General features: G+C 44.9%; 1 long non-coding RNA gene across 1 annotated transcript; it reads right to left on the bottom strand.

Moving 5' to 3' along the window:
* Window positions 1-57,927: 57,927 nt before the first annotated feature.
* LOC133237581 (uncharacterized) lies at window positions 57,928-70,946 on the bottom strand. The gene is made up of 2 exons (XR_009733257.1): window positions 66,906-70,946; window positions 57,928-61,573 (listed from the first exon to the last, which is right to left on the bottom strand). It is a non-coding gene; the product is annotated as an uncharacterized LOC133237581 (long non-coding RNA).
* Window positions 70,947-72,089: the final 1,143 nt, after the last annotated feature.

The raw sequence follows: 72,089 nt of genomic DNA, 5'->3' as shown, positions 1-72,089 counted from the left end.
ATGTGCTTCAGTCCATGGGGTTGCAAAGAGTTGGACATGACTTAGCGACTGAACAACCACCACCCCCACTGGACCACCAGGGAAGTCCAGCCCTTGTGCACTTCTACAAGCATCTCTCACAACTCTACACAACTCTGTAAAGTGAAGTGAAGTCACTTAGTCGTGTCCGACTCTTTGCAACCCCATGGACTGTAGCCTACCAGGCTCCTCCGTCCATGGGATTTTCCAGGCAAGAATACTGGAGTGGGTTGCCATTTCCTTCTCCAGGAGATCTTCCCGACACGGGGATTGAACCCGGGTCTCCCGCATTATATGTAGATGCTTTACTGTCTGAGCCACCAGGGAAGTCAACTCTGTAAAACCTGGGACGTGTTCCCCATCAACTCGAATTAGCTTCTTAATCTTTCTCAGGCAGTTGTACCAAATGGATGAGGTGTCAGGGCGTCATAGTTCAAATCTGGACTCAGGAGCCTGAGTGCCTGGCTTTGAATCTGGGATCACAGTGAAGCTGTGTAACTTTGGACAAGTTGTCCCACCTCTCCACCTCTCAGTTTCTTCATCTGTACAATAGCCATAAGAATAGTACCTGCCTGACTGTGATTGTGAGGATGATGTGATTTGAAGCTTGCCTGGTCCTCAGAAATGTTGTATGTATTCAATAAATTAGTTCAGAATGAGAGGAAATTTTAAACATCTCTTTGATGAATCTATGCATCCAAAGGGAACATGAATACATTAAAATATCCTATCAAAAGACTGTTCTATACATGTGTGTCTCTTTTGCTGTCTCGCATACAGGGTTATCATTACCATCTTTCTAAATTCCATATATATGCATTATTATACTGTATTGGTGGTTTTCTTTCTGGCTTACTTCACTCTGTATAATAGGCTCCAGTTTCATCCACCTCATTAGAACTGATTTAAATGTATTCTTTTTAACAGCTGAGTAATACTCCATTGTGTATATGTACCACAGCTTTCTTATCCATTCATCTGCTGATGGACATCTAGGTTGCTTCCATGTCCTGGCTATTAGAATCAGTGTCCATAGTGGCTGTACTAGTTTGCATTCCCACCAACAGTACAATAACATATATGAAACGAATCGCCAGTCTTGGTTCGATGCAGGATACAGGATGCTTGGGGCTGGTGCACTGGGACGACCCAGAGGGATGGTATGGGGAGGGAGGAGGGAGGGGGGGTTCAGGATGGGGAACACGTGTACACCCGTGGCAGATTCATGTTGATATATGGCAAAACCAATACAATATTGTAAAGTAATTAACCTCCAATTAAAATAAATAAATTTATATTTAAAAAAGTAAAAAGTAAAAATTTAAAAAAGTGAAAAAAAATAAAGATATTCAAAACAAGAGAGTTACAAAACTCAAAGAAGTGAATATCTGGGGATGCGGATAGATTGTCAAGCTCCTTTACGCAGATTGGTGGGGTTGGTGGTGCTTGTGTCTTGTAGGTCTCCCACATTTTTTGTATATACCTAATGTTAATGCCAGGTCCACTGACATCTTCAAATCCAGAATAAAATCATTCACTTTGGAGCAAAAAAAAAAAAAAAGAATTTCGTTTTTCTGCTGCTGCTGCTGCTAAGTTGCTTCAGTCGTGTCCGACTCTGTGCAACCCCAGAGACGGCAGCCCACCAGGCTCCCCCATCCCTGGGATTCTCCAGGCAAGGATACTGGAGTGGGTTGCCATTTCCTTCTCCAATGCATGAAAGTGAAAAGTGAAAAGTGAACGTGAAGTCACTCAGTCATGTCCGACTTCTAGCGACCCCATGGACTGCAGCCTACCAGGCTCCTCCACCCATGGGCTGTTCTAGTACAGTGTTAAATTTTCCTGAAAAGTTGACATCATGAATAAGCCAAACTTCACAAATGTATCATTTTCCAAATAAGGATTGTTGTCTCAAAAGGCCTAGAATACAACTTAGAACTCATTCCCACTCACATTTCACAAAATTATATATATAAGCAACAAAATTTCACACACACAAAAAAACAAAAAATAAATAAAATATCCGATCAATGTGAAGGGGCGTTGTGAAGAAAGGCTTTGTTTCCAATAAGTGTCCCTGCCGAGAAAAACTCCTGTTTTCTGGGGTGTAAGACGAGATGGTATAATTATTATAATGACTATAAAATAGTACATATAATACATAATACTTCAGGACTCTCCTTGAAGAAAAAGGACATATTATTCCATTTCCTTAGGTATTCCACTCTCCTGTGGATGATCATTAATGTTTTGTTTTTTGTTTTCATTTTTTCTTTCTTTTTTTGGTCACATGGTGCAGCATGTGGAAATCTTAGTTCCCCCACCAGGGGTCGAACCCACATCCCCTGCAGCAGAAGCTAAGAGTCTCAGTCACTGGACTGCCAGGAAAGTCCTAATCATTAACGTTTAAGTGGGTAAGAGCTTTGGAGTGAGATATACATGTACCACTCACACTCTGTTAACTTTTGAGCTGGCCTCAGTTTGCTCATCTGTAAAATGGATGGGAGTTTAATGAAAGCATTAGAAGAGACAAACAAGTAACTGTTTGAGTAGTTGGCTTAATAAAATCTATTATTATTATAAATGTTTCCCCTAACCTCAGATCATTCTTTCCAGACTCCAGCTCTGTGGAAGTGGTTACTTTATCTCATTCCTACAAAGGTCACTTATGATAATCAGCAACTGGTGGTTGTTGATAATATAATGATGATTGATACCAGAAATTCTGGAACTTTTTTGGAGGGCCAAAGGCAGAACAAGAAAAATTCTGGCCTGGAACATCCCAGAAGATCCATTCTGAGGCCAAAAGGAAGTGGAAATATGAAGGAAGCCTGTGCGTTTCATTTCCAAAAAAAATTCTTTGGTCAAGAGCCCCATTCTTGATCAAAAGGGGTGATTTATTACCTGACTCATGTTACTGTTGAAATACGGGCTCTGTGATATTATATTTAAACTTAGTTTTTTCAAGATCTTATTTTGTACCTCTACATGAACAATAATGTTAAGGGCTTCCCAAGTGACTCAGACGGTAAAGATCTCCTGCCATGCAGGAGATCCGGGCTCAACCCCTGGGTTGGCAAGATCCCCTGGAGAAGGAAATGGCAACCCACTCCAGTATTCTTGCCTGGAGAAGCCCATGGACAGAGGAGCCTGGCGGGCTTCAGTCAATGGGGTCTCCAAAGAGTTGGACACCACTGAGTGACTAAGCTACCAAATGAAAAAAGCCCTATTCTTGGGTTTGCCAGTGAGTGGCTGGGAAAACCATCTGCCTTCTTTTGAGCCCTGGTTTCCTTATTTAAAAATTGTGAGGTTATCATGAAGGTCCTCTCTACCTCTGAGATGCTTGGGAAGTCCCAGATGAAACTAGTTCCAACCAGGTCATCCACTTCTCAGACCTGGAAAGGAAACCAAACAGCCGAGATGAGGAATTTCCTTTCAACAAATATCTTGTAATTATGCTGATTTTTAAGCCACATAATCAGTCTAAAAGCAAATCCCATCTCAGTGGAATTTATAAAAGGATTAGGAAATGGAGAAGACTGGGGGCATGTTAGTAAGTCCATTTGATTTCACTTCCCTTCCTCCTTTACTGTTTTTTAACTGAATAGGTTGGAGAGCACAAACAATTCACTGACTTCAGCACCTGTATTTAATTTTCTCTATTCCTGGCTGGCTAGTATCTGACCTACTTTTAAGATGCTCATCCCTTCCATCATGATTCACATGACTTTTGTCATCATGGACTATGGAGATTAAATATATGAACCAGGGCTGCTGTTGGTGTATCCAATGTCCATCTCGTCAAAATCACCTCCCTGGCTACCCACTCCAGTATTCTTGTCTGGAGAATTCCATGGACAGAGGAGCCTGGCGGGCTACAGTCAATGGGGTCGCAATGAGTGGAAAAAGACTGAGTGACTAACATTTGCCCTGACATTTAGCCAGACTCTGGATCACATTGTCCTGTACAAAAATAAGGCACTTTGAAGGGGGTGATGTCCAGTTTTTTACTTTTGGCTTTTGGAGAAGATAGGAAGTTAATTGATTTAAATAGTGCAGATATTTGTGTAGCTCAAGTGTTGGAGCACCTTCAAGGCATGACCATCCTGTTTTCACTTCTCCAAGATAGGTCCTGTGAGCGCACTTCTTTTGTAAATAACTTTTTTGTGTGCATGCTCAGCCACTCAGTCATGTCCAGCTCTGAGACCCCATGGACTACAGCCCACTAGGCTCCTCTGTCCATGGAGTTCTCCAGGCAAGAATACTGGAGTGGGTGCCGTTTCCTCCTCCAGGGGGATCTTCCTGACCCAGCGATCGAACCCTTGTATCCTAAGGCTCCTGCATTAGCAGCAGATTCTTTGCCACTGAGCCACCTGAGAAGCCTAATTGTCCATTTAGGGTCATATATATCAAGGCCCTCAGCTCTGGCTGGTGAGGGAGATGAGCATATCCTTTAGAAGTGAATTCTGCAGATAAATAAGAGAGACACTACAGAAGCCCACGTCCCACAAAAGGCAGGAGATGGGGAAGTGTGGAGAATAGTAACCCTTTCATCTTCAAGGCAGGAAAAAATATTGCATGGGTCCAGGACAAACAAGCCGTAAATTTCAGGCTTGAGCCCCACCAGAGCTGGCTCCTAAATATGGCCCAAATCAAGGCTGTCAGGACTGAGTCACTCTGCAGTCAAACGACATGAAAGGGAAACTCTCCTCTATAGCTGGTTTCAGCTCTGAAGCTCCTGGCGGCTGAGCCTGTCTCTTCCACCTCCAGCTTCGATGCTTAAGGGTTCCAGCATTGGAAAGTGACAAAGAAATAGAAAATCGATGGTGACCAAGAAGGTCTTATACACTGGGGGGAACAGAGTCCCCCTGGAGCCAGAACTTGTTGGTTGTAAACCCTTCAGAGCTAGACCGAAAGAAACAGATTTCTGGGGGGTGGAGGGGGTGGATTCTGTTGTTTACAGCTGTTTGGTCTTAGAAGACCAAAATGAGCCTGTAAAGCTCTGGCTGTTAGAGATTACAAGGAGAATCACTTTGGTGTAGCCAGATACATCCCCTGCTTCTCTTTATTTTCTTTATATTTTTAAATCCCAGATTTTCTATGCTAACAGTATCAGAAATTATGTAGACAGATTTATAGGTTCAGATCCTGTGTGTATTTTAAATAGTGAGGGCCAACATTTATTAAGCACTTACTCCTGCCAAGACTATTGTAAATGTAATAGCCTGGGTGGTGGGTACCATTATTATTGCTGTGTCCACCTTATAGAGGAGAAAAATGAGACACAGGAGTTGAGTACAGTTCAGTTCCCCGTCCGTCCAGTGGTTAAAACTCCTCACCACCAATGCAGGGGGCGAAAGTTTGACCCCTGGTCAGAGAAATAAGATCCCACCTGCTGGGCAGCGTGGCCAAAAGGAAAATAAAGAAAGAAAGAAATGGAGTACAGTTGGTAAGTAGTAAAATTGGAATTTGAACCCAGGTCATGTGTTTCCAGAATCTGCCCACATAACTGCTAAGTTATAGTGCTTTTTAGTAGTATATAGGCCAGGTTTGTATTCATAAGACAGGTAAAAAAAATCAAACCACGTAGTGGAAAATTCTTCACAAAGGTGTCCTTGGAGACTCGGATTCTGAGTTCAAAGCCAAAAGGAATTGATAGGCCACTTCTTTTTTCTTTTTAATTAATTTAAATTGGAGACTAATAACTTTACAATATTGTAGTGGTTTTTGCTGTACACTGACATGAATCAGCCATGGGTGTACATGTGTTCTCCATCCTGAACCCCCCTACCACCTCCCTCCCCAATAGGCCACTTCTTATGTTGCCTGTCACAGTCCAAGATGTCAGAGGGCAGAGGACAGCCTGGTCCCCAGCCTCACATCCCCAGATGCAACCCACTAGACACGCTCACAGAAAAACAGAGCCTGCCTCCTATGGGGTTGAAAGTATGCTGGTGTGTTGCCTGTGGTGGTGGGGAGAGGAGGCAACCAAGGTGTCAAAAGCTAGGGGACAAGGTAAGTTAGAGAGTGTTAGTTGCTCAGTCGTGTCTGCCATTTTGCGACATCATGGATCTGGCAGGCTCCTCTATCCATGGGATTCTCCAGGCAAGAATACTGGAGTGGGTTGTCATTCCCTTCTCCAGGGGATCTTCTCCCCCCAGGAATCAAACCCGGGTCTCCTAGACCCGGGATAGAAGGTGAATTCTTTACCATCTGAGCCACCAGGGAAGCCCAAGGTAAGTCAACACTGGTGGATATATTATGGAATTCTGTCTGGCTTTCGAAAGAGAGAAATTTGGTATAGATACACCAGCATGTATTTAAAAAGCATACTGTCAATTGAAACAGTAAGAAGTAGAACAAAGTCTCTGAGACCTCCATCATTAATTAAAATAGATGAAAAATATGGGGATTTCCCTGGGGCCCCAGTGGTAAGCATCTGTGCTTCCACTGGTGGGGGCATGGGTTTGATCCCTGGTCTGATAACCAAGATCCCACAAGCCAATGATACAGCCAAAAAAATAAAAACAATTAGGAAGAAAATATGTACATAAAACACCACAATGTATTTTACAAAGACATGTATCCTTAGAGGTTTAAGAAGAGGAAAGGATTTGGAATCAGATTCTTAAAAAAATAATAATAAAAAGAGAAGAGAAACAATCTGAAAGTGACATGGTCCACACTGGGAATGTGGATGGTAAGTTGTTAAACGTCATAGCACTCATTCTTTCGTTCATTCACTCAGTCACCTAACCCATTATACACAGCCAAGAGGTTGAGAGACAGTGCGGGGGTGGGGGGGGGGGTGGGGAGTGCAAAGACTTTGGGGCCAGGGGACTGGTCCTGCTTCCACACAGATTCGCTGGGGGGCCTTGGTTAACCCTCTAAGGACTAAATTTCCTAATTTACAAATTGGAAGTGACATCTAATTAATTTAGTAGGATTGTGTGCGAAGAATGTATGCAAAGCTCCTTGCATGCATTTCTTGATCCAGAGCCTATACAGAAAGCCCATGGTTAAACAGTGGGGCTTGCCTGGTGGCTTAGATGGTGAAGAATCTGCCTGCAATACAGGAGACCTGGGTTTGATCTCCGGGTGGGGAAGATGTCCTGGAGAAGGGAATGGCTAGCCACTCTAGTATTCTTGACCTAAGAATTCCATGGACAGAGGAGCCTGGCAGTTGAAAAGAGTTGACTGAATGACTGACGCTAACTAATAGTAAACAGGAACTGTTAACTCTGCTATACTGGTGATTGAAACAAAGTCCCTGCAGTCGGATGGAAGAGAGAACTTCAGACAAATCAGTGTACCAAAAAGTTGAATTATCAAAATTAGTGCAACAAAGGTATCAAAAGTGCTACCAGATCGTTTGAAAAGTTCAGGACTTATCATGGGGTCTCACTGATAGGACTTCAGAGATGATTAAGATATTGAAAAACTTAGATGCCAAATTGAAGAAAACAACCGTGAAGACCTAGGTAACAGCGTCCAACCTTCTCCTGGCTTGTGGAAGCGACGGCACTAGTAGACCAGTGAATGTTTCCAGCCGGGGCACCAATACAAGGGTCAGAGGAGGGAGGGGCCTCAGAAAGTAGCCTATAGGCTGGTAGGATCACCGACTTGATGGACATGAGTTTGAGCAAGCTCCGAGAGTTGGTGATGGACAGGGAAGCCTGGCGTGCTGCAGTCCATGAGGTTGCAAAGAGTCAGAGATGACTAAGCGACTTGACTGAACTGAACTGAGGCTGGTAGGAGGGTTGGAGGGCTGGAGGGAAGTGTGGATGAAATAAACAGAATAAACATTGGAGGGATGAGAACATAAGATCTGACCAGGGACTGAGAGGAGACCCCATGGCTAGAGAAAGTGATCTTGTTCAACCCTGTCCCCTTTGGATAAACAGAAGACTTTCATACCCTCCCTACCCCCACACACCAGTGCTGAAGACGTTCATTTACCTCTCTGAATTGGGGCTGGCTCCTAGCTATCTTCTGTGGATCTCCATTCACCCAGATGTTATCAGTTTTTTTTTCTGTAATTATTATTGGGACAAGGGTGGAGGCATTTGTTTTCATTCCTCCTGACCCCACCCCTACATAAAATTATCATACAAACTATGCTTTTCAAGTTTCACCCACCCTTCCCCGGAAATTCAGAATCCCCCCTCCCTACCACTGTCTAACCCTAGACCATTGATTGCAAAATAAGTAGTGTGGGTGGGGGAGAGATAAGCTCCCCGGGAAGGTACTTAGGGCCAGATAAGAGGGCCTTAGATGTTGCTAACATCCCTGCTACTGTAACTAACCCCACCCGAGGCACAAATTCTTCCTATAGAAAGTGGGCAAAGAGGGCCCTTTAAGGGCACACACGAGTGAAAGGAGCCTACCTCTGAGGGACCCCTTTCAGCTCTCAGCCCTTGTTGGATGAGCAGGAGAGAGTCAGATAGATGAAAGAATTTTGTCTGGTCAACCCCGAGGCTGGGGACTTGAGAAGCTTGTTGAGACAAGATATGTCTCAGCCCACTAGCTTTTTTAATTCCAGAAAACTGGAAGAAAAGAATTTTTCCCATTTTGTAAGCTCTACAACCTTTGGTCCTTAAAAAGAACCTTAACTTCATGTCTTCAGTTTTAACTTACCATCCTGGGTGGGTGGGTATGGGGGGAGAGGGGATTCCCCAAATCATTTCAATATTACAAATGGCAGAATATAAAGTTCTCAAAATTTTGTTGCAACAAAATTTGCATAAAAATTAATGATCTGAGCCGGGATAAGATGCTTATTATAAAGAAGCTCAAGTCCTTCTTGCTTTGGGCTAGATGGAGACCCAGGTTCGATCCCTGGGTCGGGAAGATAACCTGGAGAAGGGACTGTATCTACCCAGGGTGGTGGCACTGGCCATCTATGCTGATTGCAAAGAAGTATTTCTTAGTAAATGCAGTTTGTTTGGTATGCAAGATCTTCAGTACATGGAGTCCATGGAATAATAATAATAGTAAAATGTACTGGCTGAACAAAGGTTGGGATCTCTTATTTTAAAAAGTTTATTGAGGGACTCCTCTGGTGGTCCAGTGGGAAAGACTCTGTGATTCCAGTGCAGGGAGCATTGGTTCGATCCTTAGACAGGGAGTGAAGATCCCACACATTGCAGACAAAAAATAAAAAAAAATTTTAAAAAGCTGTTTATAATGAGAATGCTCTAGATTCACAATTTGTTTCTCTAAAAGGATCCATCCTTTGACCATTAATAAGACATACATATTAAAAAATAAAAAGTCTGTTGAATAATTGAAGGAGAATCCAGTTCTGCTAAGCAATGGGGGATGAAGACATTGGAGAGAGGCAGAAGCCTGGCAGAGAGCCTTCTCTCCAGGGAAGAGTTGCAATCAAGACCACTGCATCTGGGAGAGAAAAAGGCAAGGTAGAGGTGTCCTGCCACACTTCTGATTGTCTCTGAGTGGAGGTCACCCTGTGTAACCAACCTTAGGAAGAGTGCTGAGTCTCCATCAGGCTTCCACTTCTATATTTGGTGTCAGTTGGAACCTGCCCACTCGATGCACATGTTTGCAAGTACAAACTCCTCAGCCTAGACCCCCTGCCCCATCCTGCTCCCACAGCACTCTCAGACCAGAGCAGCCATGTTCAGATTATCTCTGCTCAAGATTTGATACTTACTCTCTCTTTTTTTTTGGCTGTGCTGGTTCTTTGTTGCAGCGCCCAGTCTTCTGTAGTTGTGGTGCATGGTCTCAGTTGCCCCAAGGCACATGGGGTCTTAGTTCTCTGACCAGGGATCAACTCACGCCCCCTGCATTGGAAGGCGGATTCTTAACCACTGGACCACCAGGGAAGTCTCTCTCATTCAATTTTGAATTTTGATGATAAGACTTCATCCACCCATTTTACCTAGTCATTCAACAAATGTCTTTGTGCAAGGTATTGTGGGGTCTGGGGTCCTTCATCTCTGAGCCCAAGGTATGAGAAGTGGAAGATGCCCTAAGCATTGCACTGCCAGCTCAGTGGCAGTGACGGGATGATGGAACTTGATACTGGAGCAACCGCAGTGACAAACTGTAATTAACCAGTGTTCGTCCAGGTGGTTGAAAGTGAAAAGGTGAAGTCACTCAGTTGTGTAGTTAGTCACTCTTTGTGAGCCCATGCACTGTAGCCTACCAGGCTCCTCCATCCATGGGATTTTCCAGGTAAGGGTACTGGAGTGGGCTGCCATTTCCTTCTCCAGGGAATCTTCCCAACCCAGGGATCGAACCTGGGTCTCCCGCACTGTAGGCAAACGCTTTACCATCTGAGCCACCAAGCTTCCTAACCCTGATTGGCTAGGAGGAGAGGCGCCTGACTGGGGCGGGCAGACAACTATGCTGCTGAGGGATGGCTGGATGAATAATTAGGTTTAAAGAGTCATGGGCAGAGTAGGCCTGCCTGAGGTAGTGGTCTTTCCCAGAGGTGTAGCTCCCCACAGCTTCTGCTTATATACCCAGATTTGGGCTCCCATCCATCCTATTTCAAGAAGTGGACCAAGTAAGGGTTGGAAGTGGGTCTTGAGCACAAAATTCTTATACATAATGCTTTTCTGTGTTTTGGGCATCCTAGTGGACAGTACTCAGGAGGCTAGAGATCCCAGGGCCCTTTACCATCTTGCCTTTGTCCCCTAAAATCCCCCAGGTCTAGGTGATCAAGCTTCTGACAGGTGTCGCCTGCCAACAGAGCACTTGCCTGCACTGCTGGAAGGCTGAGGGCGGGCTTCCTGGTGTGTCAGCTGCCCCCAGCGCTTCCTGGAAGGCAGTGGGTGAGCATCAGTGCACTTGACCAAGAACAAGTCCCTGTCTGCTCTCAGCCGTAGCCAGTGGGGCCGGCCAACCGGAGGCTTCCTTGAGGGCGAGGAGGAAAGAAAACAGTGGCCCCATTGAGGACCTACCAAGCCAGCTCCCGCTTTGGCACCTAAAATGGTCAGTTTTACCTGATCAGCTTCATTTCGCAACTCGGTTATGTGATTCCCAAGCACTGCCTCTTATCTCTAGAGAGAGGTGTGAAAACAGAGCCCGCTTGGCACAGACTGGCTGCCTACAGGAGGGGCTTTGTGTTAGGCCCAAGGCTGGTGGGGTGGAAGGGGACACGGGAGGCCACCCCCCTAGGCTTCCTGCTTGCACTCTAACATTTTTGCTTCCTTTCATTCACATCAGATCAGACACAAGTTCACTTGCATTAAAGAGTAGACCCTTGGAGGAGAAAATGGCAACCCACTCCAGTATTCTTGCCTGGGAAATCCCATGAACTGAGGAGCCTGGTGGGATACAGTCGGACCAGGCAAAGAGTCGGACACGATTGAGCACGCACGCACTCAAGAGACACAATATTACTAAAGGACAGTGTACAAAAACAGAAAAAAAAAAAAAAAAGGAGACTCTGTAAGGGAGAGAGAGGACACTCAGGCTACAATATGGGGCTCTGGCCTTGGCCTGGGGTGAACCTGCAGCCCCAAACTAACTGCTTAAACAGCTCATGGACGCCTCCTCCCCAAGGGGTGGTGAGGTTCTCGCACCGCCTCTGGGGAGTGAGAAGCTGGGTGGCGCCCGGCCAGCAGGTTCACAAAGCATCCTTGTTCCTGTTCCTTTAGATGCTCCTGTGTGGCTCAGCGGAGCAGAGGAGGGTCTGTTTACGCCACTGGCTCCCGCTGATTCTCCTGGGGGAGGGCGTGACAATGCTGGCCTCTGTTAGTCTCTTGGGTGTGTGGGGAGCGCCGGGCCGAGAGGCTTGAGGGTGTCCTGTGAGTCTCCTTGGTTGGGGTGATACCGAGTTACATCCCTGGTGGGTGAGCTCATTCCTGGGCCTCTGAAAACAAGTTTCTGACTAGGTCTTGGGGGCAGAGAGAAAAATTCAGTCATCAGATTCATTGAGAAGCCTATGGTTTTCTTGTGATGAGTTGTGATGAGCAGAGTTTCTCAGAGCCAAGTCCCTGGGAAATGGGGTGGTGGGGGGATGGTTTCAGGAGTTCCTTCAAAATGTCTCTGAGAGCCAGATCTATGAGCCTGAAACCCACCTTTCTCCAAAGTCACTTTAATCATAGCAATGTTGTCTCGTGCTGGAAAACTCCAGCAGTTGTTTTGCTGAAGTTTTCGTTTTCCCCCTCCAGAAACGCTGTGGGCATTTCAGGCCCTTTGACCTGGCTAAAGGGCTTATAAAATGAGTAAAGAGAAGCTAGATCAGAGGTAGAGCCCCAGGTCAGAGAAGACCCCAGGCCAGTGCCTTCGAAGGGCTCAATAGCTGAGTCACTCTTAATCCCCTCCCACTTTCTTCCAGGAACTGGGCTCACCCTGAGGCTCTGCCCTAAGAACTGCTCCCTGCTACATTCTTACAGGACTTTCTTTCAGCAAACCCAGGCGTCTGATACAGCCCTTTCCTGATCCTCTTCATCTACAGCGATGTAGGACATTGGAGAAGTCAGTGTCTTCCCCAGTGACCTAAAAAGTATCCTTTCAAGCATTCACATCTTTCTCCCTCAGAGCCTACCTCCCAGCCCAGCAAGGCCCAGCACCCTGCTTAGACATTGCAAGCTCTCCAGTTTGGCGGGGGGTCCCTCACTGGGTCCCGTTATGCAGAGCTCTGGGACCTCAGCCTACCACCTCATCTCTGGTCAGGGGTCCCTTCAGCCAGAGTGAGTTTCTGAAATGAAAAGGTGCACGTCATTCTCTAGCGGAGGATTTGATAATTTCCAGTAGTTTTTGAAAAAAGCCATCACATGACATTCAGAGTCTTTGAGGATCTGGCAGCCCCTTCCCCTTTCCTTATCCCGTGCTCCTTGCATGTCGAGTTTCCTCAGGTCATCTCTGCTCCATGTTTCTGGCTGGCTTACGCAATCCTACAGCTCGGAATGACTGTTCTACTGAGACCAGATCTGCCTTTTCTTCCAGTTTGAGTGAATGAGGGCAGGCATGCTGTCTTATATCTCTTTTTTAAAAAAATTATTATTTTATGTGTTAAATTATTATTTTATATTCCAGTGCCTTACAAAGGTGGCAAAATATAGGTGCTCAGTAATTGTCTTCTCAATCATTTTAAATAGAAATCTTTCAGTATGCATTAGATATACCTTCTTAAACAAAGTGGTTTGACAACATGTACTATCTTTGAACTGCTCAATTATTTTTCTAAAAAGGATATTGTGGAGAAGATATGGGGCCTGAAGTGCTTATACTCCAGACCTGGAAAAGAAAAGATTTTCAGAGGGCATTCCCGTATTAACAGCTTTAAATGATGAGTTTGAGTGAAGAATTCTACTCTAGGATTCTATCTTAAGTGCGGTTCTGGGCAACAATGTATTGGAGCAGATGGATGCTCAAAAGATCCAGGGAAATTGACAGCACAAAAAACGATGTAACGATTTATAAGAAGCCTGTAGATTTGTATGTCTACAATGGTGGGATGTCTATGGTATTGGATGTGAAAAAAGTGATTTAGATAAAAGTCTGAATGAGATAATCCTCAAAAATTTGCATGTAGCTTTTTAGTGTCTATAAGAAAAGATCTGGAAGGATACACATCAAACGGAAGACCAGGTTCATTCTTGGGAACAGGATACAGACAAGAGTGGAAGAAACTGTCATTTTTACTTGCTGGGTTTTGGAGTGGTTTGAGTGCTGGATTACCCCTGCCCACTGAGGGCACTACAGGGTTAGTGAAAGTGAAGTGAAGTCGCTCAGTCGTGTCCAGCTCTTTGCAACCCCATGGACTGTAGCCTATCAGGCTCCTCCGTCCATGGGATTTTCCAGGCAAGAGTACTGGAGTGGGTTGCCATTTCCTTAGTGACCTTAAAGCTCTCACATTATTAGCACTGAAATGATTGATTTTTCTCTGCCTCTTCTCTGCCTTGGCTGTCTGTGGTCACCAGCCTCCCTGTATCAGTCACCATCCTGCCTTTTTAATTAATTTATTTATTTACTTATGGCTGCACTGGATCTTCATTGGTGCACATGGGCTTTCTCTAGTCACAGTGAGTGAGGCCTACTCTCTAGTTTCGGTGCAGGGTTTCTCATCTCAGTGGCTTCTCTTTTTGCAGAGCTCAGTGCGCCTGGCTTAGTTGTTCCATGGAATGTGGAATCCTCCTGAACCAGGGATCGAACTTGTGTCCCCTGCACGTGGCGGACAGATTCTTAACCACTGGACCACCAGCGAGATCTTACATTGTGTTTAAATTAGGGGATTCTGGTAGATGGGGAAGGTTTTCCAAGAAGCAAAGTCACAGCTCAGCAGTGGAAAAGGTGATGGCGAAGGAGACCCCTGTGGTCAGGGTCTTCCCTGACACGACCTTGAGATGGCTGGTGTGGGTCTGAGGCTCAACAGCTTGTGTTTGAGGAGTGTCAGGCTCTATAACAGCACACCATTCTTGGCAGTCACGCTCTTGGGGAGAAAGAGCTCATGTACAGGTATATGCTGGGGGAAGAAACATAGAAATACCAATCACTGCCATTCACAAGAGCTCACGTGTCTGCCTTAGACAGGGCACTTTCTACACACGCCCCCATCTAAGCCAAGATTAATTCTCATCCATGAAGCCTATAGATTAAAATAAAACCTTTCTTTTCCTTTCCTGTGACACAAAAATTAAAGTTCACAGAGAATGAGTGTTAAAAGCAGGTCTGTTGTTGTTGTTCAGTTGCTAAGTCATGTCCAACTCTTTGTGACTCCCTGGACTGTACCCTGCCAGGCTCCTCTGTTCATGAGATTTCCCAGGCAAGAATACTGGAGTGGGTTGCCGTTTCCTCCTCCAGGGGATCTTCCCAACCCAAGGACCGAACTGCATCTCCTGCCTTGGCAGGAGGATTCTTTACCACTGAGCCACCAGGGAAGCCCCAAAGCAGGTCTGATTGTATGCAGATTTCATGTGCGATACCACTCCATGGATGGCATCACCGACTCAATGGACATGAGTCTGAACAAACTCCAGGAGATACTGAAGGAGAGGGAAGCCTGGCTTGCTGCAGTCCATGGGGGTTGCAAAGTTGGACATGACTTAGCAACTGAATAGTAATCACTCCATGGCCTAAGTTCATGAATCTAGGAGGGTAGACAGCGAAAGAACAGAGCTAGTCACTGCAGTTATAGTCACATGGGAATTTGGGGGTTTAGGGAAAATGTCGATGTGAAGATGCTATAACACACAGAGGCAGTGCAGTGTGATAGGAAGGGCACAGGCCTCGTGGGCTGACAGACCTGGTTTGACTCTTGCCTCTAACTTGATAACAGAAGCAGAAGATATTAAGAAGAGGTGGCAAGAATACACAGAGGAACTGTACAAAAAGATCTTCACGACCCAGATAATCACAATGGTGTGATCACTCACTTAGAGCCAGACATCCTAGATGTGAAGTCAAGTGAGCCTTAGGAAGCATTACTACAAACAAAGCTAGTGGAGGTGATGGGATTCCAGTTGAGCTATTTCAAATCCTAAAAGATGATGCTGTGAAAGTGCTGCTCAATATGTCAGCAAATTTGGAAAACTCAGCAGTGGTCACAGGACTGGAAAAGGTCAGTTTTCATTCCAATCCCAAAGAAAGGCAATGCCAAAGAATGCTTAAACTACTGCACAATTGCACTCATCTCACACGCTAGTAAAGTAATGCTCAAAATTCTCCAAGCCAGGCTTCAGCAATACATGAACTGTAAACTTCCAGATGTTCAAGCTCATTTTAGAAAAGGCAGAGGAACCAGAGATCAAATTGCCAACATCTGCTGGATCATCGAAAAAGCAAGAGAGTTCCAGAAAAACATCTATTTCTGCTTTATTGACTATGCCAAAGCCTTTGATTGTGTGGATCACAATAAACTATGGAAAATTCTGAAAGAGATGAGAATACCAGACCCCCTGACCTGCCTGTTGAGAAACCTGTATGCAGGTCAGGAAGCAACAGTTAGAACTGGACATAGAACAACAGACTGGTTCCAAATAGGAAAAGGAGTACGTCAAGGCTGTATATTGTCACCCTGATTATTTAACTTATATGCAGAGTACATCATGAGCAACGCTAGGCTGGAAGAAGCACAAGCTGGAATCAAGATTGCTGGGAGAAATATCAATAACCTCAGATACGCAGATGACATCACGCTTATGGCAGAAAGTGAAGAAGAACTGAAGAGCCGCTTGATGAAAGTGAAAAGAGGACAGTGAAAAAGTTTGCTTAAAGCTCAACATTCAGAAAATTAAGATCATGGCATCTGGTCCCATCACTTCATGGCAAATAGATGGGGAAACAGGGGAAACAGTGGAAACAGTGGCTGACTTTATTTTTCTGGGCTCCAAAATCACTACAGATGGTGACTGCAGCCATGAAATTAAAAGATGCTTACTCCTTGGAAAGAAAGTTATGACCAACCTAGACAGCATATTAAAAAGCAGAGACATTACTTTGTCAACAAAGGTCCGTCTAGTCAAGGCTATGGTTTTTCCAGTAGTCGTGTATGGATGTGAGAGTTGGACTATAAAGAAAGCTGAGCGCCAGAGAATTGATGCTTTTGAACTGTGGTGTTGGAGAAGACTCTTGAGAGTCCCTTGGACTGCAAGGAGATCCAGCCAGTCCATCCTAAAGGAAATCAGTCCTGAAAGTTCATTGGACAGACTGATGCTGAAGCTGAAACTCCAATACTTTGGCCACCTGATGCGAAGAACTGACTCATTGGAAAAGACCCTGATGCTGGGAAAGATTGAAGGCGGGAGGAGAAGGGGATGACAGAGGATGAGATGGTTGGATGGCATCACCGACTTGATGGGCATGAGTTTGAGTAAACTCCGAGAGTTGGTGATGGACAGGGAGGCCTGGTGTGCTGTAGTCCATGGGGTCACAAAGAGTCAGACACGACTGAGTGACTGAACTGAATTGAACTGATAACGTGTGCCCGTGCCTCTCTGAGCCTCAGTGTAGTCATGGTCAAGTTGAACAGTAGCCCCTGTCTCACGGGGCTGGCCTACTCAGGGCACTCAGTTCTACCCAACTCGCAGGAAGTTAGCTATTGGCCATGTGGATCTGGAGCCTGCTTCCTGCTCCAACACTACCGAGCTAGCCTGTAATGAGCAGCAGGGCTCCCTGGGCCCTTTCATAGGCAGTGTATCCCATTCGACCTTCTTAAGGAGCCAGGAAGCTATCGCCTCCTCTCTTTAATCTCCCTGCTTCAGGCAAAAGTTGTTTACACTCAAATCTTTTCTTCCTCACTGCCATTTACACCTCAGACCTCTGGAATCTGGTTTGGACCCACAGGTTGGTATTGAACTGCTCTGGTCAAGGTCACCTAAGACCTGCTTGGGGCAACATCAAATAGATGCTTTTCTGTCCCTGTCATACCTGACTCCACAGTGATATTCTTCTTTTAGGGGCTGGCTCTCCCTCTGGTTATTCCCTGGTGGCTCAGATGGTAAAGAATCTGCCTGTGATGCTGGAGACTCGGATTCAGTCCCTGGGTCTGGAAGATCCCCTGGGTGAGGACATGGCAACCCACTCCAGTATTCTTACCTGGAGAATCCCACGGACAGAGGAACCTGGTGGGCTACAGTCCATGGGGTCACAAAGAGTCCAACATGACTGAGCAACTAACACTTTCTCCCTCTGGCCTGGTTTTCTTCCTGCCTCTCCAGCCGCTGCCTCTCCTTCTCCTTCATGGGCTTCTCTTCCCCACTGTCCCTTCCGTATGATTGTTTCTTGGGTCTTTCGTAGGTCCTACCCTGATAACTCCTTAGTAGCTAGCTCCAGGACCCATGGATCTCTCTTGACCCAGCAGCAGGAGTCACCTCCAGATCTGACTGAGCCATCCCTCCATTAAGCCCACCTTTGGCTCTTAGAATACAGACCACAGTCTTCACTCAAACTGGCCACCAGGTCCTGCCACCAGGCTCTTGACTTCTTTGTATCTCATCTTGTCCCAAACCAATTTCCAGTCTTAGTTAAAAGATCTCTTCTTCAGGAAGGCTTTTTTTTTTCTTCTCCTAAGTAATTATTAATTTGGCTACACTGGGTCTTAGTTGAGCTTCCCAGATGGCTCTAGTGGTAAAGAACCCACCTGTCAATGCAGGAGATGCAGCAGATGTGGGTTCGATCCCCAGATTGGGAAGATCCCCTGGAGAAAGGCATGGCAACCCACTCCAGTATTCTTGCCTGAAGAATCCCATGGACAGAGGAGCCTGGTGGGCTACAGTCCGTGGGGTTGCAAAGAGTCGGACATGACTGAAGGGTCTTAGCACATGGGCATGCATTTTAGTTGCAGCTTGCAGGATCTTTAGTTGCAGCATATGAACTCTTAGTTGTAGCATGTAGGATCTAGTTCTCTGACCAGGGATCGAACCCAGGACCCCTGCATTGAGAGTGAGGAGTCTTAGCCATTGAACCACCAGGGAAGTCCCACTCAGGAAGCCTTTTCTGATATCCCACACCATGCTGGGTCCACCTGATTGTTTTTCTCCACACCCTGTACCTCTCCTTCCTAGCATTTATCATAACTGTAGCAATTACTTGTGTAATCATTTATTTAATATTTTCAAATAATTGCCCCCAAAGTGTAGACTCCTTGAAAGTCGTCCCCATGGGTCCTGTGCATCCCCGCTAGGCCCAGTGCCTCTAAGTGCTCACTTAGTTCAAGCCCTGCTGGTCAGCTCTGCCTCCTTTTCTTCCCCAACTGACTGACTGCTCCCTCTCTCACTCATGTCTCCATCCATCCTCCAAACCGCAGACTTATCTTTCCCAACACAAACCTTGATCGTATCCTCTCCTTACTTAAAAAACCTCCCCTAGCCTCCCACTGCCCCAGATAAAGTTGAGAGTCCACTCTGCTTCTTTCTCCAGGCTCAGTTTTTAAAAATAAGCACACCCTTGGAATTCTAAATTCTGTTGCCTTTAACTGAACTCCTAGTCCCTGTAATTGGTTCTCCACTCTGGCTGCTGAGAATGAAGACATCCCCACCCACTCACTCACCCATTTGTCTGAATTCTTGGTCACCTTCGCCTGGCTGGGGTTTGTCACCCACGTGCCTGGTGAAGGAAAGTTCTGTGCTCCCCAGTCCCAGGAGAAGCTCAGTGTCTGGGACATGTCTGTCTCCTTTGCTGGGTGGCAAGCTTCTTGCAGGCAGGGCCAGGAGTTGCTCAAGCACGGTGTCCTCAAGCCTCTAAAACACAGCCTGGCATACAGAGCAGATGCTCAGTAATGTTTGCTGAGTGAAGACATCCCTGACTTCTATGGTCTGTGGTTTGCAAGCCACTTGAACACATGCTCTATTATGTATTATTTGGTGCTGTTGGTGTTGGGGGTGGGGTGAGTGAGAGAGGAAAGTACTTTTCAGGATGCTCATCTCTCTCCTCTATCATTTTATTTTTTATTTGGCCAAGCCACACAGCAAGTGGGATCTTAGCTCCCTGACCAGGAATCAGAACTGGGACCCTGCATTGAAAACATGGAGCCTTAGCCTCTATATTGCCAGGGAAGTTCCATCTCTAGCTCTCCTTTCAATGCATGCTATTTCTCCTTTTGCTAAGATAAAATGAAATAACCTTCTGCATTCTCTCTCTGCTCTCCTAATTGTGAGTGCTGGGTGGAAGATGTATAAAACAGCTGCTGTTGTTTTCTGTCCTAGACATCAGGGAAGAGACATGTCCAAGGAGAAGAACACTTTCAATACTTGGGGACTGGATCACAGGGCCTTGGTGCCAATGTGGCCTGAACTCTGAAGGTTCTGTCCTGCCCAACTCGCCTCCTAAACTCAGCTTCAGTTTCAGTCAGTTCAGTCGCTTAGTCGTATCCGACTCTTTGCAATCCCATGAATCGCAGCACGCCAGGCCTCCCTGTCCATCACCAACTCCCAGAGTTCACTCAAACTCATGTCCATCGAGTTGGTGATGCCATCCAGCCATCTCATCCTCTGTTGTCCCCTTCTCCTCCTGCACCCAATCCCTCCCAGCATCAGAGTCTTTTCCAATGAGTCAACTCTTCGCATGAGGTGGCCGAAGTACTGGAGATTCAGCTTTAGCATCATTCCTTCCAAAGAACACCCAGGTCTGATCTCCTTTAGAATGGACTGGTTGGATCTCCTTGCAGTCCAAGCGACTCTCAAGAGTCTTCTCCAACACCACAGTTCAAAAGCATCAATTCTTCGGTGCTCAGCTTTAGCCTCCCCCAAAGTCATCAACATGCCCCTGCTCTATAGAAGTCATTCTCCACCCAGACAGTGATGTAGAATCTCCAGGAGGTTAAGAAATACAGGTGCCCTGGGTGTCATTTGGACAAGATTTTCTGGGCTGGGCTTGTTGTTGTTGTTGTTCAGTCCCTAAGTCATGTTATTCTCTTTGCAACCCTGTGAACTGCAGCATGCCAGGCTTCCCTGTCCTTCACTATCTACCATAGTTTGGTTAAAGTCATGTCTGTTGAGTCGGTGATGCCATCCAACCATCTCATCTTCTGCTGTCTTCTTCTCCTTTTGCCCTCAATCTTTCCCAACATCAGGGTCTTTTCCAGTGAGTTGGCTCTTTGCATCAGGTGGCCATAGTATTGGAGCTTCAGCTTCAGCATCAGTCCTTCCAATGAATATTCAGGGTCGATTTCCTTTAGGATTGACTGGTTTGATCTTCTTGCTGTCCGAGGGACTCTCAAGAGTCTTCTTCAGCACTACAATTTGAAAGCATCCATTCTTTGGCACTCAGTCTTCTTAATGGTCCAACTCTCACATCTTTACACATATTGGGTTTGGGTTTGAATAATTTTCAGAGTGTCCCAGCTACTTGTAATGCACAGCCACCGCAGAGAACCATCACTGAGTTCTCTGCTGCTCCTCCTGACAGAAAGTCCTCTCTGCTGGATCCAAGCTCCTCCCTAAAAGGTGCCACTTACTTCATAACTTCTCTCCTGAGGGACCCAAATCCAAATGGTCCTTTCATGTGATCCTGGGTGATGCTGCATTTGGACCACTCTCATGACTGCTCATTATGGTTATTTGGGATGAAGTTCTCTTCCAGGCCATCATGGATCAGAATGCCCAGAGTACTATGGAAGTTTGATTAGACTGAATGCATTGGAAACCTCAGCTGCTTTCAGATTCTGATGGGTTGTCAGAGAGTTAGACTCCTTTCCTCAACCACACTGACTGCAGGAAGTCCAGTTGGACACAAACATGAATTGTAGGATTGTTCTGAAGGTCTTAGAATGCAATTGGAATGGTCCAGGCCAACAAATACGAAGATGCTAAAGTGGTGAAATGAACACTTCTGGCAAAAAGATCGATCAACTGATTAACCTCATAGATTTTGTCCTTAAACAAAGGTCTCCTCGAGTCCCAACTGCTTTGGCATCTGAAACTTCTTTTTTCAAACGGAGAACCAGCTGTCATACCCCCCACCATTTTCCACTTTAAATATTCTATCTCAACAGACTTCTAGCCACTTCGCTATGACCAAGCACTTTTTTCTTTTTTGACTGTGCCATGTGGCTTTCGGAATCTTAGTTCCCTGACCCCGGATCCAATCCGGGCCCTAGCAGTGAAAGTGATGCATGCTAAGCACTGGTCCACCAGGGAAGTCCCTCATGCACATCTTTTAGTGCTGACTCTTTCCTCACACTCTTCCCTGACCTGGAATGGATTCCAAGCCCAGTGAGAAGATCCTATCTACCAACCAAGGTCAAATTCAAATGTCAGCTCCTGGAGGTTCCCCATCAGAAATAATCTCCTTCTCATCTGTGCTTCTAAAATACTTTCTTACTATTTAACTACTCATTCATTCTGTAAATATTTATTAAAGGCCAAATACATGCCAGCTTCACTTATCTCATTCTATATTATATTTTTGTATTCTCTTCTTGAGGAAAATGGCTGAATCTTGTTCCTTTTCCTCTCTCCTCTATCATTCATTCTAAGAATAGGACTCTTCATAAGGTCATGTGCAATAAGAATCCAGTTGACCAAATTGGCAATGGTACCCCACTCCAGTACTCTTGCCTGGAAAATCCCATGGACGGAGGAGCCTGGTAGGCTGCAGTCCATGGGGTTTCTAGGAGTCGGACACGACTGAGCGACTTCACTTTCACTTTTCACTTTCATGCATTGGAGAAGGAAATGGCAACCCACTCCAGTGTTCTTGCCTGGAGAATCCCAGGGATGGGGGAGCCCGGTGGGCTGCCGTCTCTGGGGTCACACAGAGTCGGAGACGACTGAAGCTACTTAGCAGCAGCAACAACATTCTCAATAATGTGAACTGAGCATGAATTTTCTTCTGGATAGAAGTCTAGATTGATGTATTTTGATCGATCAAGGCTCTGTAAGCCACAACATCTATGGAAGGTTAGGAAGTGATTTTAATTTTTTATCTCATATATTTATTTTTAGACTTCCTTGATAGCTCAGTCAGTGAGGAATCTGCCTGCAGTGCAGGAGACCTAGGTTCAATCCCTCGGTTTGAAAGATCCCCTGGAGAAGGAAATGGCAACCCACTCCAGTATTGTTGCCTGGAAAATCCCATGGACAAAGGAGCCTGGCGGACTACAGTCCATGGGATCAAAAGAGTTGGACACAACTTAGAGACTAAACCACAAACCATATTTATTTTTATTGAAGTACAGTTGATTTTGATCTTCTCAGGTGACTCAGTGGTAAAGAATCCATCTGCCAAGCAGGATCTGGTTCGATCCCTGCGTTGGGAAGATCCCCTGGAGGAGGAAATGGCAACCCACTCCAGTATTCTTGCCTGGAGAATTCCATGGACAGAGGAACCTGGTGGGCTGCAGTCCATGGGGTTGCAAAGAGTTGGACACAACTGAGCGACTAACACTTTTCACGTTAACTGTAGATTTAGAATACAACAAACCCAAGCCCCATGTCCCTTACAAGGTCTGGCCCAAGTTTACAAGGTCAGGTTCTGCCTTTCTCCTTCCCAACTCTGAAAGTGCTTTCAGCTCTCAGGGACTTGTCAAGGACAAGAGAAGAAAAGAGAGGCACATAGCAACACTATGACAAAAGCTGGGAGGAATGAAGTTGCCATGTTGAAGGGTGGCCTTCAGGTGAGTTTGTACAAAACCTAATTTCTGTGGGCAACAGTTTTTACAGAGTCAAGATGAATTGGCATGTTAGTACAAAGATTTTTTTCTTCCTTCTACAAATGATCAAGGAAAATGGATTTTTAAAATGTAAACATTCTCTTGTAGTATTTACAGCTTCTCTAATGTCGGGGGACAAAGGTCTTGGAGTTTAAAGTAAAAAGCAGGCCCAGGGAGATAAGAGTTCTTTTACAGTTTGATTGTAATCTAAATATAACAGGAAAATCACTCTCTACATAAAGCACCGTGATGGATAAATACCTGGGTGAGATTATTGCGTCTTTCCCCCTTTTTCCTTCCTTTTTCTTTCCTATAAGTTTTCTTTGTCTTTGAGAAAGGCCTTTCGTGATGAAGACAAATAGTGGTTGAATGAAAAGCCAGTGTCGGGCTTTGCTGATCGAGGGTTTGGGGAAATGATTTGTTCGGGCAGAGAAGCTAATAGATTAAATGTGAGACCTCAGAGATCACCCACTTCAATCCTTCATTTTGCACATAAGACACTGAGGCTAAAGCCTCATCTCATATCATTTCAGAATTCACCTGTGTCAGGAGACATTAAGGAATACACTTATTTTTCCAGCAACATGGTACTGTAATGAAAATGCCCTTAGGAAAGAAACCCTTCAGTCACCTCTGTAATGACCTCTGCTGTCTGCATTGCCTTTGGTAGCAAAGTCAGTCACTGATGGAAATTTCATTGTTGAGGGAAGATTGTTAACCCCCTCAGGCGTCCAGTTTAACATCTAGTGAGCTTGGGTTATGCTGAGTCTCACAGTGTGGTTAATCCCTCCTGCGAGCATGCTCAGTTGCTCAGTTGCGTCTGACTCTTTTGCGACCCCATGGACTGCAGCCTGCCAGCCTCCTCTGCCCGTGGGATTTCCCAGGCAAGAATACTAAAGTGGGTTGCCATTTCCTCCTCCAGGGGATCTTCCCAACCCAGGAACTGAACCCATGTCTCCGGCATTGGCAAGCGCTGAGCCAGCTGGGAAGCCCAGTTATTCCATTGGAGGTTATTTTTAGGTTTTGTCCCTGCCCCCTCATTGCCCGAAGTCTCACCCAACGGGAGTGCATTTGGTGAGCCTCATGGAGGTGCTACTGATGCTGCTGGCTTCCAGGGGCTCAGGGCACGAGGCTGTGGGCTCACACACTCAGTGTGACGGGCAGACTTCTGCTCCAGTCGGCTCTGGTGCTGCTGACAGCACTTGGCTCTGTCCACTGGCGCCAGCAGCCAACCTCAGTCTCTGTTAACTCTGTCTGTCGAGGGATGGGGCCAGGGGTGGGAGAGTTGGCTTGGAGGCTCCTCTATGAGACGGGTGAGCCCCCTTCAGCCCCGGAACACAGTGGTATTTCTCTATGTTCTCCCAGTGGGCAGAGGGGTCCGGCCATCCTCCCGGCTCCTTGCCTGGACTTTGTATTAGCAATTCTTTCAGAGCTGCTTCCCAATCAGCCTGCCCCCATGGAGCTCTTGGATGACAGTTACTGTGTCTCATTTATCTCTGAATCCTGGTGTTTAACCCCCGGTGAGTACTTAATAGATGTTTGTTGCAAGAAGTGATGTTAACTGGTTGTTTGAGTCCGTGGAAAACAAAACCAAGCCAAACCATGCCTTTCATTTTGATCACTTATTAGTAAATGGAAATGAACCTGTCCTACTCCAGTGCCAAGGAGTGCTGGAATCGCAGCTTCCAGTTAACTGTTAATAATATGACAAACGGAAGGGAGTCACTCAACCCCAATGTGCTTGCCAGTGGCCCCATGATGACAACTAGACACTCCTCTTCTCCAGCAGGCACTGGGAGAAAGTCAATGACCTCAGAGTCATCTTGGATATTGTTGTTGCAGTTGGTAATGTCCAGCTGGCATTAGGTAATGCATAGGTGAAATGCAATGGCTGGTTTAGTCCTTCTTGGTTTAACCACCCTCTCCTGTGTATACTGTCTGTGTATCTCAAAGAGCTTCTCCCTGCAGGGGAAAGAAAGACTCAACACTTTGCAGTCAAATCTCTTGGTTTCTTGGACACTCTTTTCCAAAGTCTTTTATTGATTATGAAAACACTGACTCATCTCCTGCTTCCTTCTCTATTAACAATCTTCAAAAGATTGTCTGGACAAAAGTTTATATTCTCCAACAGAAACTATTCTTAAAAAAAAAAAAAAAACATATATATATGTGTGTGTGTGTGTGTGTGTGTGTGTATGTAGTAAGTGATGTGTGTTAGCCGCTCAGTCATGTCCATCTCTTTGTGACCCCATGGACTGTAACCCACCAGGCTACTCTGTCCATGGGATTCTCCAGGCAAGAATACTGGAGAGGGTAGTCATTCCCTTCTCCAGGGGATCTTCCCAACCCAGGGATCAAACCTCGGTCTCCTGCATTATAGGTGGATTCTTTACTGTCTGAACCACCAGGGAAGCCCCTTGGCTGCTGACAGCACTTGGCTGTCAATTAAATATATATATTTTATTATTATTTTTTTTTGGTTGTGCAACATGCAGAATCTTAGTTCCTGGACCAGGGATCGAACCCATGCCCCCTGGAGTGGAAGTGTGGAGTCTTAACCACTGGACCTCCAGGGAAGCCCCTGGAGAAACTACTCTGTACCATAGGTATGTCATGTGATACCAGCAGCCAAACCCACAAAACGCATTTGGAGCCCCAAGTGCTTATTTTATCTAAGAAAATAAGCAATGGATACAAAATATATTTTGGAAAATGCACCCCACGACCCCCTGCAAAATATTACTGGGTGGAGAGCAAATTCTGCCCTTGCCCTCCGGCTTTTGGGAGGGAGACTCAGGCCAGGGGAGGGGGAGGGCTTTATTTGCTCAGCATCCAACGCCAGACCACGCTCGTGACTGACCGAAATGCGCCGTGAATAGCAAGTATATCACAAGGGTTCTCAAATATGAAAGCGGAGCTGGAACAAAGAGCAGGCACCAGCCAGACTTCCTCTGTTAAAGATTATCCAGCGTGTCCCCTGGGTGCCAACATTCCCATAAATCCCAGCAGCTCTATCTCACCTAGGCTCACTTAACGGCTTTGAAACCCTGCCCGGGACCTACTAGCATTCCATCAAGCGACCTCATCACAGGGGAATGAACTTTATCTCTGAGACTGTAAGTGTGTTTGCTTGAAAGATGATTTACCATGCTCAACAATGACCAAATTTTCTAAATTGAACTTGATCTCTTGCTATTAATATCATTATATATCTCACAGTTTCATCTCAAGGACTAGATCAACTCAGGGAGTGTAAATCTCTCTCTAGGTTGGCTTTAAAATGAGTCTACAGGCGGATTCCCAGTTTTGGGAAAGGTTTTTTTGTTGGGGAAGGTGGAAACCCAAACTGCTGCTGGGTCTGTTAAGAAAGTTGGAAGAATCTTCCTCCCAACCTCTGCCCTAACCTTCCTCCTTCCAGATCCTAATTCCTTGTCTCTGTGGCCTTTGGAAAGTGAGGCTTTCCAAGACCGTGGTTTATGATAGAGACCACTAGTTTCTCTTTTTCTTTTGCCTAGGCCACTAGGAGAAGACGGTCACTGTCTGTGACTCCATTGAACTCACAGGAGGCCCAGACCCCTCACCAGTCACTCTCTTTTAAAAAATATTTTATTTATCTTTGGCCAGTCATGCAGTGTGTGGGACCTCATTCCCTGACTAGGGATTGAAACTGTGCCCCTGCATTGAGAGTGTGGAGTCTTAACCCTTGGTCCACCAGGGAGGTCCCATTCACCCTCTTAATTGTTCTGTCCCTTTAGTGGCTGCTCCAATGGCTTCTAATTATACAGCCTGATGCCGAGAAGAAAATGGCCCATGTGCCTTGCTGAATAGTGTTCCCTTTACTGCACTTACTTCATGGAAAGTACAATCCCATTAAAGAATAAGGGCTAACCAATGGAAATTATTAGAGAACAAATGTAAGATGTAGGGGCTTCTCTGATGGCTCAGCAGGTAAAGAATCCACCTGCAATGCAGGAGACATGGGAGATGCAGGTTTGATTCCTGGATCAGGAAGATCACCTGGAGCAGGAAATGGCAACCCACTCCAGTATGCTTGCTGACCCAGGGATCAAACCTGAGTCTCCTGCTTGGCAGACGGGTTCTTTACCTGATGCCACTGAGCCACAAGGGCAGACCCAAGATCCAACATGCTGTGTGGCAAAAACAAAAAAAATAAAACCAGAGAAGCTGTGCTTCTGAAATTAGGCAGCAAGCAGATCTTGGGTGAGAGCTGGATAGGAGAATCATGAGGGTGTTTTCAACTCTAAAACATGGTCCCTTCCAGACGCACAGCTAGCTGTGACTGGACCCTGAATGCCCAACGGACAGTATGTCAACCTGAGGTCACGTACCTTTCTTTAGCTGAGGTCACTTATTACAGGTGGCAACAAGGGCCGCGGGGTCAGACACAGCTGGGAAGAGATTCTAACTCCACTCTTATGAGCTCAGATTCATGACTTACACTCTTTATGTGGTGTAAGTTGCTCAGTTGTGTCCGACTGTTTGCAACCCCATGGACTGTAGCCCGCCAGGCTCCTCTGTCCATGGAATTCTCCAGGTAAGAATAGTGGAGTGGGTTGCCATTTCTTTCTGCAGGAGATCTTCCCAACCTAGGGACTGAACCCAGGTCTCCTGCATTGTTGGCAGCTTCTTTACCATCTGAGCCACCAGAGAAGCCCTTTATAAAGTGGGCACAATGATGTCCTCTTCCCAGAGTTAATCTGCAGGAAAATATGAGGTAACACGTGGAATGCTGGGGGCTCCATAAATCGTGGTTTCCTGTTCTCCTTCCTGTTTCCCTCTTCTGGTGGGCTCTCCTTCCTCCTGTCTTTTATTTTGCCTGGCTGCAACTTCCTTTCTCACCTCCCCCAACTCACCCCAAATTGTCCCTGGGCTTCGTTTGAAGGACCCAAGTGTGTGTACGGAAAGATTAAGCTGTCCTTCTTATAAAGGAGAAACGTATTCAAAATGGAGCACATCAAAAGTGAACATAGGTGACAAATGTTTATATTTGGAAAGTGCTTCTGCTTTGATCCTGGTTTCTATTTTTTGAGAGCTTGACAAATGTGCCCTTGGGGCCTTGGCTTCAAACATCTTCAGTCAGCAGAGCACTTTGGAGGAGGTGAACTCATTTGATCCTGTTCCTCCCAGGCCAGGGGATCCTCGGCCACCGGGTAGGCCTCTGCCCGTCTCCCTGCATGCCGCCTGGAGCCAGTGTGGCCTCAGGGCCACCTGCCTCCTTCAGGTCCAGCTCTCAAGGCTGCAAAGTGCAGACGCCATGGTGGCCCTGCTCCCTCCTCCAGAGGCTCCGGAGTGTTCTTGCTGTCATGAATGGCTCCCTGGGTCCTCTATCTTCCTTCCTCTTCCATGAGGTCACCCTGAACACTTGCCAAACCCTGTCTGACCCATCCCTTGGGAAGATGATTCCCCAGTGGGGAATTCCTCAGGGGTGGATACTGGAGGAACTAAATTTGGGGAAAAGTCTCCCTAGAATTAGAGAAAGAAATGGCAGTCCACTCCAGTATTCCTGCCTGGAGAATCTCATACTCAGAGGAGCCCGGCGGGTTATGGTCCACGAAGTCACAGTCAGACACAACTGAGCGACTAACACTAACACTGTCCAGAAAATCAGCCACGGGACTGATCATGCCCAGGTCTCCTAGACTTTCTGGACAGAATTTATGGGACATGTTTTGCCACGTGTTCTTACAGGTAGGTTATAAAACGACACCATGTGTGAGATGAGTATAACAGAGGTGCTCACAAGCCCGGGCTGGTTCTCAGTGCCTCTGTCCTGGGGAAGCCGTGGCTGGAAGCTGTGAGGAAGATTTTCACTGGAAGGTCTCCTTGTCCACAACATGGTGTCTTTCAGTTCAGACCAATTTCTTCCCACTTTCAGACCTTTGCAATGAAAACAGGACACTGAGATGGTATCTGCCATTCCTGTCAGGAGAACGTTCAGCAAGTGAGGACGGGACCCACCCTGAGCATTTGCAGCTGATAGACTTCAGTGCCAGGAATCGGTTGTGTGGGTGAAGGAACGGCTGAGACGCCTAACAGGGGACAGTGAGGCAGCCAAGGGGTTAGCTGGAGCAGGAAGCCCCCACTTCTCCAGGCTGGAGGGACCAAAGAAGGAGCTGGCATTACTTGAGTGCAGGACCGGGTCATCTGGCAGAAGCTGGGACCACAGTGAGTCCATCTTGCAGGAGGGGGAGCGGGAGGAGTTGCCTCCTTTACTGGCAAAGAGGGAAGTGGGGAGAAAAACGCTCGTCCTCCTTCCCATTTCCAGCTGGAAGCTCTCATGGGCCCTTGCTGAACCCAGACAGAAGCCAATGTTTTATTTTTAATTTTTATTTATGTATTTATTTTTGGAATATAATTGCTTTACAACGTTGTGTGAGTTTCTGCTGTACAACCATGTGAATTGGCTGTAAGTATACCCATGTCCCCTTCTCTGGAGCTTCCCTCCCAGCCACTCACCCCACCCCACCCCTCTAGGTCATCACAGAGCACCAGGCAAGCTCCCTGTGCTATACAGCAGCTCCCCACTAGCTGTCTATTTCACATCCGGTGCTGTATATATGTCAGCGCTACTCTCCTAGTTCATCCCACCCTCCCCCTCCCCTTCCCCTGGGTCCACATGTCCATTCTCTCTGTCTGCGTCTCTATTCCCGCCCCGCAAATAGGTCCATCTGTACCATTTTTCTAGATTCCACACATATGTGTTAATACACAATATTTGCTTTTCTCTTTCTGACTTACTTCACTCTGTGCAACACACTCTAGGTACATCCACCTCACTACCAATGACCCAGTTTTGTCTGATAGAAGCCAGTTGACTCAGATCCTGGGAGCCACAGCCTGCAGGGCCAACCATTGTCCACAACCTGAAGAGTCAGAACAGAGCAGGGGAGAGTGAGAAGACACTCTGGCTCCCAGGGGTCAGAAGCCTGCTTTGGGACTTCCTTCTTCTTGGAAAACCAGAAAGCCACAGGACAAGGGGAGGAAGCCAAGGTCCTGGAAAGAGCAGGATACGAGATCCTGCCAAGCCTGTGCTAAGTGCAGACAGAGCAACACTCCCTTGGTGGTGGTGGTGGGGAGGGTGTTGCTCAGCAGGCACCAATGTTCTCGCAGAAACACTCTTCCCTAAATAACTTCTCCGGCTCCCTCACTGACGACTGCGACCCACCCCTCTGTTCTCAGAATGGCTGGCTTTGGCAGGTGACATTTCCAAGAATGTTCTGGCTGGGATTAGCAGGTTATGAATTCCCCCAGGAGGTCACTGAGAAATGTGACTTGTGCATGCCTTGATAACTGACAGGCACGGTTGTTTGGCTTCTTATGGTAAACACTGGGTTGTGGTGACATTTGGGGCATGAGGACACCTTCGATTCTGGGAATCTGCAGTCTAGTCCCCATCTTTTATTTGATCACTCCTGTGCAGCCCTATAGGAACTGCCTGCTATCTAGATGCATCGTGTGTGTGATGCGTGAGAATAGAGTTATTGAGAGGTGGGGCGGGCGGTGGGGGGGCGGGGCGTGGGTTGTTAAGCAACTGTTTGGAAAGGCAGGGTTGCAGAGTTTATACTGCCGGGTCACCTTGGGAAAGATGGTCTGCTGCTCTGGACCTCGGTCCTCTCTCTTTGCCAAATGGAGTTACAGATGCTTCCTTAACGTTGCCACCCTCACACAATTTAGGCTTTTGGACTGTGGTGCTGGAGAAGACTCTTGAGAGTCCATTGGACTGCAAGGAGATCAAACCAGCCAAATATAAAGGAAATCAACCCTGAATATTCACTGGAGGAACTGATGCTGAAGCTGAAGCTCCAATATTTGGCCACCTGCAGCCATGAAATTAAAAGACACTTACTCCTTGGAAGGAAAGTTATGACCAACCTAGATAGCATATTCAAAAGCAGAGACATTACTTTGCCAACAAAGGTTCGTCTAGTCAAGGCTATGGTTTTTCCTGTGGTCATGGATGGATGTGAGAGCTGGACTGTGAAGAAAGCTGAGTGCCAAAGAATTGATGCTTTTGAACTGTGGTGTTGGAGAAGACTCTTGAGAGTCCCTCGGACTGCAAGGAGATCCAACCAGTCCATTCGGAAGGAGATCAGCCCTGGGATTTCTTTGGAAGGAATGATGCTAAAGCTGAAACTCCAGTACTTTGGCCACCTCATGCGAAGAGCTGACTCATTGGAAAAGACTTTGATGCTGGGAGGGATTGGGGGCAGGAGGAGAAGGGGATGACAGAAGATGAGATGGCTGGATGGCATCACTGACTCGAGGGACGTGAGTTTGAGTGAACTCCGGGAGTTGGTGATGGACAGGGAGGCCTGGTGTGCTGCGGTTCATGGGGTTGCAAAGAGTCGGACACGACTGAGCGACTGATCTGATCTGATCTGATCTGCAAAGAACTGACTCACTGGAAATGACCCTGATGCTGGGAAAGATTAAAAGCAGGAGGAGAAGGGGATGACAGAGATCACCGACTCAATGGGCATGAGTTTGAGCAAGCTCTGGGAGTGGTGGTGGACAGGGAAGCCAGGCGTGCTGCAGTCCATGGAGTCACAGAGTTTGACATGACTGAGTGACTGAACTGAACTGAACTGAAAGCTGGAGCAGAGAAGTACAGGAGAAGCCTGAAGCATCTTGCAGTGCTAGAAAATAAGGAAGGAAAACAAAATGAAACAAAACGATGAGGCACATCAAAGAGGCACAAGACCCAATCTGAGAGAGCTCCCAGTGGCCAAAGCGGGAACAATTTGAGCAATAAAACAATGTAGTTTTGGATTGGAATATTCATTGGAAGGGGCTTCCCTCATAGCTCAGTCAGTAAAGAATCTGCCTGTAATGCAGGACACCTGGATTTGATTCCTGGGTCAGGAAGATACTCTGGAGAAGGAAACAGCAACCCACTCCAGTATTCTCGCCTGGAGAATCCCATGGACAGAGGAGCCTGGCAGGCTGCAGTCCATGGAATTGCAAGAGTCAATACGACTTAGTGACTAAACCACCACCATTCATTGGGAGGACTGGTGCTGAGGCTGAAGCTCCAATACTTTGGCCACCTGATCCGAAGAGCTGGCACATTGGAAAAGACCCTAATGCTGGGAAAGATTGGAGGCAAAAGGAGAAGAGGGCAGCAGAGGATGAAATAGTTGGATGTTATCATTGACTCAATGGACATAAGTTTGAGCCAACTCTGGGAGATAGTAAAGGACAAGGAAGCCTGGAGTGCTGTAGCCCATGGGGTTACAAAGAGTCGGACATGACTGAGCAACTGAACAACAACAAACCACAAATGGGATTATAACCCAAAGCATAAAATAAATATCCCTGAGTCCATACTGATATAAATAAATGAGGAGAGAAGGGGCAAATCTTTGTAGAAGAATTCCAAATAATTTATATAGATGCTTCCATTGGGAGGTGGAGCTAAGCTCCCTTCCACATTCCACCTGGAGTGTGGGCTGTGCAGAGTGGCTTGTTTCTGACTTCCTTTCAAAGGGTAGAAGGGGAAGGGAGAGTAACTTCACCATGGAGGAATCTGGCAAACACTACCTTGGCTGGGTGATCAAGGTCAATATCAGCAGCGATAAGTCATGCTGATAGCTTGTAACTTTGATGTGATGTAGTGAGAAGGATGTTTGACTTCTATGGTGGTCTTACCCACAACCCGTATAACCATAAGAAAATTATCAGATAGACCCAAATGGAGGGACCTTGAGCAAAATACCTGACCAGTACTCCTTAAAACTGTCAAGGTCATTGGCACACTGGAAAAGTCTGATAACCTGTCACAGACCAGAAGAGACTAAGGAGACGTGACAATGAAAGGCAACGTTGTATCCTGTTACAGAGCTAAAGGAATCAGAATAAAAGCATGAAGTTTAGTTGATAGTAATTCACCAGTGTTGGTTTCTTAGCCATGGTGTGCGTGTGCTCTATCGCTCAGTCATGTCTGACTCTGTGCGACCCCATGGAGCCCACCAGGCTCCTCTGTCCATGGAATTTTCCAGGCAAGAATACTGGAGTGGGTTGCCATTTCCTCCATCAAGGGATCTTCCGGACCCAGGGATCGAACCAGCATCTCTTATGTCTCCTGCATTGGCAGGTGGGTTTTTTACCACTATCCACCTGGGAAGCCCCCTTAGCCATGGGGATCTTGTTAAAAGGCAGCTTTATAATTCAGGAGCTCTGGGGTGCGGCTGAAAAGTCTATGTCTCTGACAGGCTCCCAGGTGAAGCTGATGCTGCTGAAACACAAGTGCTGAGCAGCAAAGCAACAGAGTTTGAGATTGGTCCTTCAACTTCCAAAGTTCCATCCCCCTTGTGTGAACCACACCTGGAGTGCTCAGTAATACCTATGTTACTGTTATTTGAATTCTCAGTTAGTCAGTGGTTTTCAGTCAATCCTGGCTGCACTTTGGAAACATCTGGAAAGCTTTCAAAAAGCCTTGTCCCAGAACTGTGACATCAGAATTTCTAGGCTGCTGTCTGGACATTCTTTTAAAATTGAGATAAAATTCACACAGTATACAGTAAAACACAAAAACCAGGAGCTCCTAGTACATTCACAGTAAGTTCTGAGCCTTTTCCTTGTGTCCCCAAAGGAATTCCATACCCATTAAGCAGTTACTGCCCATTCCCTCCTGCCCTCAGCTCCCAGCAACCATTAATCTGCTTTCTAAGGATCTGTCTATTCTGGACATTTCATATAAATGGAATCATACAAAATGTGGGGGAAAACAAGTTGGTTTCTTAGTTATGACAAAAGTACGTGGTGACAGAGGATGTTAACAATAGGGGGAACTGGGTGCCAAGTGCATGGGAACATCCTGTACCACCTCTGCAACTATTTTGTAAGTCTAAAACCATTTTAGGATCTTCCCTGGTGGTCCAGTGAATCCACTTGCCTAAGCAGGGAACACACGTTCCATCCCTAGTCTGAGAGGATTCCACATGTAGAGAGGCAATGGAGCCTGTGCATAGCAACTACTGAAGCCCTAGAGCCCTGGACCCTGTGCTCTGCAACAGAAGAAGCTACTACAGTGAGAAGCTGACGCACAGCTACAGAGTAGCCCCTGCTCACCTCAACTACAGAAAGCCCATGTGCAGCGTGAAGACCCAGCTCAGCCAAATTAATTCATTAAATTTATAAAAATACAGATTAAAAAAATTTTTAATTTAATGTTAAAAATTTATTTTACAAAAAATGTTTTAAAAGATAGCTTCCCTTGTGGCTCAGATGTTAAAAGAATCTACCTGCAATGCAGGAGACCGCGGTTTGATTCCTGGGTCAGGAAGATCCACTCGAGAAGGGATAGGCTACCCACTCCAGTATTCTTGGACTTCCCTGGTGGCTCAGCTGATAAAGAATCTGCCTGCAATGCGGGAGACCTGGGTTCGACCCCTGGATTGGGAAGATCCCCTGGAGAAGGGAAAGGCTACCCACTCTAGTATTCTGGCCTGGAGAATTCCACAGACTGTATAATAGCAAAGAGTCGGACGTGACTGAGGCACTTTCACTTTAAAAAGATGAGTACATGCTGCAAAATTCACCATTGAAGGTGATGAAACTTTCTATGGCGATTTTGACAGAAGGCACTTCACAAGAACAGGTATAAGGAAGAGGCTGAGTAGAAAGAATTCCTACACCGAACACCCAATAATTTGGCTCCCATTTATTTGGCTCCCTTTATTTGATATTGAAAGTTGTGTTTTTTTCCTGTAGCCTAAAAATTTAACCCGGAAAAGAAAAATAAATAAATAAATAAATAAACGAAAACACACAGATACAACATCTTAACAAACTCCATCCAGAAATTTCAAGTAATTTTTCCTTGTAACGCTTTAAAATACCTTTGATAATGGTTAAAGATAAAACTGGGCTTCCCCGGTGGCTCAGCAGTAAAGAATCTGCCTACAAAGGAGGAGCCGCAGGAGACATCGGTCAGGAAGATTCCCGGGAGGAAGGTATGACAACCCACTCCAATATTCTTGCCCGGGAAATCCCATGGACAGAGGAGCCTGGTGGGCTACAGTCCATGGAGTCGCAAAGAGTTGGACGCAACTGAAGCAACTTAGCATCCACGTATGCAAAGATATAACTAACCAAGTTTTCCTAGACCCTCATCTCTATAACCATCTTTTATTTTTCTTCTTGGAAGAGGATAAAATATGACAGAAAGAATCTGTAGGCTCTGGTTCACTGTATGATAATGTCCATTTTTGTAAGGTATTCCCTACCTCTGTGAAGCCTAGGATTCCTCCTCCGAAATGTCTGTTTACCATTAAATTCAGGGTTTAAAAAATTTTAGGGTAAATTAAAAAAAAAAAAATTAAGGTAAAATGGTTTTTCCCTTGACCCCACTTCCCAAACATCACGACTTAAATTTCTTCATGCTTCCTGCCAACCAACCTTTGAGTCAAACCCAGAAAGGGTCACAGGAAGCAAAGAATGTGACTTCTGTGCTCGACACCTTTTCTCCAACAAGAAAAGACTCATTTGCCCCAAATTTACATTTACAGGTACTTCCTGTTTACAAGCTGGCCAATGATGAAAGTTAGCATGGAGCCTTTTTGTTTCCCCCTCCAGGAGATTATTTGATAAACACAGTTTGATTCGCCCTTCCATTTTCTCCTTGTAAGTGCCCTGTGCCTCAGAGACAGGACAGCTACTTAGTTCGCAGGACCCAGTGCCAAATGAAAATGCAGAAAGGCGGAAAAACCAAAACAAGAGCAAGATTGTAACAAATTCAGAAAAGACTTTAAAAATGGTCCACATTAAAAAAAAAAAGAAATCTTAGAAAACAAACAAACAAACAAAAAAGAGTTTCAAGAGAGTGAGAGCAGAGCACTGAACCAGGCCTGGGGTCCTTGTCAGCTCTGAAGCCGGCTCTGCCAGGGGCACGTAGGTTATGGGGCTTCTCATTGTGCCCACTGGACTCTGTTTCAGAAGAAAAAGGAGGGGAGAACTCTCAGAGGCCACAGTCTCTCATGCGTTCAGAGTGACGAGTAGGGGCACAGAGCCAGGGAGGTAGGCTTCACAGAACCAGGAGTCCTTTCTCCAGGAGCTCAGCCTAACCCTGTGATTAGAGAGGCTGGGGGTGGAGGGACACAGGATGGCCTGGAGTTAGGTTTCTGTAGGGAGGTGACAGCGCCTTCCTTACAACATCAGTGAGGGGGGGAATGGGAGACAGACATGGAGATCTGCTGGGACCATCTGGGCTCAGTCCATCTCAGTGGTTTTTGAGCAGCTACCAAATGCCTGGGAATAGAGCTAGACATTAGAAGTAAATGCAAAAGAGGCAGAAAGGAAGGAAGGAAGGAAGGGAGGAAGGAAGGAGGGATCTAGACTCAAGGAGATAGTCTGGTGGGGGGAGGCATATGTAGATAGATAATATCAGAATAAATATGCTAGAATGTTTTCAATTCTAGTCACTCAGTCGTGTCCAACTCTTTGCAACCCCATGGACTGTAGCCCACCAGGCTCCTCTGTCCATGGGATGCTCCAGGCAAGAATACTGGATTTGGGTAGCCATTCCCTTCTCCAGGGGATCTTCTGGACCCAGGGATTGAACCCCGGTCTCCTGCATTGCAGGCAGATTCTTTACTGTCTGAGCCAGCAGGGAATCCCCTGATGTTTTAAAAGTCCTCCTAATTTTGCCTTGATCTTGGGGTACTGAGACCCCCTGATCTGACCAAAAGAAACTTCTCCTGTGCCTGTGTGTGCCTGTGTGTTCAACCTGAATGTGACAGGTCAGAGATGGTGCACATGCCCCAGCACCAGCTAGGAGTAATCCTCTCATGAGCAGAGAGAAGGCTTCCCCCATGCAATCCCTAGGATCCACGTTTTATTCAAGGTTTTTTTTTTTTTTTTGGCTGTGCTGGGTCTTAGTTGCAGCATGTGGGATCTAGTTCCCTGACCAGGGATTGAACCTGGGCTGCCTGCTCTGGGAGCACAGAATCTTACCCACTGTATCACCAGGCAAATCCCAAATCTACTTTTTTTGTTTTAATTAATTAATTTTTAAAAAAATGTGGAATCTTATTTCCCCGACCAGGGATTGAACCCAGGACCACAGCAGTGAAATCACTGAGTCTAACAACTGGACCACCAAGGAATTTTTCCAAGTTTTGTCTAAATGCATCTTAAAGTCTCTTTGTAGACATAACTAGAAACCTATGCCATAACTGGTAATAGATTAGATTTATTATTAAATGCACGAGTTGAGATGATTAAAGAGTTTATCACTTAAAAAAAAATAGCAAAGAATCCCATTGGATTATGAAAAAAGCATTTTCCATGAGTCTCTTTCATAACTTTAGAGGATCTTTTACAGCATCTTCTCCAAGTCAAATTCTTCTCTGGAGCAAGAAGTGTGCTATTTCACATCACAGGACAGGTTGGGACTGTAAGGAGGAACTGACAGATGATCCCACATGGACTGTCATCAGTTCCGTTTGGCTTACAAAGGTGACTGGCCCCACAATCACGACAGTCGCCTCTCAGGCTGCAGGGCCTGAGTTTTCCCAATCTACGATTGATAATGAGGATTTTTATTCGATAATCATTTGACAAGACAAGCATGCTCACAGGGACAAAGTAAGAGGGTTTAAACCCAGGACTGTTGCTCACAAGTCTTCATCACTGGGCTCACACCAGATGGTTACCTCACTCCTCCCCGTGGATGTGTGAGGCCCATTTGATGACTCAGCAAGACTGTCTAGGGCTGCAGGACCCAATACAGCTCCTTATTCGTATGCCAGGCAACATGTCTTACACACAGCTTGCATCCACATGAAACGCTGGCTGAACGAGTGAATGAGTGATTTCCTTTTCTTTCTTCAAGCTGCACTCCTTTGTCAGCACTCTTTGGTTAATCCTGAAATGGCCCTAAGTTGTGGGTAGGCAGGAAGAAAGCCCATTTTGCACGAAGAAATGGAGACCCAGCAAGCTAAGTGAATTACTCAGAGTGACACAGCAAATTGAGATGGTGCCGGGGATACTGATGGCTGCGTGCTTCTTCTCCATTGGCTTTGCAGACTGGAGCCATTGACTTGTGTGAAATAACCCAATTACAGTTAAAGCAACAAATGTGGGCTATAAACCCTCCTGATACGATTGGTTAATTATGGAACTTGCTAACTAAGAGGAGCATCAAAAGTATTTGACAATTTACCTCTAACCTCCCTTGAGAACACACTTTTTTTTTTTTTGAGAATGCATTTTTGGAAACAAGATGTTAAATCCTCATGAGAAGAGCTGACACCCAATTCGTGCTTAGGTATTAAACTTCTCTTACTATCTGCTCCCTCTCCACTTTTCCTTTTCTTTTTTTGGTAAATGACACATAGACACCAGGAACAGTATGTCTAGGATTCGTGACTCAATTTTTTTGTGATTTAAGAAGTATTAAAAAACAAACCCAAGAAGGTAGTTTGAGGAAATAAAAGTGTTAGCCCTCATGATGAAAGAGGTCATTGGTGGTTCTAGGTGTCTACAAAAGGGGAACTAATACATCCTTGTTACAAGGAAATGCAGGAGGAGAACCACACTGTGGCCGTGCTCTGGAGGGCAGCAGGAAGGCCAAGGCTCATAAAATAGAAAAGTAAACAAGATCAACCAGTCACCACGGAAAAGTGTACGGGGGGCACAGGGGAAGAAAAGAATGAAAATCTGATGCCCAGGTTTTTATTTTTATTTTTTTTTCTGAAATGAAGTTTGTAAGTAATACTACTATTTATGTATGAGTGCAAGAGGCAATAGAAAAATACATACACATGAGTGACCCAGGATTTGGGGAAAAGGCCTGGGGACATCCGCATCTCTGGTAGATAATGGATAAGCCATTGTCTAGAATGGTGGGGCTGTCCATTTGCCCAGCATCCACCCTTGGAGAAAATGGATGGCATGACGCCAAGGGGGAGGCAGCAGTTATGTGGTCATGGGGACTTCATTGTTTACCATTTTATTTCCAGGTAACATTGTAATTGCCACTCTATGATAGGATTTGTATCTCAGATCTAGCAGCTATATCGTTAAGTACAGTCACTGTGCTGTACGTTACATCCCCAGGACTTACCATCTTATACTGGAAGTACAAGTTCTTATTTTACAACTCTTTCCATTCTAGTCCAATATCCCTTCTTAGAGCAACTAATGCCTGCCATTGTTGCTTGTGTGTGTGTGTGTGTGTGTGTGTGTGTGTGTGTGTGTGCTGGAATGTGAACATGGGCTAGCCATCACTGTGACTGAAGAAGGAAGCCTCTTCAGGCTTGAGTCATTCTTGGCTCAGGGGTCTTCATGTAATGAGGTGACCGTCACTCTGCTTTCTCAGCTGCTCACACAAGTTGGGGAGGCTTCAAAGGAAAGAATCCTTTCCAATCATAAGTCTGAGAGCTTTCGTAGACATGTGCCTCCACAACCTTTCTTTGAATCACAGAGTTTTGAAGAGCCCCTTTAAACCAAACACCTGTGTCATGGTGGTCTGGTACATGGGTCAATGCCACTGATTTTATCCTGGGAAACTTATGATGTAATCTTATGTTCCAGAATTAAAATTTAAAAATGAAAGTTCATCATGTATTCTTCCAACCAAATGGAAGAAACAGGCTTCGTTTCATGAGTTAGTTTTTATTTTCTTGTTATCTTTTTTTTTTTTCCCTTTTTCAGTCTGGAGGTCAGAAGTGTCTTGTGTGAAATGTAATCCTGGTGGAAGATAGTGTTAGAAATTCCCCGACTTGAGCTTTCAAGGCTTCCCCCCAAAACAAAACACCACAAGAAGAAAATCACCTACAAACTTTTGTTTCTTGATTTTAAATCTATTGTCTTTCTGGGATAATTCACATTGGGTTTAAAAGTCTGATTCAGAGACTAGGTCTTCTCAGAGATCTCACAACTCACCAGAAACAGGGTTCTTAAGATACTTTTGCCAAAGCACTGTCAGGACAAGTTGAGTTAGAGACAAGTTATCTTTAGCAGAAAGTCCTGATTTAAAAAAGAAAAAACCCTAGAGATTTCAATCCTCTTTAACTAGTTGCAGAATAGAGTGGGTGGGGTGGGTGGGGAAGAGGAAAATGGTGGGGGGATTGAACGGCAGTCTTATGAGTAAGTTTAATTTAAGTTGTAAGAATTTATTAACTTGCTGTTGGGTTGAAGTTCTAACGGGAGATCTGAGTCTTCTTCAGTAATATGCATGATGTAGCAGTGGGCGGGGTGGGAGATCCATAGTCCTGGGTTCGCTTATCAAGGGAGCTCAGCATCTGGGCAGTAGGAGCTCTGTATGCAAGTGTCCCGCTATCTGTCTGCTTGATATTGGGACTTCGCATTGTTCTCCCTGGAGATTACACCTTCCAACCCACCACCTGATCCCCTTTCGAGTTTCTATTCTCAAATCCCTCTGGAAAGAAGGACCCGGAGGTGGCAGGCAGGTAGCTGCCACGCCCAGACAGCTGGCTTCTGTGTTTTCTTAGCCAGAAAGTGGTGAGATGCCAGTAGTGGCTGCCCAGCCCTGCCCAGGTGGGGCCCACCTGACTTTGTTGGCTGAGGTGTCCAGCCATAAGACAGAGGGGCCACAGAGATGGATCAATTGGGTTGGGTAAAGCTCTGGCCAGCAGGATACTTTGCTGATTACTCAACATTTCCCTTTCTTCCATTCCAAGGGACAGAAAGGTCAAGTCCTTACTGTGGAGCTCAGGGAACTCTGCTCCATGTTATGGCAGCCTGGATGGAAGAGGAGTTTGGGGGAGAATGGATACATGTGTACATATGGCTGAGTCCCTTCACTGTCAATCTGAACTATCACAACATTGTTAATCGGCTATATTCCGATTAAGAAGGAAATGGCAACTGCCTCCAGTATTCTTGCCTGGAGAATTCCCTGGACAGAAGAGCCTGGCAGTCTACAGTTCATTGGGTCCCAAAGAGTTGGACATGACTGAGCAACTGAGCACATACACACACCCACATACTCCAATGCAAAATAAAAAGTTTAAAAAAAGTCTTTTAAGTTAAAAAAAGAAAAAAAGTTCAGGTCTTCATGATAGAATTCTCTAGGAGTCTTCACTCTGGACTCCCCTCACTGCAGCTGCCGAGTCTCAGAACAGATCCAGGAAGAATTTTAGGAATTCTGTGACTTTTGTGGGGACTGTGGAGCGGCTCCATTGTTGGCTGGTTTAACACCCAGGCTGTGTGGAGGTGAGGGGTAAAAATAACCTGGAGAATGTTCCAGATCCTGGCACCCAGAGGAGGCAGCCACTGGGAGAAGGCAATGTGAGGGGCCTGGCCAGGATGAAGGTGCCAAGTTGAAAGAGATTTCATCTTCCAGCAGAAAGCCTTTAGCAGCCGTCTGAACGATCATTTGGAGGAGGGGGAGATATTATGCCAATTAAATCGAGACAATAGCATCTTGTTTCCCCTGCAGTGAACCCTGATAAAATTGCCTGTTCAGGGGAAGGAAAGTATTTCATTATTGTACCTTTGAAAATGGATAATCCTCACTGTATTTCCTCTGTGGGGGAGGGTGTCCTTTGTTCTTATGCCTCTGATCCACAGCTACTCCCCACCTTTGGTTTCAGGGGAAAGAAAAAAGTGTGATTAAATGATGGAGCTGTTAGATGAGACAGGACCCATCTGAGGGACTCTGATCTCTAACCCAGAGCTGACACCACGGTGATCTCAGCCCTCAGAGAAACTCCTTTTGTATGGGACTTGCTCCTTCCCTCCAGGGGCTTCCTGGTAGGCTCTACAGAACTGACTCTTCAAGGACACACAACGGGGAGGAGAAACGTTTTAGATTCAGGGGCCACTTTACTCCTGATGACCACTGATGGCGTCACTCAGGACTGAAAGCACCACAGGGGGTGTCACTGCTTGTACAATGACAGAACCCCAGAACTTTGCAGAGGGGAGGGATTGCAACGTGCCTGAGCCCAAGGTCTCGGTTTTATAATGGAGGACACTGAGGACTGGGCTGACTGAGCGGCTTTCCCAAGCTGGATCTACAGGGTGCTGACTGAGTCCTGGGTGCTTTGCAGCCCACTGGGCTGTGGCCAGAGGTTGCAGGAGGCAGGAGCTGTGAGATAGCAACAGGGAAGATTGGAGACCTCGCCTAACTCAGTTCCCCAAGTCACTGCATCCTCAGCACAGTCAGGAAATTTTAAGTCTCCTTTTATAGTCAGCCTTAAAAGTTATTTTAATCAAGAGCCTTTTCTGACATGAAAGAGAAGAATATCTATATTCAGTGTCCTCTGTCTCCAGATGGTAAAGAATCTGCCTGCAGTGCAGGAGACCTGGGTTCAGTCTCTAGGTCGGGAAGATCCCCTGAAAAGGGAATGGCTACCCAGTCCAGTATTCTGGCCTGGAGAATTCCATGGACAGAGGAGCCCAGGGGGCTAAGATCCATGGGGTCAGAGTCAGATACAACAGAAGCGACTGAGCACACATATTAAGAGGATAGTAAAGGATAAAAGATGGAGAAATCTTCACTTCCTAACAACTCCCTCATCCCCCTTTTTAGTGCAGAAGTAGACCAGAGGGACCCCAAGATGAGGGAACAAATGAGAGTGTAGTAGCCCCACCGGACTGAATTGTGGGGCTGGAGAGGACGCGTGTGTGATCGAACTTCCACTGCCCTAGCCATGACCTCTGCATCGTTGGACTTCTCCAGAAGGGAAGACAGTAGTGCTGAGAGGGCAAAGGAGAACAGGGGATAGCTGGGGAAGGAATCTGAGAACCATTTCTTGGCCCCATTGGCAGTGGCAGACTGCCAAACTGCTCTGAGTCTTGAACAGTGTGTTCACCATTCATAAAATGCCCAGTAGGCTCCAACAGCCTAACAGAGTTGATTGATTCTCCTGGCAAGTAGAAGAACCATTCCTATTTTTTTGAATCTCACAGAATTCCAGGTTGCCTTAAATTACCAGAAAAAAATGTTTTAAAATCCTGACAGGGACACTTCCCTGGTGGTCCAGTGGCTAAGACTCCAAGCTCCCAGTGCAGGGGACCCGGGTTCCATCCCTGATCAGGGAACTAGATCCCATGTGCCCCAACTAAGACCTGGTGCTGCCAAATACAAAAATACATAGTATATAAATGTAAAAAGCAATAACAACAGGGAATTTCCTGGTGGTCTAGTGGCTAGGACTGTGCACTCTAACTGCCAAGGGCTGGGTTCAATCTTTGGTTGAGGAACTAAAATCCCACGATCTGCACAGCACGGCCAAAACATAAAAAAATAAGCCCCCAACACATCAGTGCATCACCCCCCAGAGCCATCTTCAACCCTGGCACTTGAGCACTTGACTAGACTGCACAAGGTGAAAATCAGCCATCTATTATTTGTTGAAGCACTCAGCAGCCCAGAAATAAACAAGGACACCGATGGTGATCTGAGAACTAAAGGATATCTTTCAAGTCTAATAAATGTGATAAAAATAAACAACATCCTTTCATAAATTCAGTGGAGCATGGCTCTGTGTTTATCTTGTGTCATGTACTTGAGATTACCCCACTGCAAGAAGAAAACGATTGATGCGGGGAGTCTGCAGTGATTGGAAAATATTTTTCTACTTCCTGCCATGCCCTTTTTTTGCTTCTCTAAGGAAGTTATTAGTGGTATGCTTTACAATAATGAAAACGCAGCAATTTCCAGTGAGAAAGCCAACACATTCCTGAGTCACAGTTGTTCTATTTGGTAATTAGTTTAGAAAGTGTTCTGTGTTCTTTTTCTTCCATTCCATGGCTAGGGAGTTTTATTCTGGTTGTTTATGGCACCTCATAATAATGATAGCAGTGACAATAACTGTACCTATCACTTATTGAAGTTCTGGACAAAGCACTGTCTAGAAATTATTTAGCCACACAGTCCTATGAGATGGGTAAAGTTATTATTCCCATTTTACTGTTGAGAACCTAAAGTTTTGAGGTTAGGTGTCTTGCTCAAGGTCAAACAGGTAGTAAAACACAATCAAAGGAGTTTAAGACCAGTTCTAACTCCTGTTCTGACCTGAATGATTATGTCTGCCTCCCATAGAACTGAGGCATTGAAGGAAGGGCATTCATCCTATTCATCCAATTATTGAGCCTGAATATGATTAAAGCTTTTCCTGGGTACCAGACATTGTTTCAGACACTGGAGATATGGGAACAGTGCAGACAGAAACCCCTGCCCTTCTGGAGCTTACATTCTAGTGAGGTCAGTGATATGAGATGTAAAATTAACTAAATAAATGATCAACTACATACCAGTTAAGTAGTGGCCTATGATATGGAGAAAAATAAGTCAGGACACGAATATACAGGATATGAGAGCAGGGGTTGCAGTTTTAAACGGAATAGTCAGGAAAAGCTTAGTTGATATGACGAGACTTTAAGAAGGTGCTGAAGGAGGTGAGGAAGTGAGCCATGTGGCTATCTGGAGAAGGGCTATTTGGCAGATGGAACGTGCAAAGGCCCTGAGGTAGAGCTGTGCTTGGCACATTCACAGAACCCAAAGACTAGTGTGACTGCAGAAGGAGCTGATCGAGGGGGAGGATGGTAGATGGGACAAGAGGAGTACACAGAGCCTGGGTGGAGTTGGACTGAGTGGGCCGTACAGTTGTCCCTTCTTATCTTCGAGGGATATATTCCAAGACCCTCAGTGGATGTCTGAAGCATCAGATAGTACTGAACCCTATGTATCCTACGTTTTTCCTTCACATACACACCTGTGATAAAGTTTAATTTATAAACTAGCCACGGTAAGAGAGTATCTAAACAGCCAGCATCACTGCTTTTGTGCTTTGGGGCCATTATTAGGTAAAGTAAGTCACTGAACACAAGCCCTGTGCTACCATGATAGTCGTTGTTGTCTGTTGTTGAGTCGATAAATTGTGTTGGACTCTTTTTTGGAACGGTAGCCTGCCAGGCTCCTCTGTCCATAGAATTTCCTGGGCAAGAATACTGAAGTGGGTTGCCATTTCCTCCTCCAGGGGATCTTCCCCTCCCAGGGACTGAGCTCGAGTCTTCTGCACTGGCAGGTGGATTCTTTACCATCTGAGCAACCAGGGGAGCCCCAACCAAGATAGTCATTTGATAACTAAGTGACTCATAGGTAGGATACCCTGGATGATTCACGTCCTGGGTGAGGCAGAGTGGATTTCATCACATGACTCAAAACAGCGGGCAACTTAAAACTTATAAGGGAATTCCCTGGCGGTCCAGTGGTTAGGACTCAGCGCTTTCACTGCAGGGGCCTGGCTTCAGTCCCTGGTCAGAAGCTAACATTTAACTTCCCGCCAACCACTCACTGTAGCAAAAACAAAACACAAAACAAACATACCCACGTATGAATTGCTTATTTTTGGAATTTAGTATTTAATATTTTCTGACTGAAGGGTAACTGAAGCCTCGGAAAATGAAGTGGCAGATGAGGGGGCCTCACAGGGCACTTCATTATTTTCTCACGATGTGATGGGGACTCAGGGAGTGTTTTGAGCAGAGAAGTGATGACTTAACTTTTAAAAGGGCCCCTCTGGCTGCTGCATGAGATGGACTCGAGATGGGCAGGGTAGAGGTGGGGAGTCCAGTTAAGGGACTTTGGCAGTAAACCGGGTAAGAGATGATGGTGGCTTGTCCCAGGTTAGGAACAAAGGAGAGGATGAGCAGTGTTCCAAACATAAACAGAGGTGAACTGGAATTTGCTGATGGACTGTGGGGTATGAAATAAAAATAAATATTAGGATGCCCTGGAGGTATTCATTTGGGGCAAGTCCCACGTAAGGAGTTCTGAGACAGTGACTTAAAATTAAAAGCTAGAGATATATTTTATTGCGGCAGAGGTCATGGAGAGGCTTGAGGAGGAAAAAGGAGATTTATAAATCCAGGGCTCTGTGACAGCCTAGAGAGGGTGGGATGGGGTGGGAGATGGGAGGGAGGTTCAAGAGGGAAGGGGCATATGTATACCTATAGCTGACTCATATTCATGTATGGCAGTTCAGTTCAGTTCAGTCACTCAGTTGTGTCTAACTCTTTGTGACCCCATGAATTGCAGCATGCCAGACCTCCCTGTCCATCACCAACTCCCGGAGTTCACTCAAACTCACGTCCATTGAGTCGGTGATGCCATCCAGCCACCTCATCCTCTGTCGTGCCCTTCTCCTCCTGCCCCCAATCCCTCCCAGCATCAGAGTCTTTTCCAATGAGTCAACTCTTTGCATGAGGTGGCCAAAATATTGGAGTTTCAGCTTTAGCATCAGTCCTTCCAATGAACACCCAGGACTGATCTCCTTCAGAATGGACTGGCTGGATCTCCTTGCAGTCCAAGGGACTCTCAAGAGTCTTCTCCAACACCACAGTTCAAAAGTATCAATTCTTCAGTGCTCAGCTTTCTTCACAGTCCAACTCTCACATCCATACATGGCCACTGCAAAAACCATAGCCTTGACTAGACAGACTTTGTTGGCAAAGTTATGTCTCTGCTTTTGAATATGCTATCTAGGTTGGTCATAACTTTTCTTCCAAGGAGTAAGTGTCTTTTAATTTTATGGCTGCAATCATCATCTGCAGTGATTTTGGAGCCCCCCAGAATAAAGTCTGACACTGAGACCAACACAATATTGCAAATTAATTATTCTCCAATTAAAAAAAATAGGTAACCAACAAAGTGAAAGTGTTAGTTGCTCTGTTTTGTCCGACTCTTTGTGACCCCATGGACTGTAGCCTGCCAGGCTCCTCTATCCATGGGATTTCCCAGGCAAGAATACTGGAGTGGGTTGCCACTCCAGTTGTGGGTTGACACCCCTGGTTTCCAGGGGAATCTTACCAACCCACGGATCGAACTCAGGTCTCCCTCATTGCAGGCAGACTCTTTACCATCTGAGCCACCAGGGAAGCCCCAGATAACCAATAAGGACCAACTCTGTAGCACAGGGAATTATACTCAATATTTTATAATAACCTATAAGGAAAGAGTATCTGAATCACCATGTTGTCTACTTGAAACTAACATGATATTGCAAATCAACTATGCTTCAATAAAAAAATTAATAAAAAATTAAAAAATAAAAGAGAAAGGATGACTTGAATAAATAATTGAAAAAGATGTTACCACTCATACCACAGATATGGAAAGAATCTAAGAGACAATTACATGCCAACAAATCAGGTAAATTAAAGAAAATGGATAAATTCCTTGAAATGTACAACCTACAAACACTGAATCATAAATAAAATTTGAATAAACTAGAAAAAGAAACAAAACACAGGCTTCAGGGAATTCCTTGGGGATCCAGTGATCAGGACTGTGGACTTCCACTGTCTTGAGCCTGGGTTCAATCCCTGGTAGGGGAACTAAGATCCTGAAAGCTATGTGGCACAGTCAAAAAATAAAATAAAAAGGGTTTCTGTGAGTAATGTTTACTCCATGCAGTCAGCTCATTGACACCCAGGAGTCACTGAAAGGGGGCTTCTGAGAATATACTTGGTGGATGCAAATGGACAGGAGGTTATCCCCTGAGATAGAAGATTCTATAAAGATAAGGTCTTTTCCTGTCTTTTTTTCTTAGACAGAATATCTTGTCTAACCCAGCCTGAGGGAAAAACATTCATCACAAACCCTCATCAGGAAGGAACCTACAGGGGTGCCTGAATGGGGACTCAGTCAGCTAGTGGCTCACAGAGGAGAATATTATCCCAGTAAGATGGGTTCTGAGATATGCAAAGCCTGACTTCGAATGGAGATAGGCTTATCAGACCAGAATCTCGCGGGTTCCAGGAGGAAGTTGGGAACAAGGAAAGGGGAAGGTTTAGGGGGTCGTCGGAGTAGGGCAGAAGGACTTTTATCTACCTTGGGAGGGTTAATCCAGGAGTCATTGAACACTGTAAAAGCCAAGGTACGGAGGTCATTTCCAGGGATCAAGGTAGTTTGGGGACTGGGAAACTAAATCAGAAGAGGATTTCCAGGAAAAGCTCTTCTTCTATCCCCTCCCCCGCCACCCTCCTCTATCAAAGTGCTCTAGACTCCAACATGGATTTCTATTTATTTAATATGGACCATTTTAAAAGTCTTTATTGAACTTGTTACAATATTACTTCTGTTTAATGTTTTGGTTGTTTGGTCCAGAGGCATGTGGGTTCCAGGGGATCTAGCCTGCACCCCATGCACGGAAGGGGAAGTCTTAACCCTTGGATCGCCAGTGAAGTCCCATCCAACATAGATTTGTAAACGAAATCTAGTTTTGGAGGACCCTGGGAGAAGTTCTTAACACGCAGAGAGAATAACTGCCAAACTCTGGGGTGTCCCACGATTGGAAAACTCTGGGAAAAACAAGCAGTTTGTGGTACCAGGATAATCGTAGGTCACCTTGACAGAACACTCCCTAGATGCCAGGCACTTGGGAGGCATGGAAAATGCATTTTCTCATCTAATCCTCACAAAAATCTGAGATGATGAACCATCATTTGCAAATACAGGAGGGAGACTTGGTGGTTGTTGATTTTCAGTCACTAAGTTGCGTCAGACTCTTTGTAACCCCATGGACTGTAGCGTGCCAGGCTCTTCTGTCCTCCACTGTTTCCCAAAGTTAGCTCAAATTCATGTTCATTGAGTCAGTGATGCTATCTAACCATCCCATCCTCTGCCACCCCCTTCTCCTTTTGCTTTCAATCTTTCCAAGCATTGAGGTCTTTTCCGATGAGTTGGCTCTTCCCATCAGGTGACCAAAGTACTAGAGCTTCAGATTCAGCATCAATCCTTCCAATGAGTATTTGCCAATCCCATTGAGGCAGTTAAAGGCAGACCTGAGAGTCTAAACTCCATCCATTAGACTCTAAAGCTTGTGTATTCATTTTGAGGCTAAGCAGGGGACATGCAAAAGGGAGACTAGACCAAAGGGTTTTTGGGAAGAAGGAATGTCTTTTCTCTGTGTTCTCAGAAGTGGGCCAAAAAAGGTTGAAAGCCAGTTAAGCTTGATTTCAAATTAAGGAATCACTGGTTTTCTCAACATTTGACTCAGAAACACCTCCCTTCTTCCTTCTTGAAGTCATTTAATTTTCACATTATAGTTGAAGGGAAATCCTCTATTTACCTAATGCTTTCCTGTTCAGTCCTTTCAGGCTATGAATCTTGTATATTTTATATACACAAAGGTGACTTTTCCTTCCTCGAATGACCAATGCTTATCAGCTCAAGCAACTGATACTGAGCTCATAAATATGTCACTCGGAGTCTGTCTCAGCCCGGCTCTTCTCTGAGCGTAATTCTCCTGCGACAGTTTTCCTCCTCCTTTCTTTTCCTGACCGCCGGGGAGACGGCACTGGGGCCCCAGCCGCCCCCGCAGAGTCTGCTTTGGGTTCACTCCCCATCGGCAAATATAAAAACGAGTGACCGCTGCTTCCACACCGAAGTCATTTCAGCAGAAGCCCGCAGACAATATAAAACAAGGCCCGTGGAGCCAGCGCCTTCCGATTCCAATTAAATATTTCCTGTAAGTCTGTGCCAATTGTGCATCTTGGAAGAACATTTGAAAGCAGAAGTTTGAACTCACGGGGACCCCATTGCCTTAAAAACCTGTTTCCTGTTTGACAAGATTTTACTAGCGGGAGCAAAGTAGCACACTCAGCAATTGTTAGTGGTTCAATGTGCAAAGGTGGTGGTTTCCTCCCCCAGGGCCCACCAGCACAGCCTCGTTGAGCTGCAGATTTCTGTCTTCCAGATAAATCTCTCTGAACATTAGACCCCTATTCCAAAGGGCCCTAATGAGATTTCCAGGATGACAGGAAATACTCTGCTTATCTCCCTATCTGTACATCCTACCTCTGCGTGTGCTATCTTACAAAGCTGGAAAAGCTCTTTAAGACCACTTCATAGATGTTATTATGTCCAATTTACAGATGAAAAAAGTGAGGCTCAGGGCTCGGATGTTGTTAAGTTTTGCATAGAGTATTTCAGATTGCCAGGGACTAGGTGTTCAAGGCGCCTCTTGTGTCACGACTTTGCACAAGTTTCTAAAATGTTCTTTGTCTCAGTTTCCAGATTCATAAAATGGAGTGAATGATAGGGAGAATTTGACTTCACAGATTGGAAAGACCTTTAAGTTGGTCATAAGAAAGGCACCTCGATAATCACAAAGTATTATTACTATTAATTTAAAAATGATCATTATTGGACTTGCCTGGCAGTTCAGGTGGTTAAGACTATGCGCTCCCAGTGCAGAGATGGAGGGGGGATGGGTTCATTCCCTGGCTGGGGAAGATCCCGCAAGCCATGTGGTATGGCCTGTATGCTGCTGCTGCTGCTGCTAAGTCGCTTCAGTCATGTCCAACTCTGTGCGACCCCATAGACGGCAGCCCACCAGGCTCCCCTGTCCCTGGGATTCTCCAGGCAAGAACACTGGAGTGGGTTGCCATTTCCTTCTCCAATGCATGAAACTGAAAAGTGAAAGTGAAGTCGCTCAGTCGTATACAACTCTTAGCGACCCCATGGACCGTAGCCTACTAGGCTCCTCTGTCCATGGGATTTTCCAGGCAAGAGTACTGGAGTGGGGTGCCATTGCCTTCTCCCATGGCCTGTATATACATATATATATATATAGACACACATATATATCTCATTATCATTATCGTTAGTGAAAAAATTTATCCTAGGCCTGAAACTCAAAGCACTCCACAATCTGGCCCTAGTCTACTGGTCCACAGTCTTTTTTTCAGCCATGACTCCCTGTTCCCACTCCCACATCACACACACACAAACAAACACAGGCTATCCCTTCTGTCAAACTATCTTTACCCTCTGAATCTTTGTCCTCTTGGTCCCTTCTTCCCGAGACACTCCTTCCCGTGTGGTCCCACTACCTTCAGGAGGCCTTCCCATCCCACTTGGGGACCAGGCTGGTGTCACAACTGGAAGCCTCGTGTATCATCAACATGGTTTCGTCAAGTGACTTAGCCTCTCAGAGTCTCCACGGTGATCTCTAAGATGGGCTAACAATCTTCACCTCACCCTATTATGAGGACTAAACAAGGCAACACGTAACCCCCACAGCCCAGGAGAGGCAAAGAATCCACCTGAGCATCGCCCCCCATGCCGCTCCCAGCTCCCACCTTCTCCCTCCCTTGTGCTGTGAATGAACTTTGCTGTCACCAAACTCTAGCTTGTTGTTATTGTCCTCATGTCTGTATTTGCTGCTTGCTCTCTTTGAAAGCCAGGAATATGTCCATTTCTTTTTGTGTGCAACATGGTCCTCGTTTCACAATAAGTCTTCAGTACTGGTGATAGAACTCCAGGAATGTTATCGGCAGGCACTCCTGGACCTGCTTGTCTTGTGGGGCAGGCGTGACTAATACTTTTGGTGAGTCTGTAGAGTGAGAAAGCTGAGCCGTAGAGGGGCCAAGTGAGTGAGCATTCCAGGCTCATTCCAAGGCTCTGCCTGCTCTGATCGAGTCTACTTTGCACGAATTTAAATGTGAACTTTCTGCATGACCATATGAGTAAAATTTGATAAAGTGAGATTTGAGCATTCATTTAACAAATGTATAATACTAATAGCTATATCTATATTCTAGGCAGCTAGATCTTACTCATATGATATTAATCTCATGAAAATCTTGAGAAGTAGCATCACAGTGATGCTTAGTCAGCACTTGTGAGACTGTGCTAGGTTCTGGTGGCATCCATTAGTGAACGCCAAGTTCCTGTTTGTTAAGGTTGCAACGTAGCAGCAGAGACAGGCAAACAGACCATTAAATGAATTTACTAATTTACAAAGTGGGGGCACAGAAAGGAGAATAATGATCATTTTGGGGAATGAGAAATTATCTGGAACCAGGCAATATTTGAAGACAATCCTGGAGAGCTTCAAGGTCAGATCAAGGAGAAAAGGCAATTTTAGGAATAAGGAACAGTGAGTTCAAGGTCACGAAGGAAAGAAGGCACCTGAGGAGGTGAAACAGACAGGGGCAGAACTATGTGTCAAGCCAAAGGGTGTGACCTTTTTTCCTGTAGGCGGAGGGTTGTGTGTGTGTGCGTGTGTGAATTACCCTGGTGTTTTCTGATGATCACTTTGGAGGTCTGGGAGCAGGAGGAGATCATGAAGATGGCCTGAACTCTAAAGTTATATCAACACTGAAAGTGATTCTAATATAAATAGAGTTATTATTATTATCCCTGGATGTTAGCAAAATTAAGCTTCTTCCATGTTAAGGCTTATTGCTTCTTTGGGTAAAATTGAGTCTTTGGGTAAAATTGAGAGGAAATATGCTGTATTTCAGAAAGATCTTTGAAGGGACCAAAGTCCCTTCCAGCCCCACTCACCCGAAACGAGTGAAATCTTCAGACACATGCTATGCATGCGTGTATATTCTGTGTGTAGGTATTTGTATATTTTAAAAACAAGAATGGAGAAGAATACTGTAGGGTATGGTAGAAAGATAATCCAGAAACTTTCACTGAGTCCAGTTTCCGAAGGCTTCCCTTGACTTGACCCACCCAATTCCTGCCCCCAACAGAGTCCTGGCTGAGGACGGAGTCCCTGGGTTCCCAGCTCTGTAGCCTCAGGGAGGGCCCTGGGCTCCCGCCCCCATCAGTCCCCTGCGGCTGCCTCACGTGACCACGCCTGCACAGGAAATGTCCTTGAACAGCTTTTTTCTTTCTTTGTTTTTAAAACAACACCTGACTGATCCCACGTGAAATGTCCTTAAGGAAGGGAGCTCACCAACAGATGGTGCTGCTGGGGCCGGTCCCTGGGTAAACAACCTCCTCACCCTGGATGGGGCTGGCTCAGTCCTGGCTTGCCATGCCAGGCTTTTAACTTTCCTTCCATTTTCAAGGGCTTCCCCAATGGCTCCAAGGGTAAGGCATCTGCCTGCAATGCAGGAAACACAGACTTGGGTTCCATCTCTGAGCAGGGAAGATCCCCTGGAGGAGGGCATGGAAATCCACTCCAGTGTTCTAGCCTGGAGAATCCCGTGGACAGAGGAGCTTGGCAGGCTGGAGTCCGTGGGGTCACAGAATCAGACACTTTCCATTTTCCAAGACTGCGTTCTTGCTGGTTTGCACCTTCTTTCAGTGACCTGTGAGGGATGTCACCATGTCCAGTGAACTAGGCGCTTCCTGGGAACATTCCCCCGCCCCAACCCCCGCCGAAGGTTAAGTGGGTGGGCTTGCTCCTCCTTTGGGGCCCCCCACCTCCAAACCCCACCCCAGACCATCGTAAAGTTCCAAAGACTTCTTCTAATCATTGACTCTGGATCGGTGGAGGTTCCTGCCCTGTCCCCAGGGTGACCGACCACTGGGCTGTCCAACTGACCTTGACCCATTGGTGAGTCCCAGCCTTGGTTGCTGCCTTCTCCTTTGTTGTTCAGTTGCTCATCCATCTGGAACTTCACTAAGGTCTAGGATGGGGTCGTATATAGTTTGTAGGTCAGAAGTGAAGTGAAGTGAAAGTAGCTCAGTTGTGTCTGACTCTTTGCGACTCCATGGACTTACAGTCCACGGAATTCTCCAGGTCAGAGTACTGGAGTGAGTTGCTGTTCCCTTCTCCAGGGGATCTTCCCAACCCAGGGATTGAACCTAGGTCTCCCACATTGCAGGTGGATTTTTTACTGGGTGAGCCACCAGGGAAGCCCCTGTAGGTCAGAACCATCCCATAATAATCGGTGTCCCATTCCAGGAGGCAAATGCCTTGTGTTCCTCCACACCCCTCTGGCTTGGTGGTGTTCTTCTGAGGCATCTTTCCTTCCCTTGCACTCTGAGTTCACTTGCAGCAAAGTCATCTGTAAGAACATATTCGCGGGAAGAAGAGAGGTGGTGGGTGCCCTGTACCCAACCAGGGATGGCTGCTTCTCTAGCACACTGGTTTCAGGACTGGGAGTGAGCTTCCAGAAATTACCTATTTGAATACATTCAAAAACACATGGACTTGCTTGCTGTTCTATCTTTAAAAGTTTTATTAATAAATACAATGGTAGATGTCGACCAGTGGTTCTCAGCTCTGGCTGCCTAATAGAATCATCTGGAGAGCTCAAAATCTTAAGGATTTTATAGTTCCTTTGATAAATTGAAATCAGAGAAGACAGTGATCCTAGCAGGGTTTTTCTTTCTAAAACCATCCTCCAGTGCCTCAGTTGCCCTTAATTAATTGTCCTGGAGTTGACCCAAATAAAAGCCTATTTCATCTCATTCACCTCCCCTACCTGCCACCCACTGGCAGTGTTAGGAAACAGAACTAGGCACAATGCCTGCCTGATGACACACAGGTCAACACGGGATGCTCTGACCCATCAGAAGTGGCTCTTCCCTCAGCTGGAGATTCCTCCTGCAGGGTCTGCAGTGCTGGCATTTCTAACCTAGCATTCTCCTAACCTGCTTGCAGTCACTTCAATGGGGAGGAAGGTCAAGAGCAAGAAAACAGCCCCTTTTTCTTGCACAAGCCATCTCAGGGATGGAAGTGGGATTGTCTAAATGTCATTCTGTGTTTTGCCAGAAAAGAGAAAAGAGCCCTGGTGTGTTCCAGAGAAGAGGATTAACTTTCTCTCAGAGATGATGATCACACCACATCCTAGCTGGAATCTCCAGCAGACAGATGGCTGGAGAATCAGAAGAAGGGAGAGCTGGGGACTTAATTGTTCTTCTTGACGACTGATTTTAAAGTGTGCTTTGACTTGGCGTTTCTGCAGAATAAAACATAAGTAAAAAAGAAGCGGAGGGAAAACTAGGTCTTGAGGGAGAACTAGAGACTCAAGGAATTTTGTTGTTGTTGATGGTACAATGAAAAGTGAAAGTGTTAGTCCCTCAGTAATGTCAGACTCTTTTCGACCCCATGGACTGTAGCCCGTCAGGCTCCTCTGTCCTTGGAATTCTCCAGGCAAGAATATTGGAGTGGGTAACTATTCTCTTCTCCAGGGAATCTTCCCTACCAAGTGATTGAACCCAGTTCTCCTGCATTGCAGGCAGATTTTTTTACCATCTGAGCCACCAGGGAAGCCCACTGATGCTACAGTTAGTCCATAACAGAAGAGAGTTATAAGGGGAATATAAACCCTGATGCCACTGCCTTTCTGAGCATCCTAGTTTGAATGGCGCTTTAGCCAAAGCCTGGGGAGGTACAGCAGATGGACTGTATGGAGAAACGCTCTTTCAGGTAGGTTTGTGAATCCAACGTGGTTTTTTATCATTCCAAAACACACTGTTGTCGTTCCTCTATCATTTGATGAATGTCTTGGTGGTGATGTTGTAAAGGAAAGCCTTGAGAAACAGACTGCTCAGTTTAATTGCTGTAGCATTTACATCTCTTTGAAAGTGTAGGGCATTTATGAAAATCTAGTTGAAGTCACAACCAAGAAGGTTACACACCCTGGATGAGCCAGATCATTGACAAGATTTGATATAGTCACAGTTAGAGATAGTGCAAAAAACAAACTAATTCAAAACAAAAATAAATAAATAAACTTCAGCATGGACTTGAGTAAGGAATATAAAAGGATGGCTAAGGTGTGGTGGTCATGTGACTTTGCAGCTTCGAAGTATATGCTAGTGCTTTGTGAATATTCACATAGGAAGGAAGGGTTTGGTGAGGCTGGAGGGGAGAGCAGAGGAAAGGGGTGGGGGAACTGCTTGGTGCCCTGGGAACCGTGAGAAGGGAGGGGTCTTGCACCTCGTAGGCTGGGCTAGGGGGCTTGAGACTAGGTCCAGGTGCAGGCTGTGGAAACACCTGCATGGCATTCTGGGGAGGAGGTTCATCCTGTTAATTGACCCAGGCAGGATGCTTGGCGGTGTGTGGGGCCCCTTCAAACTGCCCAGGATCCTGCCTCTTTCCCCAACACTTTCCAGATTCAAAAATGAATATTTTCAAAGAGGAGTTCACACACATGTGAGGGACAAAAATCAAACTTCGCTTTAAGCTTTTGAACATGAAATTTGAAAGAAGGGTATCACTGGACTTCACTGGTGGTCCAGTGGTTAAGAATCTACCTGACAATGCAGGGGACATGAGTTCAGTCCCTGGTCCGGGAGGATTTCACATGCGCACCGGGCAACTAAGCCCGTGCACCACGACTACTGCGTCCATCCATGCTCCAAGAGCCCGCGGGGGCCGCAGCTACTGGGCCTGTGCACCCTAGAGTCCAAGCTCTGTAACAAGAGAGCCACTGTATTAAAAACTCCATACACTGCTAGAGCGTAGCCCCTGCTAGCCACAACTAGAGAAAACCCCTCAGAGTCAAATACCCAACACAGCCAAAATAATAATAATAAAAGAAAGCAATCACCGTGATCACAGATGCACAAGGAAGGTAGGGCTTAAGAATCTTCATTTATCCTCTCATGCTGTCTCTTGCTTGCTTTTTTACAGTTGAAAACTGTAGATTTAGATGGTTGGAAAATATTAAATAAAGAAATCCAAAAGCTTCTTTGAGCTTTTAAGGCACAGAGGTGGACAGGGATTAGAACAAAATAGAATTACTCTGTTTCTTAGCAGACAGTAGCAATTTCTAAAATTCTTCCAAGTCATATTAAGATAAAAGAAAAGACTTTCCAGGTCAAGGATATTTCCAGCGTCATGTAATAATGTAGGAAAGTAACTATGCCCCCAGAGAACAGCTCCATTCAAAAAAAGAAAGAAAAATACCTTTTAGGAATGGCAAAGAAAGGAAGCTATGCCTTGTGTCTGAGCACAAATGGGTGAGATTTGCATGATTAAAAACCATTTCTAATGGAACGATGTGTCACCACACATCCAAATAGTTCTCATTTCCACTGGTTTCCTCCTCAAAAATTGGATCTTCTGGGACTTCCCTGGTGGTCCAGTGGCTAAGACTCTGCGCTCCCAATGCAGGGGGCCTGGGTTCGATCCCTGGACAGGGAGCTAGATCCCACATGCAGCAACTAAGACCCAGTGCAGCCAAATTAAAATAAATAAATGATTAAAAAAAAAAATTGGATCTTCTAATTCATTTCAGGAAAGAAAATTTTAAGTAGACATTGCATTTAAAATTCTTTTAAACTCATGGTCTTAGGTTCAACCAAAAGCTCCAAAATGTCAAGATAAGTAACAAGTTCATATATTGTCCTGATTGGATGTTTCAGGTTTGACCAGGAGGGCTCCCACCCACTAGCCTGCCCCTCTATCTGCCACTTGGTTTAGTCCTTCTGGTCCCACAAGGAAACCGTGACTCCTGGGCTTTCTGAAGCAGCTGGATGTCATGGCAGGTGAGTGATGATCCAAGGAAAGCCAAGGAGCACACAATCCCCCTTAGACAAGCATCACTTTGGGGACGCTGTCTTCAGTCCATAGTGTTATCCAGGGGAACTTTAGGAATCCTCTATTTCAGCTTTTGTTTTCTAATAATAAGAATAGAAAGTCCTTCTTCACTTCAAATGATAAAATCAAATTTGTTTCCTGGATTTTTTTTTCTTTCTACCTTATCATTAACATTTCATGATTTCTTCATTAGCATTTCACGGTTTCATCGTTAGAGTTTCATGTAGTTTTAAAATAGAAATTTTATTATTTATAATGAGAAATAAAAGTTTAGGAAAATATTAAGAAGTGAAAATAAGAAGGAAAATGTCACATGTATTTCCACCAATCAAAAGATCTAAAGTGATATTTTGAGGTTATTTGTGCAGTTTTTTTTTTTTCCCCACATAATGATTTTCTAAAAATTCAACATAGGCAAACTGTATAGAGAGTGAGAAGGTAAAACAGAAACCTTCTTTGCGAAAGATATTTGCAATAGAAATGTCTGAGAAAGGACTCATATCTAGAATATTAAAATGTTCCTAGGAATTAATAACAAAAAGGCAACCAAAAAATGGGCAAAAGACTTGAATGGGTCCATGTCTTTAAAAAGATATTAAATGGCCAGTGAACGTGTGAAAAAGTACCCAACCTCATTTTAATCGTAAGGGTTATACAAAGTAAACTCACAATAACATACTGCTGCACACCTAAAAGAATGACGAAAGTTAAAGTGACTGATAATATCAAGCGGTGCTGAGGATGTAGAAGTCTCATGTAAGTCTCCTGAGAGTGTCAGTTGGCACAGTTCTTTGTAAATGATTGGATCTCCTATTATGTATTCAACTTCTTTATCCATTCATCCATTGATGGGCACAGAGGTTGCTTCCACATCTTGACTATTGTAAATAATGCTACAAAGAACATGGGGATACAGATATATTTTTAAGTTGATATTTTTGTTTCCTCTGGGTATATTCCCAGATGTAGAATTGCTGGATGATACGGTTGGCCTGTTTTTAATTTTTTGAGGGTCCTCCACATTCTTTTCCATAGTGACTACACCAATTTATAATCTCACAACAGTGCACAAGGATTCACTTTTCTCTACATTCACAGGAAAATTTATTATTTTTTGTCCTTTTGACGATGGCCATCCTAACAGGTAAGAGGTGCTGTCTCACTGTGGTTTAACTTGCATTTTCCAAATGACTAGTGATGCTGATCATCTTCTCATTTACCTAGTGGCCTTTTGTATATCTTCTTTGGAGAAGAGTCTATTCAGGTCCTTTGTCCAATTTTTAAACTGGGTCATTTGTCTTTTTTTTGCTACTGAGTTGTATGAGATTTTGGATGTTAGCTTCTCATCATATATGGTTTGCATTTTTTTTTCCCATTCCACAGGTTTTCTTTTCACTTCGTTGATAATTTCTTTTTCCTGTGCAGTAGTTTTTAGTTTGATAGAGGACCACTTGTTTGTTGTTTGTTTTGCTAATTGTGCTTTAGCTGTCCTATTAAAAACCAATTACCAACCCCCATGTAAAGGAGCTTTATTCCTTGGTTTTCTTCTAAGAATTTCATGATTTAAAGTCTTATATTTAAGTATTTAATCTATTTTGAGTTAATTTTTATGAGTGGTGTAAGATTTGGGTTCAGTTTTATTATTTTTCATGTGACTATCCAATTATCTCAGCACCGTGTATTGAAAAAAAACCCTGCCTTTTCTCCATTGAATATTCTTGACTCCCTTGTCAAATGTTAGTTAACTGTGTTTACTTGGGTTTGTTTCTGGGCTCCTGATTCTGTTCCTTGTTTTATGTGAGTACCATACTGTTTTGATGGGGAATCTTAGTTCCCCGACCAGGGATTAAACTTAGGTCACAGCAGCGAAAGAGAGAAAGTGCCAAGTCCTAACCACTGGACTGCCAGAGAATTCCCTCAACACTTTTAGAGCTAAAGTTACTCATTTCACTTCAAAATAAGTCACTTAGAAAAAGACACTTTAGCATAATGTATAAAGAGCACAGATTTTAGAAAGAGTGACCAGCTTCAAACTGTGGTTCTACCACTCATTGACTTCTCTATGTCTCAGTTTTCTTACATGTAGGATAGAAATAACACTCACTGGAAAGGACCCATGTTAGAATTCAATAAGAAAATCAAGGTAACACTAACCACAGTCCTTGGCACATAGTAAATTCTCAATACATATCTAACACTGTTATTATTAGTGTTTAGCAGACGTGAGGTTTTAGAGTTCAATGTGTGCATATGTGTGTGTGTGTGCACACATGTGCTTGTGCTCAGTCATATCTGACTCTGCAACTTCATGGACTGTAGCTCACCAGGCTCCTCTGTCCATGGGATTTCCCAGGCAAGAATATTGGAGTGGGTTGCCATTTCCTTTTCCAGGGCACCTTCCTGACTCAGGGATTGAACCTGTGTCTCTTGCATTGCAGGTGGATTCTTTTTTTTTTTTTTTAACATTTAATTAATTAATTTATTTTTGGCTGTTCTGGGTCTTCGTTGCTGCACAGGCTTTTCTGTAGTTGCAGCGAGCAGGGGCTACTCTCTAGCTGTGGTGCCTGGGCTTTTTACTTGAGCGGCTTCTCGTTGCAGAGCACGGGATCTAGAGTGCATGGGCTTCAGTAGTTGTGGCATGTGGGCTCCTTAGTTGCAGTTCCCAGGGTTTTAGAGCACAGGCTCAATAGTTGTGGCACATGGGCTCAGGTGCTCCAAGCCATGGGGTAATCTTCCTGGACCAGGGATTGAACCTGTGTCTCCAGCACTGGCAGGTGGATTCTTTATCACTGAGCCACCAGGGAAGCCCCATTAGAGTTCAACAGATGATGACGAATCAGATCACTAAGCGATAGTTCTCAATGAAAAGTGTCTTGATTTCTCATGTGTTCTTCTGTGGCTACTACTGATATTAATGAACCACAGCTTACAATTTAGAAGAGGGAACTATATTAGGGAGGGCTTGGGGATGTGCTGAAGGTCAGGTCACCCGGACAACACCACCATTTAACATTAAGAAAAAGAGAACAGGAGGTTGAGTCCTGGAGCTGCAGATTTCTAAAATGTGAGCAAAGATAAATGGTGAATTTTTAGTTTCTCAAGAGGCAAACAATTCAAGTGCTTCTGGAATCTGAAATGAAGGTTTAGCGGGGTAGAGGGATGGCCAAATCAAAGTTGTAGGTGATCTTGACTTACTGAGATTAGCAGGGGTTATGCTAATATCCTCTGCTAGCAGATCTGCAGCCTGCTAGCAGAGGGCTCTGAACGTGAGAAGGTGAGCCCCGAGGTGGGGACCCGTGGAGCCAGGTAGGGTGGCCACTTCCCAGGGGCAGGTCTTGCTGCACCTGCGGCAGTGTGCAGAGCGGTTGCTCCTTGGGATGGAGTGGGTGGAGTTCCGCATCTCAGATTTTCACTCCACTTACAATGTCCTTATTCAAGCCTTCCTTGGACAGACCCCAGGCTGGGGAGGGACCCCCTCCCCTGGCGGAAGCTGGGATATTTTACTCCATAATCATGATCCTACCTGGCAGCTCCTGCCCCTCCCTCTTCACCCCCTCCAGGGCACACTCACCACCAGACAGAACCACCTTTAAACATTTCAAAGGCTTTTAGATCCTGTAAGGACTGCTGCTCTTTAGGAAGAACTAAATTTATCAAACAACATCTTAGGCACCATCACTCAGAAATTTGGTGACCCTCCCACCTTTCAATTCAGGCTTCCCTGGTGGCTCAGATGGTAAAGAATCTGTCTGCAATGCTGGAGACCAGGGTTTGATCCTTGACTTGGGAGGATCTTTTTTCCTCAAACTTTTTGCTTGAAAACTTTCAAGCCTACATAAAAGTTGAAAGAACAGTACAAGGGACATGGTGATATCCTTCACACAGACTCATAGATTCATTCTGTTGACACTTGTTGAGCATCCAACAGTATGCTTGGCGCTCTGGTAGCCTTTGGATAGACAAATATGAGTGAGTTCTGCTGCCTGAGCTCCAGGTCCTCACGGCTAACGGGGCAGGAGCAAGTGTAAGACGAAAAGACCTCTTCTCTGCATCTGAAGTTGGGGTCTGCCATCCAAGTGGTTTCCCACTTCAGCCCTCAGGCTGCATCACAGTGTTTTCCTGGGCACAGAGGGGTAGATTTACTGGGCAGATGGCAGCTCCACATCCACAGGGAAGGTCGACTTAGCATGAGAATCTCTGCTGAGAGCCGGAAGGTTCATTCTTACTCTGTGTGGCTCCAGGTCCACAGGGTGACCTGTGAAGAGATGGAAACCTTGCCTAACTGAGGACATGATGACAGATAAAACACGGTACCATTCTCTTGTCTTTTACTTCATGACTGAGGCACTACAGTACCCAGAGGAAATAGTTTGCCCTTTATATGATAAATTAAAGAGGAACTTACCTGGTGGTCCAGTGATTAAGAATCCGCCTTGCAATGCAGGAGACTTGAGTTCCATCCCTGGTTGGGGAACTAAGATCCCACATGCTGTGGAGCAGCTAAGGCTGCATGCAACTACTGAGCCCACACAATGCAACTAAAGAATTTGTGCATCACAATGATAGATTCTGCATGATGCAACTAAGACTCAAGGCAGCCAGAGGAAGAGAGAGAGAAAAATAAAGAAAGCACCTCGAAAGGGCTTATTGCTTGGATGCTTTCTATCTAATGCTATATTCAGACGGTACTGGATGATTCCTAGCTGGTTTTGGATCAAAGAATTAAACGAATGACATTTTGGAGGGTCTGTTCTTTTTATTCCATTTTAATTTTTTCCCCAGCTTTCTTGAGATATAAGTTGATGTCTAACAGTGTATCAGTTTAAGGTGTTCAACGTGAGGAACATATGCATTGCAAAATGATTACTGCAATATGGTTAGTTGACACCATCATCTCATATAACTGCCTTTTGTGTGTGTGTGTGTGTGTGGTGAGAACACTTAAGATCTGCTCTCTTAGCCACTTTCAAGTGTACAATAGAGTATTGTTAACTGTGGTTACCATGCTGTACACTGGATCCTTAGAACTTACTCATTTTAATGAGGGTTGCCCGTTCAGGAGAAAATACAGGCATTTAAGGATACCTTTCTCCAAACAACTTGAAATCTTAAGAAAAAACAAGGCACACAGAAGTTAGAAAAGATGTAGTGGGTGTAGAAGGAGATCAGAGGAAAGACATAATAGTGACAGCAGGAGCAGTCTGAGAAAGCTTCCCAGCTGGCAATAAGCCAGTAAATTTAAACTCAGCAAATGTCACAATATATAAATGTATGAAAAAGGGCCTGGAAGAAACACACCAAACTGTTTACTGGATTGAGTATGGGAGGCATTAAAGGGGACAGTTGATTCTGATTGCATCCAATGAGAGATGACTAGCATTACTGGTATACAGCACAGTGGTGTGCTGTATTAACACATATATGTGGAATCTAGAAAAATGGTACAGATGAACCTGTTTGAATGGCAGGAAAAGGGACGCAGACCCAGAGAATTGACATGTGGCATGGAGGGTGAGGATGAATTGGGAGATTGGGAATAACATATATACACTACCATGTCTAAGACAGATGGCTGCTGGAAACCTGCTACACAGTGCAGGGAGCTCAGCTTGGTCCTCTGTGATGATCTAGAGGCGTGGGATTGAGGGTGGGGTGGGAGGGAGGTCCAAGAAGGAGGGAGGAGATAATATGTTTGCATATGGCTTGGGCTGGAAGAAGCACAAGCTGGAATCAAGATTGCCGGGAGAAATATCAATAACTCAGATATGCAGATGACACCACACTTATGGCAGAAAGTGAAGAGGAACTAAAAAGTCTCTTGATGAAAGTGAAAGTGGAGAGTGAAAAAGTTGGCTTAAAGCTCAACATTCAGAAAATGGAGATCATGGCATCTGGTCCCATCACTTCATGGGAAATAGATGGGGAAACAGTGGACACCGTGTCAGACTTTATTTTGGGGGGCTCCAGCCATGAAATTAAAAGACGCTTACTCCTTGGAAGAAAAGTTATGACCAACCTAGATAGCATATTCAAAAGCAGAGACATTACTTTGCCAACAAAGGTCCATCTAGTCAAGGCTATGGTTTTTGCAGTGGCCATGTATGGATGTGAGAGTTGGACTGTGAAGAAAGCTAAGCACTGAAGAATTGATACTTTTGAACTGTGGTGTTGGAGAAGACTCTTGAGAATCCCTTGGACTGCAAGGAGATCCAACCAGTCCATTCTAAAGGAGATCAGCCCTGGGATTTCTTTGGAAGGAATGATGCTAAAGCTGAAACTCCAGTACTTTGGCCACCTCATGCAAAGAGTTGACTCATTGGAAAAGACTTTGATGCTGGGAGGGATTGGGGGCAGGAGGAGAAGGGGACGACAGAGGATGAGATGGCTGGATGGCGTCACTGACTCAATGGACGTGAGTCTGAGTGAACTCCGGGAGTTGGTGATGGACAGGGAGGCCTGGCGTGTTGCAGTTCATGGGGTCGCAAAGAGTCGGACACGACTGAGCGACTGAACTGAACTGAACTGAACTGATGGCTGATTCACTTCCTTGTACAGCAGAAACTAACACAAAATTGTGAAGCAACTATACTGTGATTTTTAAAAAAATGTTTAAGAAGCAACTTTCTCCAAAAAAAAGAAAAAAAAAAGGTTATACTGTAGTGTTGTTTTATCGCAGTGTTTTCCATGGTGTAAATATTTCCACTAAGGCTTCCCAAGTGGCTCAAATGGTAAAGAATCTGCCTACAATGCAGAAAATCTGGGTTCGATTCCCTGGGTTGGGAAGATCCTCTGGAGAAGGAAATGGCAATCCACTCCAGTATTCTTGTCTGGAGAATTCCATGGACAGAGGAGCCTGGCCAGCTACAGTCTGTGGAGTTGAAAAGAGCTGGACACGAGTGAGCAACTAACATTTTCACTTTCGTGGCTAATTTTAAGCAACCAAAGTCAAGGCAACTATCTCACAAATTCTTGGAAATTTAACAATTCAAGCAATTGTTACGTGCCAGGCTCTGAGTCAAGTGCTGGGGAGTGAAGGAGAAAAGATTATGATGCAATCCTTGTCTGTCAGACAACAGAAATACAGTGGGGGCGCTAAAAGAGGAACTAGAGGAAGAAGAGATTAGCTCTGGCGAGGTGTGGGGAAGGAGGAGACTCAGAGTAGTTCCTTGCATGAGCTTTGAAAGATGGAATAATAATTAAGGAACAAGAGGGAACGCCCCAAAGCATGGAAGCATATGATACATTCTGCGAATTGAAGATTGCTCACTTTGCACAAGATTATTGGCACCAAATGTAGATTGAGGCCAGAACAGAGTGTTGGGGCCACATTATCAAAGGTGATGAATTTCACTGGTTAGTTATGTGAGCTACTAACAATTTTTGAGAAGCTTCAAGCAATAACTGATGGCAGCGTGGAGACTACACTGTAAGAGAGAGCAGAGAGCATTGTGCTGTGTGCATGCTCAGCTGTGCCTGCCTCTGTGTGACCCCATGCACTGTAGCCTGTCAGGTTCCTCTGTCCGTGGGTTTCTCCAGGCAAGAATACTGGAGTGGGTTGCCATTTCATTCTCCAGGGGCTCTTCCTGACCCAGGGATTGATTCCTGTGTCTCCTGCATTGGCAGGTGGATTCTTTACCACTGCTGCCACCTGGGAAGCCCCAAAAGAGAGCAGAGCAATGATTGAAACAGGATACAATGAGGGCTTCAATTAAGGCAACACAGTAGAGATAGAAATATCACAGACCCAAGAAGCAGTTATGAGGAAGAGTTAACAGGACAATGGATTGGCTGAAGTGAGTGGAGGAGATTGGTTGCTTGAAGGTAATACCTAGGACTCTGAAAGATGATCACTCTGCCTCCTGTGGGAATGAATGACTTCATCAGCAAAGAAAAAAAGCCTTTTTAAGAGACTATAAAGGTTAGGAGTTGGTAGCCCAGTTGGTTGTTTGGTGGACTTCCCTGGCGGTTCAGTGGTAAAAAATCTGCCTGCTAATCCAGGAGTCTTGGGTTCAATCCCTAGGTTGGGAAGACCTCTTGGAGAAGGACATGGCAGCCCACTCCAATATTCTTGCCTGGAAAATCCCCTGGACAGAGGAGCCTGGTAGGCTACAGCCCATGGGGTTGTAAAGAGTCAGACACACAGTGACATTTGTGAGTTTGAAGGTTGGAGACTTGAGTGGCAGGCCTTGAAGATGGTTTCATTTTACTGTGTTTGGATTTATGGATCTTGGTCATGGGTAGTTATGTGATGGAAGTGATCCACTTTTGGTTTGAGATGGAGGACATCTCCCCAAATTGGGAATAATAATTAACCCAGGAGTTTACTAGATAAATAGTAATTTATCCATGGAGCTTGAAAAGAGAATAAGTGAGGGAAGGGAGGAAAGCAGCCAGGTAAACTTGTGAATCTAGTTACTCTGAAGAGTAATAGGTACGATATAGAAAGAATTGGAGAAGGAAATGGCAACCTACTCCAGTGTTCTTGCCTGGAGAATCCCATGGACAGAGAAGCCTGGTAGGCTGCAGTCAATGGGGTCGCACAGAGTCGGGCACGACTGAAGTGACTTAGCAGCAGCAGCAGCAGAAAGAATAAGGGAGTGAGAGGTGCCTGGTGATTCATGTGAGAAACCAGTTGGGAAGGAAGCCAGAAACAATACTTAAGGCCTCAGATGTCTAAGTACAAACACACAGGGCACAGGTAACAAGCAAATTAAACTTGAGATTTTAACACCACGCATAGACAAGATGACCTCGTTGAAACCTTGTAGACAGGGCTCAAGACGGATAGACACACTTTAGGGTATAGCTGAAATTAACACAACATTGTAAGTCAAGCATACTTCCATAAAAAAAAATTTTTTTAAAAAGTTAGAAAAAAAGAGAAATGAAGCAACTTCTTGTACATTTACACAGAAAAATGTGAAAATATATTCAGTAAACAAAGTAAGTTACAAATAGACATACATAATAAGAGATCCAATTTTGGTAGAATGAAGAACTAGTGCTATTTTTTTTTTAAAAAAAGACTGATGTACAGTGATGAAATGAAATATATGCCCATATTTATGACACGGAGAAGCATATTTATTTGGGTGTATTTACCTGGATGTTGCAGAGGAACTAAGTGGAAGAGCATAAAGACGAATATTTAGGAGGAGAGGATCAGAACATAAAAGCAGTTACTACACACCATCTGCCTAGAAAGTGAGTGGGGAAATATTAAGTATCAAATTTGAATGAAATATTTTGATAAAATCCTTTCAAAAACTTTAATGGAAAATCTGACCCTGATTTTGTGAACATAACTTTTCTAAGCCCATTTCTATGTTTGAAATACGTACATACAGTTCCTTAAAAAGATTTTTTAAAAATGTCCTCTTGAAATCATCTCCATCAAGAAAAAAAAAATTTGTCTATGTGGGTGAAAAAATTAAAATATTTTCATAAAGATTAAAAAAATGTACAATTGAGACTATAAAATATCAAACAGTAATTCCTTTTTTTTTTCCATTGATAAATATGATGCTGAAATTCATGTGACCAGACAAGCAGATTCTTTATGATGGGCAGATACACTTGTCACTCACCCAATGGGGATAACCCTCCAGCAGGCAGAATAACTCCCTGTAGCCAAGTAGCACGAGTCTGTTAAAAAGGAGTCTGATAAAAAATCCATTATCAGTGGGGAATTCTCTGGTGGTCCAGTGGTTAGGACTCTGCGCTTCCACTGCCAAGGATGCAGGTTTGGCCCCTGGTGGGGAAACTAAGATCCACAAGATCCCTCTCAGCTGTGTGATAAAAAGAGGGGGAAAAAAAATCACTGAGAGCTCTAGAAAATGTCAGGCCAGAGGCTTGTTGATACTCTCAAGTCTTCTCATCTCATTTGGAGTAACTGTCCAGCAGTGCCTCGGGATGTTATGGGTTAAATCCTGTCCTGCCCCCACCCTTCCTCAAGTTCACGTGTAGAAAAGCCTACTCCTCCTCAGAACCTCAGGATGTGACCTTATTTGGAAATAAGGTCTCTGCTGATGTAATCAAGTTACATGGAGGTCATCCTGGATTAGGGTGGGCCCTAATCCAATGACTGTGTTGTGCTTAGTTGCTCAGTCGTGTTTGACTCTTCTGTGCCTTTTTAAGGAGAGGGGGATTTGGACACAGAAACACGTAGAGGGACGACAATGTGAAGGACAAAACAAAAAGGTGGACATTTGGTGCCAAGGAGAGAGGCCTGGACCAGAGCTCTCCCTCTCGGCCCTCAGGAAGAACCAGCCCTGCAGACACCTTGATCTTGGACCTCTGTCCTCCTGTGGTTTAAGCCACTCAGCCTGTGGTGCTTTGTTACAGCAGGGCTAGCGAACCAATACACGGGGAACAGAGCTCAGCTCCCAGAGGAGGGGGGCAGGGGATGGGCAAGGACCAACCAAGTGAGGGAGTGAAACTTCAGCCTTACAGAGGAATGAAAGTGAAAGGGGAACTGAGACAAAGCCAGTGATTTTGGCGGAGTGAGCAGGGAAGATAAAGCTACACTCATGGGCTTTCCCAGGTCTCATCTCCCAAACACAAAAGTGCCAACGTCAAACTCAGCTCAGGAAGAGCCTAGGAAATTCTTTGTAAGTCGCCTCCTTGGGGAGTGGCCCCGTGTCTGGGTCAGGTTGGTGTGTATATGAAAGTCTCTAGTACCCACAGCTGAGGGACTGTGGGCAAGGGCCATCATGTGAAAGAAGGTTTAGAGTTTGTCATGAAAGTGAAGTTGCTCAGTCGTGTCCGACTCTGTCACCCCATGGACTGTAGCCTACCAAGCTCCTCCGTCCATGGGATTCTCCAGGCAAGAATACTGGAGTGGGTTGCCATTTTCTTCTCCAGGGGATCTTCCCAACCTAGGGATGGAACCCAGGTCTGCCGCATTGCAGGCAGACGCTTTAACCTCTGAGCCACCAGGGAAGCAAGAGGAGGATAAATTTTGGCTCAAAGTTAAGAGATTTTTCATTTTTTTTTCCTAAAAATATTTTGACATTTAAATTATCATAGGAAATTTGGAAAATAGGGAAAGAAAAAAATGTCCCCACAATCCCATCATCTTATCCAAATTCACCACATATTTCTTTTGCCTTTTTTCATGGATGTATAGTTTAGGTACTCGGATTTAGAAAACGTATATGTAATTTGCATCCTGATTTTTAAAGGAATAAAATTATAGTGCAGACATGCTCCCATTTTGCTGTATGATTTCTCGTAAGAACAACCTTTACTGGCTATGTAAGTCCAGGGAGTGTGTGAAGCATAATGAATGATTTCCCTATTGCTGGATATTAAAGTTGTGGCTAGTTTCTTCCTTATCAATAGTCTCCCCCAAGTTTCCCTCCAGTACTCAGATTCCATGATTCTATGTTTGGCAAAAAGTAAAGAAAACCACTTCTCAAATTCTCTGTCTCAAATTCTGAAGAGGGGCCTTTTGAGACACCCTGACATGGTACATCAAGTCATATTTCTGTTTATTTCCTCTAAGTATCACTTTCACAAAAATGATTTTAAGAAATTTCTATCTGGGTGGGACAAGGAAGCCCAGTATGCTGAAGTCCATGAGGTCGCAGAGTTGAACATGAATTGGTGACTGAACAACAAGAAAATCTTAGTTGCCTATCTTGGACAGTTTTTTTTTTTCCTCAGATGTACCAAAAAAAAACAAAGAAAAAATGCACAATTAGAAACAAGAATTCCTATATACCTTTCATCCAGATTCACCCAAAGTTAACATTTTACATAGCATTATGATCAAAATTGAAACATTATTTCTAACATGTCACTCTTATCAAACTCCAGACCTGATTCAAACATCACCATTGATTTCTGGCCTCAGATCCAGTGAGGAATCAGAGGTTGCAGTAGCTGCCTGCATCTCCTTTGTCTCCTTAAATCTAGAACACTTTCTCAGTCCTTTGTTTTTCACAACTTTTGCCATGTTTGAAAAGTACTGACCAATTATTTAATAGAGGGACCCTCAGTTTGGGTCATCTTGTATGTCCTCATGAAGTTTTTGTACCATCAGAATGAGGTTGGGTCCTTCTCAGGGCATCTATGTGTGGAGGCATGTTATGTTGATCCATCTCATTACAAGAGATGATAAATTTAATCAGTCTGGTTAAGGTGGTATTTGTTAGGTTCCTCCACTGTAAAGTTACTGCTTTTTTCCTTAGTAAATATTGTAGGGCTCTACTTTAGACTATGTATTAAATAGAAATCTTGTTTCTTATCATACTTTCACTAACTAATTTTAGCTTTCAGTGATGATTCATCCCTTAAGCAATGATTGTGGTGTTTTCCAGATGGTGATTTTCTGTGTTCATTATTCTTACTACGAATGTTAGTTGTGACTTACCTCGGACAGTTTTTATAGATTTTCCTTACCTATACAGCCCTAGATTATCCTTTTTCAAAAAAAGCAAGAGAATGTTTATCCTCTGCTCATTCTGTTGTTCCTGTAATCCAAAAACATGCAGATCATTAAAGGTGGAAGTGCAGACAAAGGCTTGGAGTTGGTGAGGCATCTTCATACCTGCATTGACTCCCATTTTTCTGAGTTTCAGCCAATTATAGTTCATTCTGCCAAGGAATTAGGGGCACTTTTTAATATATGATTTATCCTTAAGTCATCACTGTAAAGTGATCAGAAAGTAGCCATTGCCACTTCCATTCTACAGATGAGAAAAGTGAATCTCACAGGTGTTTTCTTAAATATATTAAATATTGATTGATTATTTGGCTGTGTTGGGTCTTAAGCAGTACTCTTGATCTTCTTGCTGCATGCTGGATCTATGAATAGTTTGCTGACTAGAACCAGGGCCCCCCTGCATTGGGATCGGGGTCTTAGCCACTGGACTATCTGGGAAGTCCCTTTTTTGGCTAATTATTATGTACATTTTCACCCATAATAATCCAGTCTTCTCTTTGCAAGCAACAACAATAGTAGTTATTTAAACAGAAGTTTCTTGCAGATATAATTTACAAGTTATTTTTATCTCAAGATGAATTCTTCAGGGTGACCTGGCATTCTAAATACAGAATTCTATTTATCCAGAATGGTTAAGAGGTTCTAGTTAACTAAACTTTTCTGTATGTGGCAGGACCCCCACTCTTCAAAGAATCCAAATACAAAGATGAAGGAAAAGGTTTTTTAAAAATCGAATAGACATTTTAGGCCATTCCTTAGATGTGTAGGATTAGTCAAGTTGCTATAAATAAAAAGAGAATGAGATTTGGCTGGAAAAAAAATCAGACACTCTCTTACATTAGTATGAAAAGCGACTCTCACTGAACAGTGGGAGATGAGCTAATCACCTTCTATGGTACCTTGTTTTCTTAACCATTTATCTTTTTCTCCGAAAAATCGCACATAAGAGAAAGAAATTTTTGATAAAGTGGACTTTCTGTTGATTGGATTTTGGATTTTAAAAAGCTACTAATATAGCCGCTATTACACCAGCTTCTTTTCCTTAGGGTACCAGCAATTAGAACTGACTAACTGGAGAAGGCAATGGCATCCCACTCCAGTACTCTTGCCTGGAAAATCCCATGGATGTAGGACCCTGGTGGGCTATAGTCCATGGGGTCGCTCGAGTCGGACACGACTGAGCGACTTCACTTTCACTTTTCACTTTCACGCATTGGAGAAGGAAATGGCAACCCACTCCAGTGTTCTTGCCTGGAGAATCCCAGGGATGGGGAAGCCTGGTGGGCTGCCGTCTCTGGGGTCGCACAGAGTCGGACAGGACTGAAGCGACTTAGCAGCAGCAGCAGCAGCAGCAACAGGACACCCAGCATCCACATTTGTTCACACAGTCAAGACTTGTGAGGACTTCCCTGGCGGTCCAGTGGTTTAGACTTCACATTCCCAATGCGGTGGGCCTGGGTTCAGTCCCCGGTCAGGGAACTAAGTTCCCACATACTGCATGGAGAGGCCAAAAAAAGAGATATAAATCAATTTTAAAGATTACGTAAATTTAAAAGAAAAAAAAAAGACCCGTGGACTCTAAGTGCCTCAGCCCCGCCACCCCTGCTGATTGGCATTGTTTTATTTTTGTCATTTTTGTGTCCCCAGTGTTTGTCCCTGTGCCTGGCACAAAGTAGGTGCTGGATAAACATTGCTGCCTGATCCACTGACCCACTGACTGCCAGACTTCATGCTCAGGGTGAGGGTCCAAACTCAGCCTTCCTGAATTCCTGGAATTTATTTTTTCTTATTTTGAAAACAATGCACGCTCATTCTAGACACATGTGAAATAGAAACTCAAGCACACACACAAGAGAAAACCAAGCCCTTCCTATCTCACCAGCCACAGAGATGATTATGCCATAAAGATGAACATTTGCCCATTGACTAAATATTCCTTAAAAACCTGTTTTTAATGGCAATAGAATGGTCCATTGTATGGATGTGCGACGTTTAACATTTCCTTGTTGTGGGTCATATAAATTCTTTACAGTTTGCCACCACTGGGGTGAGTGTTGTAATGTTGCACAATAAACTCTCTGGCTATTAAAGCTGATTATCACGTTACTTTCCAAAAGATTATATCCATTTAAGTCCATTTGTGACTGCCCCATATATTTTAAATGCTGACAGTTGAGAAACGAGGGTTTCGAAACAGCTCCTTTCCATTTAAATAGCCTCTAGTGTGCTGTGAACTAACCTTTTCCTCCAGGCTTAACTATGGGCCCCTCGAAGGGTAGGGAAAGTCACAGGGGAGTGGGATAATTTGGAAAACATTCCTGGA

Source organism: Bos javanicus, chromosome 24 (genome assembly GCF_032452875.1).
Source record: "Bos javanicus breed banteng chromosome 24, ARS-OSU_banteng_1.0, whole genome shotgun sequence".
Taxonomy (NCBI): Eukaryota; Metazoa; Chordata; class Mammalia; order Artiodactyla; family Bovidae; genus Bos; species Bos javanicus.
This window is presented reverse-complemented; position numbering and strand designations above follow the sequence as displayed.